Here is a 71,248-nt window from a genome sequence, read left to right as displayed (position 1 = left end):
GACCAGAGTGTGAGCCTGGTCGGCCGTCTTCTTCCGTTCGGCTTCCAACAAATTTTGGGTCTTTTTGAGCTCCTTTTGCAGCCCGACATATGATGGGCCTTGGGAAGGAGCGCCGCCCGAACTCCGTAACCTCTTTAGCTCCTCGTCCACCATCGCCAGACGATTGGAGACAGCAATCTCCTCCACCCATCTCTGCCAAAAGAAAGATTGTTAATAGTCGATCGGAAAGAATGCGTAAAGGACTTGAGAAAATAATCTTACCCCCGTGGTCTGCTGCATGTGGCTGTTGGCCAGATTGCTAAGGGGATCAGTGTGACGCGCGCCCTAGCGTCGGCCCACATCTCGGCTAGGGCCTCTTCATTGTCATCATGTGCTCGGGCGCGGTTGGCCGATCGGCCTCGAACATTAATTCCTCGGTAGGGAGATGGAAAGAAACCCGGATGGTACGGTGCCGACCGGGGGTCGTCTGGGCAGAAGCCGAGGAAGGATCGGAGGCCGACGCAGACATCTGGGATAAAATTGCTGAACAATGAACTCGGCGGGCAACGGGAGGAAGGACGCTGACCGGAACAGCCTCGAGGGGGTCCGCGGACGCGTCCAATTGTGACGGGGTCCGATCGGATGAGATGGCCTCCACCGCTGGGGCTTTGCCGCGGGAATCAATGGTGGTCCGCTCGGATGGCTGGACCGTGGACGTGGCTGATCGGAGGGGTGTCTCCATTCGGCGTCTCTTTTGCCTGAGCGGGCGCTCTTCCTCCTGAGCCGAGCCTTCCTCCCGGACGGAAGCCTCTCGACTAGCAGTTGCGCTAGCCGCCTGTTCCGGGAGAGAAGCCTGAGCGGCCGACTCCCCCGCGTTCATGTCGCTCTCCCCTTCATTAGAGTCGACCGGCTGAATGCCAAGCGTCTCCATCTCTTTGGCCGCCGCGGCCTCAAGCGCCGCCGCCTTCCTCTTCAAAATTCCAGCCATCACCGACTCCATGACGATGTCCGCTGCAAAGAAAAAAAAAGGAGAAAATCAGTTAGAAATCAAGACAAATGCACAAGCAAAATTCTTACCGAAGCCGCTCGGAAGGGGGGTCCTGATCGGGCTCAGGCCGAATATGTACATGACCCCTTCAGGCAGGAATTTGTTGATATCAAACTTCAGGCCGGCTAACATGTTGGCGGCATGCAGATAATCCGGTCGGGTCTTGAACCTTTTGAGCTCTGAGGAGATTGGCTATCCGACCTGCCACTGGGTTCGAAAGGGGGCCCGCTCGGGCATACGAAGGTAGAAGTAAAATTCTTTCTAATGCTTATTGGAAGAGGGCAGCTTATTGAAGAAAACTAATCCAGGCCGAGCCTGGAACATATAGGTGCCTAGCTCGGACTGTTTAGGGTAATAAAAAAAGTAGAAAACCTCCGGTCGGAGGGGGATATTGTGGATTTTAAACAGGACGACAACGCCGCATAAAAGGCCAAAAGTGTCGGGGACTAGGCTTCCGAGCGGAATGTCGAAAAAGTTGCAAACTTCTACGATGAACGAATGGATTGGAAAGCGCAGACCGGCGACGAACTGGTCACGGAAAACACAGAAAGCTCCGCGCGGCGGTTTGTGTGGCCGAGCGGAGGGGGAGGGTAATATAAGTTCAAAATCAGAAGGGATTTTGAAAGAGTCCATCAGAATATCGGCGTCGCGCCGATCAAAGCGTGACTCTATGGTGGTATACCATGGGGCGAGAGTTTGTTCTTGAGGTTGAGAAGAGCTAGCCATTGTCCGAACGGACGAAAGAACGAAAGGCAGAGGATAGAGGAAAGAAAATGGCAAACTAAACAGTGCCCCGAGGATCAAAACTCGGGAAAGAAACGCAAAGAAAACGCAAGAACCAAAGGTAGAACAGAATAAGAGCCTTACGGAGAAGGATGAGGATCGACGAGGAATGCGGAATCGCCGGAAAGAGAAGAAGCAGCAACGAGATCACCGTAGCAAGAGCGGCAAGGAAGCTTCTAGGCACGCGAGAGTAGAAATGCGGCGAAGGCGGAGAAAGCGAATGCTTTATAGGGTTGAGCCCGAGCGGCCTCCACCGTCGGATTCACGTCGCGAGAACCGGAGTACGCATCGCGCCGTCCATTTCAAGCTAAGTCGGTCCCATCGAAGGTAACACCGCCGCCGTACGCTGATGGCATCAGGGGTGCCACGTGGCATTCCATCACCGGAGAGCATTTAATAAGCGCCTTATCGAGGCACAGAGCGCGTGCTTGGCCTTAATGTCGAAGAGATCCGAGGAATGTTGCTGTTGACTGAACGCTGTGGCTACCGACGTGGGGGTCGAGCGGAAGATAGTTTCACGGAGATGCAGCTCGGTGCCACTAACAGTCCAGTCAGTCGGACTAGTCGCCTCCTTCGACTAGACTTGAAGGGGAGGCAAGTGATCCGGCAGTAAGGATGGGGGACCCCCTTTAAGGGAAGTCAACGCCACGTGGTAGTCAAAGGTCAAAAGGCCGACCGAAAAAGGGGAGGTTGACCGGCCGAACGGGGTATAAGCGGAAGCGAAGACAACCCGACGGGGAGTCGGGTCTCTGACGCTCATGGTGAACAGGATCGCCGAGCCGAGAGGGTAGCCCGCTCGGCCGAGGCATAATGCAGTAATGCTGTGAATAGTTTTATCTGAGCACACAACCTGGAATCTCCCGAGCGGATCAGTACCTTCGTCCGGTCGAACGTGATGGGACTGCCGAGCGACCGTATGCTCGGCGTGAGAACAGAAGAGACAAAAGGACAAGGGAAGCATCAGGAAACATCTTCTGACAACAGACATATCCAACGACCAAGTCATACGCTGAACCTTACGACTGAAGGTTCTGCCGTCCCATCAGAGAGGTGCTCGGACTGTAGCAGTATGGTGTCAGGCAAGCTCCTCTGACAAGCTCATACTGAGGTATGGTTAGAGGACACGTATTCGCATCGGTATGTGTGCATGAGCCTCTTCACAGCTCTATATAAGGGTCCTCACACTTCGCCGGAGGTACGCAATCACGCATTCTCCCATATTTGAGGCCACTTCATAGTTTCCTCTTGCCTGACTTGAGCGTCGGAGGGTCGTCGCCGGGAACCCCTTCCCGGCCTGACTTCCTTGCAGGTTCGCCGGAGATCCCTACGACCGGCCGGAGATCCACGTCATCAGTTCGGAGAGCGCCACGTGCCCAGCGTCCGTTGATTCAGCGTTCGGACAGGATCAATGAATAAAATGAAAATGATAGCATTTCTAATCCTCACAAGGTAATTTGAAGTGGCTCTCTTCCTAATCTCAAATCTTGCCAAGGTGGAGATCACTCAAGCTCTCATAGCAAAAACACTACCATAAGCTTGCTTTTCATCTCATTTTTACCTCCATCGCAGATATTAAGATGCACAATAATAAAGTTTACGGTCATTAGGAAGAAAAGCAAATTATGATGTAAATGAAAGAGATAATTCTGATAAACTAAGGAAGAAAACAAGTTTCAACTTGAGGTGGAAGACATGGCACTAGAATGCTATGTGATGTTCAATTTCGGCCAAGCATGAAATTCTGCATTTCTTCTTTCCATTGCTTCTTGTTATTGATTTTGTTTTGCAAGCACTCCAATCTGCACTCTTCCTTTTACTCCCCTTCATTTACAGCGCAATTTGTATAGCTTCATATTTTTCCTTCATATCCTCAACTTACAGAATCTGAAATTCTTTGACTTGGTTTATCTCATGCTCTGAACTACATCCATTCCTCATTAACACATTGAAATTCTGATAACTTATGGCTTGGCACAGTGGTAACATGAATCTGATAACTTTTAGTTTGCTGATTTTTATTCAACAACTTCCATCCTAATTTGCCTAGCTGATAAGCCTTGGAAGTTAGCTCATTTGATAATGAATCAAGATGACTTAAACTCCCCTCATTTCAGATTTGAATAACCAAAAGTTTGGCATAAATCATCACATTACCTATGACACAAAACTTTTCTGCATTTAAATCAGAATTCAGTTTCTTTTTCAGATGTTCACTTCTTTTCTCTAAGCATTCTCTTCTGCATTTGACAGGTAGTAAAGCTTACTTTCTTTCCCTGCAATAGCACAAAAATTTCAGCTTGGATTTTACTTTTTCTCACTGCAATAACAGTCCAAAATTTAAGCTGCAATTTTGGTTCAGTTTCCATCTTTGTTTCCTGGTTTGATATCTAATTTCTTGTCTAAAAATCTTGTAACTCTGGAGAAAGAAGACAACCATTTATCAATACTAAATTAGCAGCTGGATTCCAGATTTTTCTATGATCCAGTAGTCCTTGAACTCCATTCTGCACAGCCACTACTGATTTCAGTTTGTCTTCAATGTTGAACTTTGTATCAACCTAACATGTTTAGCCACAAGAAATTTTCAATACTCCTTCATATTGTCTCTACAGACCCTTTACAATGCATATCCGAAGACCTTCCATTTTCCAGCAGCCCTGGCTCATCACAATTCTCATCCCAAATTGGCACAAAATTGCCATTTTTTTTTCTCTCTGCAAATCTGCACTTCTGAATATCTACACTACACTCATTCTTGTCATTTCAGCCAGCTTTCCCTTTTGTTCTCATTTTGTTCCATTCAGATCTGTAGTTGTTTTCCTTGAATTAAGTATCACTTCTCAACTCAATTAACCATCACTGTCTTGTTTTATTTCTTCTTATACAACCAAATTCATCCTTCACTGCTGTAACTGTCATTGCTCTTTAATATGTGCAGTGTCAAAATGAATCTTGTTAGAAGCTATTGACGCCAACATTCCATTTGTTACTTCGTGTTACAACACTTCATCTGAGCTTCTCTTTTCCTCGATATCATTCTTGAAATCTTGATACTCCATTCATTCCAAACTACACAGCTTTCCAATTCTTTTCAGAACAGCTTAATTCTGTCATATCTTTCAGGGTTTTGAATTTCAGATTGGTTACTTGTTATAACATATGTTATTACTACTTCTCAGTTGTTTCAAGCTTCAACAATTTATTCCCATAGAACTTACAATCATTTAAGTCAAAAGATAGATTGATTCCCATCTTGTTTCAGCTTTAGTACATCAATAAAAATAACTTGCTACAACTTCACAATTTCAGCAACTTGATACTTTCACAATCCTGTCCAGCAAGTTTGTAGAGTATGGAAAGAAAATAAACAACAATTGCTATAGGAAATACAAGAATTCCAATTCATTCCAAGGGTTTCAAGGCTGATAATGAAAGAATTTCACAACTTGATACAAATGTAAACTGGGTTCTGTTTCTTGCATTTCCCTCACTGCTCAAGGTACCAATTCCTGCCCTTTTCTTCAACTTTTCCCAGTAAATGATACTTTTCTTCAAGTGCTCCATTGATGAAATGTTAACCACCAATTGAATCCCAATTATAATTCATTGTGGTCAGATTTCAACATCTACAAATGAACTGAATTCTGTTGTCCAGATTAAGTTTTTAGATTTTTTTTTCTTGCAAATGCCATGACAGGTACATACCATTTGTTTCCAGTCTCTTCTTGAATTCCAATTAAACTTCCTTCACTTCGAATATTGCACTCTGATTTTGAATTTAAGCTCTGCACTTGAATTTCTGCAGATTTCCACAGCTATTGAATTTCTACAGATTTCCAATATTACAAAACTGATACAAAATTTTAGCTCTGCACTTGAATTTCTGCAAATTTCCACAGCTATTCCTTCTCACAATCAAATTGGAACAAACACACAGCAAACTTAATCCACTGATCTTCCTTCATTTCTACAGCATTCAATTTCAAAAGAACTCCATTTCAAAACTAAACACCTCCCCCACACTTACTCTTTTGTCCGTCCCGGCCAAAATGAAAATCAGCACATATCATCCAAGATACCCACATCCAAAGAAATAAGACATGAGAAAAGATCAAAGATATGATGGTACATGACAAGAAAAATAGCAAAAAAAATAGGTGAGGGAAATATGATAATAGAGTAAATATCATTAATGTGACCTAATTCTGAATAGTAGGACAAAATAGATTTAAAGCAAGTTCTAGAGTGAAATAAGCTACGAGTGTATCACTCAAATAGGCTCAAACCTCACTAGGTAAAAACAAGTCATCATATCATTTCATCAATCAAGAATCCATCACTAGTATCAATCACATGCAATCCCAGAGTTCAATCATGCCATAAAGTCTTTAAACTTGATAATCAAATTTAACATTCCTTTTCAAATCCTTAAAAATGATACAAAGAAATGTCAAAAGAAGGAAGTACCACTTATTCCTAAAATAAAGACTATCAAACTCAAAGAAATGATAACTATCATGAACATAAAATCTAAAGTCCAAAACTATAACATGCAAGAATAAAAACTACTTAAGAGACTCAAAATTTATTAAAGCAAGAAAATTCCAAATGAAACCGAAACTTTACCTAAACAAATAAGAAAACTACTAACACCTAAAATTTATTCATTTACAAAGAAACAAAAGATAAAGTGAAACTCCCCTTTAGCTCGGGTAGATAGCATCAATATGGTCCATTTCCTCCACCACCAAGCCCTTAACTCCATCATGAAACTTTTTAAGCCTTTGTCCATTAACTTAAAAAACCCGACCAGTAGACATATCCTGGATCTCAACCACTCCATAAAAGAAAATATTAGTAACACAATACAATCCTTCCCATCTAGATCTCAACTTACCTTTAATCAATTTGAGACGAGATCGATATAGAAGTACTTTGCCACCAATTTGGAAGTCTTTCACCTCAATTTGTTTGTCATGAAATCTCTTGGTCTTTTCTTTATAAATTCGTGAATTTTCAAAGGCTTCCAATATGATTTCTTTAAGTTCTTGAAGTTGCAATTTTCTTTCTTCTCCAACCGTGTCACTATCAAGATTGCATGCTTTAACCACCCAATACGCCCTATGCTCAATCTCCACGGGTAAATGACAAGTTTTTCCATACACCATCCTGTATGGAGACATTCCTATAGGGGTCTTGAAAGCAGTCCTATAAGCTCATAGTGCATCTTCAAGTCTTTTGCTCCAATCCTTTCTATCTGGTCTCACAGTCTTTTCAAGAATTGATTTCACCTCCCTGTTAGACACTTCTGCTTGCTCATTCGTTTGAGGGTGATATGATGTAGAAACTTTGTGTGTAACCCCGTACTTATGTATCAAAGCCTTCATGTGTCTGTTACAAAAATGAGACCCTTAATCACTTATGATCGCCCTGGGTACTCCAAACCTGCAAAATATGTGAGACCTGACAAAGCTAACAACAATAAAAGAGTCATCAGTCATAGTGGGAATGGCCTCCACCCATTTGAAAACATAATCAACTTCCAATAAAATGTATACAAATCCGAAAGAGACAAGAAATGGACCCATAAAGTCAATACCCCAAACATCAAAAATCTCACGAAATAATATGAATTGTTGAGGCATTTCATTTCTAAGTCCTATGTTCCCAGTTCGTTGACACTTATCACATGATCGATAAAAAGCATAAGCATCATGAAAAAGGGTAGGTCAATACAAACCACATTCTGATACTTTCCTAGCAGTTCTTTGTGGTCCAAAATGTCCTCCACACTCAAAAGAATGGCAAAAAGCAAGTACAGACTAAAACTCAGAGTCAGGTATGCATCTCCTAATGATCTGATCACTACAAAACTTTCACAAATAAGGATCATCCCAAACAAAGAATTTTGAATCACTTTTTAATTTATCTTTTTGAGCTTTTGAACTAATTAAGGATATGTATGAGGATGTAACGACCAGAGTAAAGACTTCAGGCGGAGTAACTGAAGCATTTCCAATAAAGATAGGGTTACATCAAGGATCAGCCCTAAGTCCCTATCTTTTTACACTAATTATGGACGAACTCACTGCGCACATTCAAGACACAGTACCGTGGTGCATGTTGTTTGCAGATAATATTATTTTGGTAGATGAGACACGTGAAGGAGTAAATGCTAAGCTTGAATCTTGGAGGGAAACACTAGAAGGGAAAGGTTTTAAGCTTAGTAGATTAAAGACAGAATATATGGAATTTAAGTTTAGCAATATTAGAAGTAATGAAACAATTGTTAAGATAGGAGAGGACGAGTTGCCCGGAATTGAGAGATTTAAATATTTAGGATCATTTTTAAAAAATGATGGAGGGATTGAGAGAGATGTCTTACATAGAATACAAGCAGGATGGGTGAAATGGAGGGGAGCGTCGGGTGTTTTATGTGACCGTAAAATACCTCTTAAACTTAAAGGTAAGTTCTATAAAACCGCAGTTAGACCTGCTATGTTATATGGAGCTGAATGTTGGGCTATGACTCGAGTACATGAGCATAAGATGAGAGTTGCAGAGATGAGGATGTTAAGGTGGATGTGTGAACATACGAAGATAGACAAAATAAGGAATGAAAGCATTAGAGAGAAAGTCGGAGTTGCATCTATTGAGGACAAACTCCGAGAGACACGTTTAAGATGGTATGGACATGTACTTAGACGACCAATAAATGCTCCAGTTAGGTGATGTGAAACCATGATAAACATGCATATCAAACGAGGAAGAAGACAACCAAAAAATACTTGGTTAGCAACAATAAAACAAGATAAAATTTATTTAAATATGGATGATAATATAATAGGAGATAGGGCTCAATGGCGTAAAAGGATTCATACAGTAGACCCCACCTAGTGGGAAAAGGTTTGGTTGTTGTTGTTTTTGTTGTTGTTGAGCTTTTGAAAATTGTTTGGGATAAACATGTGCAACTAAGAAATTCACTAGATCCGCATACCATTGAGACTCACCTAGCAACTGTAGAAGCTGCTCATCCTTGAAATCATCATCAATAGCTGAATGGTCCAAGTCTCCTTCAATCCTGCTCAAGTGATCTGCAACCAAGTTCTCATTCCCACTCCTATCATGTATCTACGTCGAATTCTTGAAGCAGAAGCATCCATCTGATTAATCTAGGCTTTGCATCAGGCTTCTTGAGTAGATACTTCAAAGCTGCATGATCAGAAAAAACAATCACATGAGAACAAAGAAGATATGATCTAAATTTATCTAAAGCAAAAACAATAGAAAGAAGCTCTTTTTCTGTTGTTGTGTAGTTCGCTTGAGCTGAGTCTAAAGTCTTTGATGCGTAGCAAATAACATGTGGTGCTCCATCCACTCTCTGTGCAAGTACAACTCTCATTGCATAATCTGAAGCGTCGCACATCAACTCAAAAGATAAGGACCAATCTGGGGGTCTGATAATAGGTGCTGAAGTAAGAGTCTCCTTCAATCTGTCGAACGCCTCTATACACCTCTGATCGAAATCAAACATAACATCCTTCTGAAGTAGCTGAGACAATGGCAGAGCAATCTTACTGAAGTCCCTAATAAATCTCCTGTAGAATCCTGCATGACCAAGAAAAGCTCGAACCTCCTGCACGCATACGGGGTAAGATAAAGAAGATATAGCGCTAACTTTAGCAGGATCTACTTCAATGCCTTTCCTAGAGACTATATGACATAAAATAATGTCATGCTCTACCATAAAGTGACACTTTTTAAAATTTAAAACTAAATCTGTGTCTATACATCTACTCAAAACTCGAGACAAATTTTCCAAACATGCATCAAAAGAAGAGCCATAAATAGAAAAATTATCCATGAATACTTCTATGCAATGCTCTAATAAATCATCAAAAATACTCACCATGCATCGCTGAAAAGTACCTGGAGTGTTGCACAGTCCAAATGACATCCTACAATATGTGAATGTACCAAAAGGACAAGTGAAGGTAGTCTTCTCCTGGTCCTCTGGGTCGATGCAAATATGAAAATAACCAGTGTACCCATCAAGAAAATAATAATGTGATTTACCTGTCAGCCTCTCCAACATCTGATCAATAAAAGGAAGTGGATAATGATCCTTTCGGCTTGCTTGGTTCAGCTTCCTGTAGTCCACACATACTCTCCAAGAATTCTTTATTCTCGTAGGCACCAGTTCGTTCTCTTCATTAGCTACCACTGTCACCCCTGACTTCTTCGAAACCACATGAATGGGACTTACCCATTTACTGTCAAAAATCGGATAAATAATGTCAGCCTGTAAGAGTCTAGTCACCTCATTCTTTACCACATCCAAAATCAAAGGGTTCAGTCGTCTCTATGGCTGTTTCACTGAGCTCACATCCTCCTCTAAGTGAATCCTATGCATACAAATGGAATGACTGATACCAAGAATGTCTGCCAGAGTCCATCTAATGGCCTTTCTATGTTGTCTCAGAATCTCTAACAATCTTTCCTCCTGATCTAGTTCCAAATTCTGAGCTATGACGACAGGTAGCTGCTTATTCTCTCCCAAATACACATATTTCAAATGTTGAGACAATGACTTCAATTCCTCCTGTGTCTGGTCAATAGTAGGTGATCCTGGGGGTAGTGCTGCCAAGCAATCACCTACACATATCTCTTCCTCTCTGAGCGATCCTAGGGGTAATGCTTCTCCTAAGCAATCCCCTACGCATTCTCTTGAGTTAGCATCTTCCTCCACATCTAAGATATCCTCCAACAAAGAAACAAATTCATTCTCTTGACCAAAATCAGAAACCTCTAAGTCTGAATCAACATCTGACAAGAACTCCATGCCATCCAACTCCTCTGAGATATCCACGCTAAGTATAGAATGATCCTCTTTAGAATGCTTCATAGCCTCAAAAATGCTAAATCTAACCACTGTGTCTCCTATCTCCATAGAAAGAGTTCCTGCATGCATATCAATCTTCGTTCTAGCAGTCTTCAAGAATGGGCGTCCAAGAATAAGCGGAACCCAGTTCGCAAGCAGATCACCCTCCATATCTAAGATGTAAAAATCTGCAGGAAAAATCAACTCCCTCACTTTTACCAATACATCTTCTATCACTCCAGCTGGGTGTGCTTGACTTCGGTTAGCTAATTGAATTACTACACCTGTAGGCTGCAAATGTCCAATTCTTAATGATTGAAAAACTGATTTCGACATCACATTTATTGAAGCTCCAAGATCTAACATCGTATCCTCAAAAATACAATTGCCTATAACACAAGGCACGATGAAAACTCCTGGATCTTCACACTTCTGAGGAACTGGCTGAAGTAACGCTGAAACATTTTTTTCCCATACTTATCAATTCATTCCCCTTCAATTTCTTTTTGTGCACACAAAGATCCTTGAGAAATTTGGCATATTTAGGAATTTGCTTAATCATGGTAAGCAAAGGCACATTCACTTCAACCTTGCTGAATAATTTCACCAATTCTTGATATTCCCTAGCCTTTTCTTCCTCCATTTCTTTTCTTGGTTATACACTTCTTTGAGGGAAAGGTAACGGAATGGAAGGCTCAACTCCTTGCTGGTTTAGAGTTCTGTCCAGATTCTGTGCTGAATTTGGAGCTGAATTTGAAGCTGTTGTTGGAGTAAATTTCAAGCCGAAATCTGCTCCATCTAATTAATCAGATTCTGAAGTTGCAGGTTGATTGAAATGTTGCTGATCAGCTCCAATAATACCATTCTGTGGTGGATCTATTGGCTCTGAACTTGCTGGAAAATTCTAGAAATTCTGTGAACTCAAAGCTGCAAATGGTCTGGAAATATTCTGTTGTGCTCCTGCTGGACAATTCTGACCTGGGTTTGGAATTTTTTTACCACTTCGCAAAGATAATGCACTTACATTTCCTTTAGGATTTGGAGTCGGTTGTGAAGGCAATTGTCCAGATTCTTGATTTTGCATCTGATTAATGTTACTAGCCAGTTGCCTAATCTGCCTTTCAATGTTTTACAGTGTTGTATCAGTCCTCTGCTAATGTTGCTGCTATTGCATCATCTTCTGTTGCTGTTGAAGCACTTGCTGCATCAAATCCTCAATTTTTGAGCTGCTAAAGTTTTGCTAAGGTTGCATTGATCTTGGGCTTGTAGAAGAAGGCAGTGTAAGCTGAAATTGATGCTGATTTGCATTACTTGGCTGCTGGAAATTCTAAACAGGTTGTTGTACATGCTGGAAATGTGTTTGTTGATTCTGTGAGTTTTGAAATTGTGGAAGACTTGCAACATTTGAATGCTGGAAATTCTGGAATGGTTGAAATTGCTGATTTTGGTTGAAGTTTTGCTGAGATTGTGACTACTGATATTATGGCTGATGAATCTGCCCTTGTGGTTGTTGCTGATAAAATGTATTCCCATACCTCAAATTAGGGCGATCCCTCCATCTCGGATTATATGTTGAAGAGTTGGGATAATATTTGTGTTGCTGAAATTAAGGTCTTGAAATGACTGCAACGGATTCATCTTGATGTAGATTAGGACAATGATCCGAAGAGTGATCTTGGCTTAAACAAATTCCACACAACTTCATCATTGGTAAGGGAAAATTTGAAACATGACATGATTTTTGCAACGCCATTTGCTTCACTAGAGAGGTAAATTCTTGCAAATTGTTTCTAATTTCTTGTTGCTCAGTCGAAACTAAATGAGTTTCATTAACCACTCTAGTACCAAGAGCTCTATTCCCAAATTGCTGTGAATTTTTCGCCATATTTGAAATTAGCTCTCTTGCTTGATTTGGAGTCTTATTCACCAAGGCTCCTATAGCTGCTGCATCTATCATGCTCCTATCCATGGGAAGTAGACCTTCATAAAAATACTGAACAAGAAGCTGATCACTAATTTGATGTTGTGGACAACTCGAACACAGCTTCTTGAATCTCTCCCAATAATCATAAAGAGTCTCTCCCACTACTTGTTGAATACCACAAATGCTCTTCCTGATAGTTGCAGTCCTAGAAGCTGGGAAAAATTTCTCCAAAAAGGCTCTCTTCATATCAATCCAACTTGTAATGTATCCAGCTGGAAGGCAATATAACCAGTCCTTAGTTGCTCCCGTCAAAGAGAATGGAAAAGCCCTCAACCTAATGTCTTCTTCTGAAATCCCTTGTGACTTCATGGTTGAACAAACCACATGGAATTCATATAGATGGCGGTTGGGATCCTCTCCTGATAACCCTTGAAATTTGGGAAGCAGATGAATAAGTCCTGATCTGAGTTCAAAATCTCCTGCCAAATCTGGATAAGTGATGCATGAGTACTTATAAGTCACATCTGGTGCTGCAAGCTCTTTCATAGTTCAATCCCCTTCTGTTATCTGATTATCCATCTCTGAAATTCTACTCTCATAAGTTGTTGTTGACCTAGCTTGTCTCCTTAAAGCCCAAAAGGTTCTCTCAATCTCCGGGTCAAGTTCAAGCAATGTTGCAAAGGAAGACCTAGTCATGCAAGCCAATAAACAATCAAAATTCAGTAGATATTCAATAAAATCAGAAAAATCAGCAAACTAAAGCTGATAAAATTATTCACAATCCAAAACAAACAAACAATTCTAGCAAAGTTTAGTTTTCCCCGGCAACGATGCCAAAATTTGGTACCTATCAAAATTGATGTCACAAATAAACTCCCAAATTAATATTAAGATCGAAAACCCACAACTACACAAAGAATTGTTCTAGTATAAGGCCCGAGTCGAATTTTTCAAGGATCATGCTAGAACGTGTTTGTTTCGGATTTGGAACACTCTTTTTGGCTTTTCTAGATATGAAATGGGGTTTGATTTTAAAATAAAATCTTCAACTAAAAATCAAATTGCAAACATTATAAGCAAGAGACACATCACCTTAAACCACCATTGCAAAGAACAGAACCAAATCAAATTATGATTATTAAACCTTTCAAACTCTAAATTAAACTCAAGTAATCAGAACACTAATCTTACGCTAACAAAAATTTATATTAAACTAAATCTACTTGACCAACTATTCTTTGCAGAAAATCTAACCACAAAAATTTACCTCACGAATTGTAGAATAGCAACCTTACAAAAACTCAATACAACTACTCACTAGTTACACTACCAATTAATTAATCTATTAGACTAACTAAATTATCAGCTAAAAGATCAATGACACAAAATTCGCAACAGAATTGCTGAGCACACAAAGCAGGAAACAGAACATAAGGTAACAGAACTAAAAGAACAGATTCGTGCAGAAATTTAAACTACAACCAAATCTAAGCCAGGAACTAATAAATTCATAAACAAATATGCAAAAACAAGAAGATCTAAGCTAAGAAACAAACTACAGGTAAAGCTTAACATCCCTACACCCAAATCTCGGACCAAACTTGTCTTCTCCTTGTCGTCACACAAGGATCTGCAGAGAACACTCCAACAGAAGTCGATCTGGTGTCCTCAAGCTTCAAGATGACTCAGATTTCCTTGAATTAGCTCACAAAATTCAGTAAGGTCAGTTTCTGAAATGGCTCTCTGCTGCACGCTGTTGCGTTTTCTGAAGCTGGAGTCGCGAGCTGGACGAAGGGAGCAAGGAATGTTGAAGTGTTGTCGGAAAAGGGTTCAGAATCACTGGAGGACTACCACCGATAATCCCGTGAAGAAATGGAGACTCAGACCAGAAGAACGTCGCTGGTCTGAGCTAAAAATCGCAACTCGCAGCTACAGTGCTCCGCCCGCAAAATGCTTCGCTGATGAAGTATGATGGATGGAATCTGGTCGCCGGATGCTGAGGAACTCCACACCGATGAGGACAAGCTAGCCCGACAATCTGGAAGAAGGGAGGACCCGCGACCGCGCCGTCAAGAGAAACGGCACGATGAACAGTAGCGTGAGCTCACTGTTCACCGTGCCAAATTTCCCTTTTATACCTAGGGTTTTGGCTGATTAAACCCTAAGTTCGTGTCAAGCTCATGTGTGATCTAGCTTGGGTTTAGGCTCAATGAAATCAATTGGAATCCAGGTTTAATTAAGCCCCAAATGTGGTATAGCACTAGTTCATTAGTTAAATGGGCCAATCTTCCACTTGTATCATGAGTCCATTTGTACCCTACAAGACCACATTCACATAATGAGAAATAAATCATGCATTAGAAGGAAAAACATTACAAGGCCCATAAAAATCCTTGTTTGAAGATTATGACTAAAATTGACAATTAAAATGTGCAAATGTATAGGGAACACCACAAATTAATTCAAAAGTAATGTATCAATTCATAACTTATCAGCTATAACAGTGGAGACTAACAAATTAAAATAAAACGAATTACTATTGGGAATGGAGAGAGGTGATAAGCTCTCACAGTAGCTGTGAGATTGAAGACGCCGGTGAAACTTTCCTGGCAGGAGGCGTGATGTCTGATGGACGACAGACGATGGAGACGGCGAGAGCGAGAGAGAGAGAGAGAAAGAGCGACGAGGGATATTTTAATTTGAGAATTTTTTCACGCAAAAGTATTTTAAAAAAGGTGAAAGGAGAGAGAGAATAAATGACATATATTTTTTTTAGCGAAATCGAACTAGCAACGCCACGTATGTGCGTCGCTCACGGTCGCGCATAAAGCGTCGTTCAGCGCATATATATATATATATATATATAATTTTGATGAAGTGAAAAAAAAATATTTTTACTTCATCACATTAAAATTATGTCGAAGTCAAAGATAACATTTACTTTACCACAGTTTAATAATTGTGAAGTCGTTTCTTATCAATTACTTCAGTATAATACAAAATAATGAAGTATTACCAATCAATTACTTTGTCAATAAATACAAACTATAAAGTAACATAATACCAAATACTTCGATAAATAAAAATTATAATGAAATTATAGAATATATTTACATTGACAATTAATATAAATCGTGAAGTTATATATCATCTATTACTTCAGCACGTTATACAATCAATGAAATAAAAGATGTCTTTTTACTTCAGCAATCAATTTTAATTGTAAAGTTATATATCATTGATTACTTCGACACTTTACAAAACAAACGAAGTAAAAGATATTTTTTTTACTTATATCAATCCAACTTTGAACCAGTTTTACCTCCTTAGACCGGTCAAAGATTTCATTTTTTTCTAAATACAACTTCAATGATAGGATGAAGTAAAATAGTACCTATTACTTCACGTGCATCTATATTAGTAATTATCTATCTACGACTTTGATGAATATACGAAGTAAATTAAGAAAATTCTACCAGTGAACTCTCCTCTGCTGCTCTGCTCGCCTATTCTTTAAATTCGACAGAATGCTTCGAATGCTTCGGAGGGGGTGATGGAGGTCAAAAATCATGGCAGTTGCTTCAGAGGAGAGACACATATGAAAAAGAGGACCTTCAACAAGTTCTTTTACTGAGGTGTAGACCTTGATTAGCTCCTTGATATAGGCCTTGATGAACTCATCAAGCTCTTCGGCGCTCGCGCTCGAAGAAGGTTCTAGAGAGAACTTTTCAGAGATGAAGGGTTGCAGAAAAAGTTCTCCACACGATCAGTTTTGTGTGCTCCGAAGAAATCCAGAATTCCAGTGATTCGAGTGTGAGATCTGTAGAACTCAAAGAAGTCAATCGAAGAGGTGCGAACAGTGCTACGTGGAGTAGTAACGCGAGGAGCGCAGACAACGACGGGGGAACCCTCGTCACCAAGAGGAAGATCAACTCCGATGAAGAGAACCAAGAGCAGTGATGGCAGATGAGTAGCTATTAGGGGTGATCATGGATCGGGTTGGTTCGGTTATTGGGGTAAAAAACTATCCAACCCTACTAGATCAAATAATACAAAATCAGGACCTACATCCGGCCCTATATCCGGCGATTCTTATGTTTCAGATATCCGACGGGTTGTTAGTTATTTGGATATCTGACCCTATATCCGATGAAATATAAAATATAAATATAAATATAACAAAAAAAAATAAATTTTTTAAAAATGATAAAGACATCACTCATTACACGTTATAGCAGCTAATCGGAAATAACTATTACAACGTGTAGCAGCTTATCGGCAGTAGTTACTATAACGTGTAACAGCTTATCAACATTAGTTGCTACGAGTAGAGGTGATCGGATCGGGTTGGTTCGGTTATTAGGATAAAAAATTATCCGGCCCTACTAGATCAGATAATGTAATATTAGGACCCTACATCCGGTCCTATATTTGGCGAATTATTTTTTTCGGTTCAGTTTGGATTGGTATAAATGGATTGGTCGATTTGACGGATTAACTGCTCACTTCTAGTAGCTATTCAGGTTGGATTTGGAGGATGTAATTAGATTATCGAGAGGAACTTTCCTTTGCTCGGAGGACCTTGACATATTACTCGGAGGACCTTAGCATCAGTTGTTTGAAAGAAACCTTTCCGCTATTCAAAAACACATTTATATTTAATTCGGAAAGAATCCGGTTATCATCATTCTTCATTTATGTGGTTTGTGTGTTGCTGTTTATAAATAATATAATGAGCATCTTCATGCTTTCTCTGATGAGTTAATCATTGCTCATGGTCAATGCAATATTTTAAATTTGAATGAGCATGCTTTGAATGAGGCGACCTCAAATTTTTATATGTAAAAATGAATTCTTTTATCAATCTACTGTTTTTTTAATGTGATTTGTTTTGTTTTTATCCAATATTTTTCATTAGAATTTCTTTTAACTGGAACAAAATGAAATAAATGAGCGAAAGACTAACATTCTTAGTGATTTCAAAAGAATAAAGAATATCATTATTCAACTACAATAAAAAAAACAAAATTATAACTTTCAGTAAGACATTAATGTATTCTAAGACTTTAAAAATCAGTGTTAAAGTGAAGTCACACAATGGATGAAAAAAATAATGAAAACCTACCTCAAAGATAGTATCATACGGGGCACGACTCTATGGGGTTAGTCAAAATTCATTTTTTTTAATGCATCAATATAATTATGTATTTTGTGGTCATCAAGTATTATACGGGTATAATCTTTATCAAGGCATGAACCGTAAGGCACAATGACAAATATGATGACGTCGGAATGAAGGGTTGGGTACTGAATTAATGAGTATTTGAGATGTTTACGCTGTATCTATTGAATAAAGAGCATTTGAAAAAGATATGAATTTAAATTTGAGAAGGTTTCGAATTTAATATACAGTATTTATATAATTTTTAAATTATTTTTTAATTGTGATAAAAGATGATAATTTTTAGGATGTCTATTCATTAAGATTATCCACGAAACATCTATTTGATTTAGATAATTAATAATTTTCAAGTAATATTTTATGTTCTACACATAACTCTAATATGATTAATTCGATCCTACTCGAGTCTCACTCAAAAATTATCATGTGTGCATTTTCGAGTGGGCTGATGGCGTTAGAAAAAAAATGATAATCTCAGTTAGTTTCATTGAACAGGGTAAATCGGGAAGCGTGCGCGGTAATCAACCCAGACGCCCAGCATCCTTTGATTGCGCTCCCCATTTAGAGGAAAATTCCTGTAAATATGCCGTATCTGGAGATCGAACCCGGCCGATGGCGTTAGAGCATATGCAATAAGGTGTTAAATGGACATTATAATGTCCATTTAACATCCTCTCTCTATTGTGAGTGGACATTATAATGCCCACTCACAAGACAAGAGAGAGGAGAGAGTTCAAAGCTTTGAACACCTTTGAACATCCTCTCTCTTAATTTTTTTTAATAATTTTTTTTTCTTTTTAAAATTATAAATTTTTTAATATTATTTAAAAAACTAATAAAATGGATGAATAAATGTATGGTGGAATACATAAATAATGAATATTAATATTAAAAGAGATATGAGTGAAAGAGATATGTTGTTATAATGAATATGTGATAGTGAATTCTTTTTTTTTAATGAGATAATGGATATTATAACAAAATGCTCTTATATGTACACATGACAATCCCTAATGGGCTTACGGTACGATCCATTCGGGCAGGATCAAATTAACCGTTCAAATACGACGTCCAATTGAGACGCCGGTCCGTCGGTCGGTGGGTTCGCCTTAAAAAAAACAAAAAAGGAAAAAAGAAAACTTTTACACGCGATATATAAACAAATGACCGCCCTCACTCTTCTCTCCTCTTCTGTTTCTTAGCCTCTGCCCCATTTCTCTCAACTTTTTCGTGCTGTGGGTGGTGGGGCTTCGATTGCGGCTCTCCGTGGCGGAATCGGCACTGGAATCTTGGGTGAAAAAGGAATTGGGAGGCCATCGGATCGACCATGGAATCCGATGCGTGGAGCCGATTCTCCGCAGCCGCGTCGAAGCGCCAACAGGCCGCGCTGCAGTCGCGTTACGTCGACGCATCTCGAGATCCCAATCTTCGCAGCTGGAGAGGTACGGTGGTTCCTGGATTTGTGAGCGTCGTTCTGTTGCTCAAAGTCTCTCCTGATCGGATTTTCTGTCTGTAGATCTGTTTCTCGGGTACGAGGAGTTTGATGGCGTTGAGGATGATCTCCGCGCGGAGTTCCCCTGCCCTTTCTGCTCCGACGATTTTGATATCGTCGGCCTCTGCTGTCACATCGATGACAAGCATCCCACGGAGGCTAAAGATGTGGTACTTTCCCCCCTTTACTATTCCAGGAAGAAGAACGGGCGTGTTGAGACCTTGGTTTTATGATTTTTTTTTTCCGTCATTATTTTTGGTTCAAATGCTATTTTGGTAGGAAAAGTTCGGTGGCATTATTTGCAGGCTTCCTTCTCTTCCTTTTGGTGTTTTTACTAGATTAGTTGCTTTTAGGTTGTAAACTATTATGATTGTTATGTTGAGTTAGTAAATTTGATAGATGATTACTTTGTATTTTTGATGGGAAAGTTCCTGGTGTGGTATTGCTTGATTCTACTACCATCGGCCACAGGCATCATACAACAGGAACAGGCTTCGCTTTCTGATTTTCATATCGTTTAGATGGCCAGTTTATTTATTTTATACTGGCTGTATATTGCCTATTCTATGATCATTTCTATGCAGTTGTCCGCATCATGATGGCGTGATATGATTCTAGTTGCTCCTTGCAAGACTAGATGTAGTAGGACATCTTCTTCCTCATTATTGTCTTAGGTTGCTTTTGTTTATCCGGTGAAATATAAAATGTGACTTCTTTGTGGTATCCAAACTTAGTATTCAGAGATGTCTATTTGCTTGTTTCTTCCAGTGCCGTAAATATAATTTCAATGCTTTTCAGTACTTTTTCTGTACTCCATTATGCCGTCTTGCTTGAGTTGTCCTGAAATATCAAAACTTTAACCGTCACCACCAATTGCAGATCCTTGAGATTATTTCTGTGTTCCTTTTATTGTTCATAAAGAGCCTACTTCAGTGCTCACCTATCAAATTATGCTATTCACTTGTTGTTTTTGGTGTCTTTTTGTATATCTGAATGTTTTATATGACTTTCTTGTAGATCCTTGTAACAATTCAGAGCATCTGCTGACGTTTCATTTGGTGTTATTTTATTTACATTGCCTCCATAAGAAATGTAATTGCTTCGGATGCACTGTAAATGATCTCATTAAAATCCAAGCTTGTTGTGATTAGGACCTTAATACTCACCTATCAAACCTATAATACTGTCTGACTTTTTCCCCAAAATATTGAGCGGTGTGCTATATGGATTCTATCCTTCTATTAAATTATATGCAAGGGAATATCATTATTAAGATTAAATCAATTGAATTATTTTTGCATTACATAAGTTTTTTTCTGGTTCCCTTCACCTCTCATATCTTCCACTGCAATCAATTCAACTATTTTTTAAATCTACCGGTCATCTTCGAATATGTCCATATCTTTCAACTTTTTTCCTCTCATTTTGTTAATCCAATCTATTCTGTTACACTAAATTGCTCTTGGATGTTAATATATTTTTTTTTCATTTTCTTGTTTATAGTGAAGTCATTCATCCACCTTAGCATGAACAGCTTTTCTATATATTATTATTTGTTGTTTCCTAATTGTCCCAACTTCTTATTGGGTCACTTTGGAGCTAGGGGTGGGGGGTTGAATAGCTCGTCTTGCTCCCTCGCTTTGTAGACGTTGTTGCAGCGAATAAACTCGATGCAAATCTCCCTAATGCTAACACAAGGTTCTACTTGGCATCCACCTCAAAATGTGGTGATAAGCCAAGGATCCGACCCTCTTTCACACATCCACTATCAAAACACTCATTCTCGGAAACACTCCGGAGGTGAAGAAACCTCGTACAAGTTCTCAATGCAACAAGAAGAAAACGAGAAGCTAAACAAATGCAATTTTACAAGATTTACAACAATGAAACCCTAGCTTGATCTCATCTTGTTTGGAAACGTCTCTTGATGCTTGGAAATGCAACAACACTTTTATCCAAGAACCGGTGATGAGAATAGGGGAGGAAGATGTGAGAATCGTTGCTCCTTTGAAGTCGTCAAAGCGCTTTTACATGCATCCTGCACCAACAGTCATATCTCAATCGATTGGGGAAGCTGAATCTATTGACCAATCAATTCAGAGCGCTTCTGTGTTCTCGCGAGAAGCCTCGTAATCGATTGCCTCAATTGATTCCCTCTTCTTGCGACAAAACACTGCTTAATCGATTGACCCAATCAATTAGCATGGCCGGAATCGATTGCTCAATAGATTCCGGTACCTTATGTTCTCGCGAACAACCTGCCCTAATTGATTGGATTAATCGATTAGGCTTGGCCCAATCGATTGACCAATCAATTCGGGCCCCTTTCTGTGTTCTCGCGACAATATTTTAATCGATTACACAATCGATTAGCTTAGGGCCAATCGATTGCCTTAATCGATTGCCCAACCTTAATTTGCTTCATCCAAGTTTAGGGTTTCCTTGCCTAACATCCGGTCAACTATAACCTGTTAGGACTTGTCCACCAAGTGTTCGGTCAATCCTTTGATCCGCTTGGACTTTTCTCCTTGTGCCAAGTGTCTAGTCAATCCTTTGACCCACCTGGACTTCCCAATCACCAGATGTCTGATCAACTATTGACCCATTTGGACTTCCCTTCTCGTGTCAAGTGTCCGGTTAGCCTTGACCCACTTGGATTTTCTATCTCGTGCCAAGTGTCTGATCTTCTATGACTCACTTGGACTTCCACTCACCATATGTCCGGTCAATCTTGACCCACTTAGATTTCAATTGCTTGGCTTCACTCAGTAGGACTTCCTCATTGCCTAGCTTCACTCACTAGGACTTTCTCATTGCCTGACTTCACTCATCAGGACTTTCCAATCTGTCTAGTTTCACTCACCAGGACTTTCCAATCTGTCTAGCTTCACTCACCAAGACTTTCTCACTGCCTAGCTTCACTCACTAGGGTTTTTCACCTGCTTCACTCACCAGGATTTTTCGACTGCTTGATCTACCTGGCTTCACTCTCTCATTGCCTAGCTTTACTCACTAGGGTTTTTCATCACCTAGCTTCACTCACTAGGATTTTCCAATTTGCCTGGTTTCATTAACTAGGATTTTCCACACCAAGTGTCCGGTCAACACTGACCCACCTGGATTTTCTTCTTCAACTAACCTTCTCGTTAGACTTGCCCTTGCCTAAGCTCAAGTTAGGACTTTCCAGTTAAGTATTCGGTCAACGCTGACCTACTTGACTCTCCTACATATCAAACTGGTCAACTCTTGATCAGAAGGGAATTGCACCAACAATCTCCCCAAACGGACAATTGCACTAGCAATCTCCTAAACACATCATCAAATATTGACCTATTCGACTCCTTCTCATATTGTCAAACATCGAAACTCAAGCTCAGCCAATTCGAGCTTAGTCAACTTGGTCAATATTGACCTAGGGAAATTGCACCAACACTTCTCTGATCCATAAATTATGGATCAGTGTATAATTGTTAATTGCTCTTTAATTGTTGTTAGGTTTATTGTGGAACTTTGGCGCATTTGAGAAGATCTGATAACAATCCATTAACTGATCCTCTATCACAAGCATTGTAATCACAGTAGATGCTACCAATGATGACATTTTTCTATTCTAATGGAAGTGTTCACCAAAAGTAGTCAAAAACAAAATTGGGTGCTGTTCTGGGCTCCGTTAGACATTGGAATTCTCTTGTGTTTTTCAGATTGATGTTTTGAATGACATCAACTGGCATTTGGTAGCTAGATCTGTTTTGATAAGTACATCAGTAGCTAAATCTTGACTAGATAATGTGGACTGTCTGCTTAATGCCCATCAGACTGCCCTACATTTCCTGTATATATGGTTTGAACCAAGATCTTACCTATGTTCATCGATTAATTTTCAATTGTTTTAGCATAAAAATAAAATGCATATTTATGATTTATTGTATGTAATCACCATCAAACCAGCCCTGTAAAGTACCAACCATTTATTGCACGAGCATCATTTATTGTAGTTACATTTTTTATATAATTCAGAAACACAACAAGAAGAGATGGAAGATCCTATGATCAAATCAAATCTGATCAGATTTTCATTGTCATCTCCTTCCTTTGGCTGCCAACTATCCAAACTTTGTCTGAACAAATCCAATCAAGCTATAATGCCAATGAGCGTATTTTTCTTAATCCCTTAGTTTACTTTAGTGTAATTAACAAGAAATACATGTAACTGAACAATCCCCTTGTATCTTGTATGGTTATGCTATTATTCTCTGATCAGTCTTGTTTGGATAATGATGTCAACTTTTTGCCCTCCTGCAGATCAAATTATGTTGGTTATAGGTATCTTATTAACAGAATGGATACAATGAGGATGTACATATGGAAGAGACTATTATTTTTTATATCTGAATTCCCACAACAAAAAAGGAGATTAGTAGATGTAAATTGGCTTCAATGTGCTTCATATAGAATGTACTTGTTGAAAATTGAAAATGCATTAATAAGGAGACTCAGTTAAGAGAACAAGAAGGTGGCTGGAAAAAGTTTTGACGACTATGGGAATATTTTTTTTAGGGGCAAATATGGCTAAGAGAAACAATCAGAGATCATTTTCTTCTTTTTGTTTCCTTTTTTCTTTATTTTAGTGGTTGTAGGGTTGCGAACATGCTGTGGAACATTTGTATAACTCTCTTTCAAGCTGACAATTTTGTTAGGTTTTATTTCTTTTTCTGTGTATGATGATTATTGGCACATCACAGCTGAACCAACCTCCTCTTCTTTTATTGGAGCTTTTCTTGGGTAAACTTCCAGTGAAGTCTTGTTATGCTGATAGCTGAGTTGTATTTCCTTTTGCAGGTATGTCCTATTTGTGCGGCTAGTGTAGGAATTGACCTGATTGGACACTTGACAACACAACATGGAAGTTTCTTCAAGATATCCTTTTTGTTCTCCTCTGATTATTTTTCTAGAAAGATGAGCTAATAAATTATATATGAATTGTGGAATTGTTGAAAGGCCCAGTTATAATTTGAAATTATGATACGTGCATATACAAGGCATACAGTTCTACTTACTGATTTGCCAGTATATGGGGTTAGTTTTTTTCCTCCATTTAATCTTTGCAATGAAAAAAAAGGCATTATAGAAGGATCTATTAACTTTAACATTATGCACTGTGGATTTCTTTATTCTACTTTTCATAAACGCTTCTTGATGTTTTTTCGAATTAGTTTTGGTTACAGACAAAAATTTTGAATGTTTTGGGTTTCTTTTTTGCTTTTTATGAATTCCTTAATTTGCTAGTACATGCAGCGTAGGAGAAGATACCGTAGAGGATCATCAGCTTCTCATACCATGCTTTCCCTATTACGAAAGGATTTGAGAGAAGGCAATTTACAAGATCTTCTAGGTGGATCCTCCTATATGGCTCCTCCAGCAGCAACACCTGATCCATTTATATCATCCCTCATGTACACCTTGCCTTTGGGTGAATCGTCGTTGCCGTTGAATGAATCACCAAAAGATGCACATGCAGACTCCTTTAATGAAGGGAGCCTTACTGGCAATAATTCAGATGAAAAATTGGTTGAGAGGTATTTGTGTTTCTATTATTAAATTTCTGTTTCATGATATAGATGCGTGTGCAATTCGTGGAAAGCTATCAGTTATTTTTTGGCAGTTCATGCTTGTATTGTCATCATTTTTTTTTCCTTTTAGCCAGACCCTTTAAGATGGGAGACCGTCTGAAGTAAGATACTTTGGTTATAAGTACATTCAAATTATGCCTAGTGTGAGGAATATTTTAACTTTGTAAGTTAACAATACATACATACAATGGGAATAATGGTGCCAAATTGTTCTTTCTTATTAATATTCGGAAGATATGATATAAACTCTAACAATTGTATTGGTACAATAAAGTTGTTAACATGGAGAAGTTGTTTCAAATACTATATGATCGGGAAGTTATCATTTCTTATGTACTATAGTCAGTGAGGCCATCTATAGCTAAAACTTCGGGGGCTGATATTAATGAGTCAGCCATGTATAGTGAAATGCTGCCAATGAAATTAGGACACGGAATTAAGTTATGTTCTCTAAATGCTTTTATGTTTCTATTTTCTAAATGTTTTTTTTTCTCTTGTTTGATGTGCTTCAAACCTCAGGGTTGAACCATCCCTAACCGACAAGGATCAAAAAGAGAGAGCTCGAAGGAGCAAATTTGTACAAGAGCTTGTTCTGTCTACCATATTCGACGACACATTGTGAGGCATAAATTTCATGGGTGACAGTATTCAGAATGCTTGATGAAAACAGATAAGCATGTTAGGAGACAGAAAATTCTTGCTATTCATGAGCATCATTCTATTCAAGTACTTTAAAATAAAATCTATATATTTAAGCAGTCCTTCTGGGGAGGGAGGAGAGAACAATGTGTAATGTGTGGTTTTACTTAGTTCTTGATATCTTTAAGAGACAGTATGGTAAGATTGAACATGAACAGCCACACAATAGGGGCTTATTTATAATGAAAGATGCTTTGAGCATTTATTTTGTTTAAGGGCACATTTTATTGCAGCAATGGTAATGATTTCTTTATCTGCAAAAAAGAATGTATGAATGTCTATTTTCTATTGAATACTTTCATAGACATAGATATAATTTGCTAATTCAATAGTTATAGAATTCAATGAAAGGAATGAGATTTATATAGTCGATGACAAAGTTTAGAACAATTTCTTGATAATGTTTAGCGATGAGCTATAGTTTGCTATGAATTTAAACAAATTGGACCTGGATCATTATTTTTGTTTTCATCAAATTCCTATTGGATGTAAGAAATTACTGCCTGTTTAAGTTTCATTGTTTAAACTTTTTAACTTTTAAGTTTTCACATCGTTGAACAAGACCTTGCCGGTATTGATTATCGTGGCCTTGAGTGAGTTATTTTAGCAGGTCTGAATATGATTCATTGATAAGGTTTTAATTGTAGGCCAACTTCTTGCTCATAAACAGCCTCCATTGACGTTTGGTACAAAGTTATTTCATTGAGTAAGGATCGATTTTCTTGGAATTTATTCCTTTAAAAATGTTAGGAGACTGACATAATAAAAGACATTCGGATGAGCGAAATGTTCATTCTTGCTCATAAATAAATTTTAAAAAGCATTAAATACGAGGTATCAACATTCAACAATAATGGTAATCATGATGTGATTGAATGAAGAAATCGACAAGCCGGATATGACGAAGACCCAACCAGGTTCGTACTATTTGCATCGGATTCTCTTATTTTTGGTAATTCGGAAATAATTAATGAGTTGGACACGTGGAGAAGTATGATTGGCGAAGGAAGAAAGCTCGCTGGTTGCACGAAATCCAGAAGCAAACAGGCCTGAGGAAAAGTCATGGTGGGTCGCTATAAATTGGCTGAAATAGAAATGTCATGGTACGCGAACATGGCAGGCTGGCTGGTGGACGAGTACGTTGATCATCTAATGGCAGCCCCACCCACAGTCTCTCCATGTCGATGACTAGTCCGTGTAAATTTCATCATAAAGGTCACTTACTTTTAATAGAAGATTAGAAAAAAAAACGGAAAATGAGTTATAATCTTGGATTTGGACGTGTACTTTGAAAGGAGGAACATGACCAAAGGTTTAAATCTTATAATCATATAAGAACATAAATGAACAGGACTAATACAACGAATGCGTTCGACTTCAACACATGGATTAGCACGACGATCAATCTTAGCATACACAAAACACAGTCAACTAAGGAAATTTCTCTAGTTTCGACTACTCTTACATGTCACATCATATATGCGTTCAAGAATACCATTTTGGTTTTGTTAGAAATAGAAGCAACTAAAATGATTAGAGGAACAAGTAACATCGTTAATGTTATACTGAAAGAAAAAAAAATTAATGAATCAAATGGCCGTCTCAATCTGACAATCTTTATATTTATGTATAAAAATGAGTCAAATCACCATCTCATTCTAGTATTAATGACTTGTTTAGAGAATTGAAAACGATTAATTAAAGGGAGGATAAAAATTTTACATTCCTTCGCTATCGGGAAAAAAAAATATTTAAAAGTAATATACCAAAGAACCCACTTGAAATTACAGAATTCTCAAAAGACTTATTTAACTTTCATATTTATCAAATGACGCACTTGTTTTCTATTTTATATTTGTCGTTAATCATTATAGTTATATATTCAAAGAAAAACATCACTGTGGTATGATTGACTTTCAAAAAACAACACATTTCAAAAATCAACATAATCATAATGTTGATTTTCAAAATACAACACCACTGTTGATTTTTAAAATATAATACATTACAATAATATTAATTTTAGGCTCATGTATTTTTTGAAAATCAACATTATAGTAGTGTTGTTCTTTGAAATTCAGTACCATAATATTGTTATTCTTTGCACCACAAAACTATATTGGTTGACAGACAGGGATGGAGCCTGTGTAGCCTAGTGTGGGGAGCTGGGCCCAAATACAATTTTTCATTAATATAGTTTTTAAGCTCAAATGAAAAAAAAACACGATAGAGTTAAAAAGAAAAAAAAAATGCATCCTTCGTGTCCCACTCTCAATCAAGGTCTCTCCGCACTCGTCGACACTTCACAAGACTCTCCGCACAACACTTCCTAGGACCACAACAAGAGCAAGCAAGCCCTCCGTTGACCGCTCCACACCTCGTAGCAAGCTAAAAACTTAAAGTCAAAGGTAATCCTAATCCCTAAGTCCATAAACAGAATATCCTCACTCATTCGTCTTTCTTGCTCCATTCCCAAGCTGGTTTCAAGTCCAGATCTTCGGCGACAACATGGCTGACTCCTCATCATTGATCCCTGCCAACGTCCTCCTCGACCTTAGAGACAAGATCTACGAGAAGCAAAAGAATGTTGCTTGTGAGATAAACCTATCCCAATCCATTTCCCCACTTAGCCGAGAAAAGGAATTTTAATTGATTGTGAATAATGAAGTGGTTTAGTTATATTGGAATGATTTGAGACTGCAGATCGTAGGTATCATCAAGCATCTTGCATTTTCTGGCGAGCACGATAAGATATCGACTGTGATCAACCTACTAACGTTGGAATTTGCTCTCTCACTGCAAGCGGACCTTAGAAAGGTCAGCTCAAGGCAATTATAGCATTTATTACAATTGTAAATACTAGAGACGACAATCTATTATTACCATCAACCATAAGAAGCACACCTGGTACTTACTGCTTACGTGTGTTGCATCTATGTCAAACATTTTTTGTAAATATCTTCTGAGTACTCTTGCACAGTACCAAAAGTCCAATAAAACCTTTCAAAATTGAAAGAGAAAAGATAGGTTAAATATTCATGACCAGCATGATAGTGAACATCATAAAGTTTGAATGAATTGTGAAGCTTTGATGAATCAAGATGAGCACATTCAATCAATTTTGCACAAACACTCAATGCAAATGCGGAAAAATTATTGTATACTTCAATTGATTGTATCAGAGTTTTATTGCGATAAGCGAATTTATTTCGGAGTCATGACGAAATTGAAAGTTCTCTTAATCTAGGAAACTTTCTTATTCAACTAGAGTTTTTAGGTGTTCATAATAAAGAGATTAATGGTGTGATATTGAAAAATACTCTTAAAATTATAAGTTAACATCACCTGATATTCAGAAGGATATAACAAGTGATTGTGCAACTGAAATAATTAATATTATTATTAGTGATATTAGTGATTCATTGTTCTTTATTTTAATTGATGAATCTCGTGATGTATTAGCAAAGGACCAAATGTCAGTTGTTTTGTATTATGTGAATAGTAGTGAATATGTACATGAGTGTTTTTTTTTGGAATTGAGCATGCTACTAGTACTACAACACTCTCACTTAAAATTGGCATTGATAAGATATTCTCTAAATATAATTTGAATATGTCTAAGTTGAGAAGACAAGGTTTTGATGGAGCAAGTAATATGCAAGCTAAATTTAATGGTCTAAAAGCACCTATTTTCAAAGAGAACTTGATGTGGTGGCAATTCCGCATGTGCACGAAGTGTCATCAAGTAATAATAAGATCGAATCCACAATAACTTGGGATCGAGTACTAGTTTACCAATTAAACTTAATAGTCTAGACCACATCAAAAGTGTTGATTGTCATGATTGTAAATCAGAATCTAAATGTGAAAGAGAAGAGAGAGAGAGAGAGGGAGTCTAGAGAGATCACAAAAGTAAGCCAGAATGTGATCAAAGCAAGTAGACATAGAAAAACAGTCAGAGAGAATGATCCTAGAATTTCGGTTTCACTTCCATGCTAACCAACACTTGATACATGTCTTAATTCTTTTCCTCAATTTTGACTTATGTAGGTAGACAATCTTAAGGTATTTGATATGAATTTTTACTTCTACATCGGTGTACCAACCCTAATCGTCAAACGCATTAGGGATGACCCATTAAGTTATATGATTGCCTAGAGTTTCTCGCAGCAAGTCAGGTTGCATTTTCATATCTAACTCTCCGCATCTCAGTTGTTTATGGGTCGAAGGGTCGGGTTCTCCTTTCGGTTCATCCCCAAATCCTCGTGGGATACAAATCTTGTGCTTTTAGCATCGAGATCATGTTAAACAGTAGATCTAAGTCATAATCCAACATATCATAGAAACAAGATAGAAAATGTGCATAGATCAAAGCAAAGTGTTAACTGTTGGAGCAATCTTGCCTCAAGATGGTCCGGGGTGGCCATGAGTTTTGATGGTTTGGGTAAAGGGTTAAGTTAGCTTTACCTTTGTATTTGATATATGTATATGAGTGTGCAGATTTGCAGGATACACATATGACTCAGCTTGATGGCTTCGGGTCCGTTGAAGGATAGAGCATCTGAGGGACCGTTGATAAGGCAACAAGAACAAGAGCCGAGGGAAACTACTTCGAGGCATACGCGAATGATGGCATTGGGACAAGCCGCTGACTTGAATGCATCCGAGGGATAAGAGACAAAGGAAGTAAGCTTGAAGGCAAGAAGTCAAGGTTGCGGGGAAGAGTCAAGTGAGTCGTAAGGATGAGGGTTCGAATGTTGAGAGATTGTACTCGGGGTACCAGTCAACTAGTACTTTCATCAGTCGACTAGGAGAATGTTTCTATTCGCTCGGCTAATGTAGAGCAGTCGACTAGTATCGAGTTGTTGGGATGTAACGGTCGAAATTCCACAGAGAACAATCGACTGACACTTTCACCAGTCGACTGGTAGATAGAGTTTTCTAACTCGTGGCCTATATAGCCAAGACTTGGAAGCTTGGTTAAGGTCAACAAAATTAGTGGTGGTTAACCCTAATTAATAGTCACTAATGTTGATGCAATATCCCTAGGTCAGGTTGATCTGCTTGACTAAGCTTGAGTTGACTCAAGCTTGAGTCTTGGTGTCTGAGTTTCGATGTTTGGCAATACATAGAGATTGCAGATCCAATCGTCCGATTGGGGAGATTGTTGATACAATTCCCCTTTAGTCAAGAACTGACCAGTTTGATATGAAGAAGAGTCAAGTATATCAAAGTTGACCGGATACTTGACTGGGAAAGTCCTAACTGGATGTTAGGCAAGGAAAAATTCTGGTGAGTGAAACTAGATGAAAGACCTAGTGAGTGAAGCTATGTAGTTGAAAAATCCTCGTGACTGAAGTCAGGTGAAAGACCTAGTGACTGAAGCTAGACAGGTAAAAGTCCCGGTGAGTGAAGCCGAGCAGTGAAAAAATCCTGGTGAGTGAAGCCAGGTGAAAATCCTAGCGAGTGAAACTAGGTGAAAGTCCTGGTGAGTAAAGCAGGTAGATGGAAAGTCTTAGTGAGTGAAGCTAGGTAGAAGGAAAGTCCTAGTGAGTGAAGTTAGGCAGATGGAAAGATTTGGTGAGTGAAACCAGACACGTGGAAATTCAGGTGGGTCAAGGTTGACCAGACACTTGGTTTTGGGAAGCCCAAGTAGGTCAAAGGACTGATCGGATACTTGGTACGAGAAAATCCAAATAGGTCAAGGGTGACCGGACATCTGGTAGAAGTCCAATGGGTCATAGAGGACCAGACACTTAGCACGAGATGGTAAGTCCAAGTGGGTCAAGGTTGACCGGACACTTGGCACGAGGAGAAAAATCCAAGTGGGTCAAAGGATTAACCGGACACTTGGTGAAGAAGTCCTAGCAGGTCAAGGTTGACCGGATGCTAGGTACAAGAAGTTCCAGCAGGTCACGGTTGACCGGATGTTGGAATTGGGGACCCTAGACTTGAGTTAAGCAAGTCAAAGGAAAGTCAATCGATCAATCGATCGATTGAACTGTGGTTCAATCGATCAGTCGATTTGTTAAAGGTATGCTGCGAAGAAGATTGGCCCAATCGATCGATCGATTGCGAAGTGAAATCGGGAGCACAGAATGTGTAAGGGAATAGGTTGCTTAAACACACAAACGCGGAGCGGAAAAACCTATTTCCTCCAGAAGATCCATGCGAAGGGAAACATAATCTTATACTAAGTTAGATCTAAAGACATGATAGAGTTATACCTTTCAAGCATGCTCACGATCTCCCGACAGCTTGGATCACAGCACGATCAAGCGTTCGCGCCTCTACGGTATCCACACGAACAAGCCTTGCTTTCGTTTGTCTCACAAACTCAACAAGATGGAGAAGAACACACAAGGTTGTGCTAGCAACCTTCAAGGGTGTGTTCGGCCAAGCAAGGAAAGGAGGAAGAAGAAGAAGCAAAGAGACCTTTCACCTTCTCAAGTGATGAAAATCTTATGAAAAATATCATTCAAATGATATTTATAGTCATCTCATGGAATACCAAGAGTCTCCACCCTTTCATCTTCTAATCCAATGGCTCAAAATCAACCATTCAATTCAATGGTTGAATTTTGACCATTCAACTTCCTTGGTGAGCTCAAGTTCACCCAATGAGTCTAACCCATTGATTCCCATGCAATTTGACTCAATCCAACAATTGGATCTATTTGAGTCTAACTCAATGAGTCTAATTCGGATTACACTTAATCCAATGAGTGGGTTCACTCGAGTCTAACTCAATGATTAATCCAAAAAACCTAATCATCTCATGATTGACTTTTAGGGCTAATTACTAACAGAATGCTCCCCAATTGATTGTCAGATCGATTGGGCTCCCCAATCGATTGGTCAATCGATTGGGGCAAGTGTTCTCGTGCAGACGCGAGACATAGAAGAAGGCTTAATCAATCAGTCGATCGATTCAGCCTCCTCAATCGATTAGCCAATCGATTGGGAGACTACCGTTGCGTAGAATAAAGCCATTGGTGAGCATCTTCCTCCGCACCTTTACCTCTCCACTTCTTGCGCTATTCTCACAGGTTCACGCCAGTTCTTGAAGCTTCTTGGAGTAAGGTGTTGTTGTACTTCCAATGTCAAGAAGTGTTCCACACAAGAAGAAGAAGAAGAATCTAGGGTTTCAGGTTCATGCTGTAAATCTTGTAAGATTTTACTTGTATTTGCTTCCCTCTTCTTTCTTCTTGTATTGAGAGTTGTATAAGGCGTCTCCGCCTTCGGTAGTTACCGTAAAGGAGTATTTTCATAGTGGATGAGTGAGTGAGGGTCGGATCCTTCGACTAATCACCTCTTCTTGAAGTGGATACCAAGTAAATCCTAGCGTTAGTGTTACTTGAGTGTTTTCCGCTGCATGTCATCATCACGAAGCAAGACAATGAAGCACAACGAGCTATTCACCCCCGTCTAGCACCAACCAACCCTAACAACCAAGTGTTCATGATTTTCTTGAGTCCAAGAGGTCTTGGTTGGAGTTGTGGTGAGATTTCTCCACCCACAAGGAGACTTGAGATAGCCAGATTTTGCTGAGGGCTAATCCACCGAAGAATTGAGGGATCGCCCATCTTACGGATAACTGTGGCGTAAGAGCCCTAATCTTTGAACCATGTTAAAGGAAACGTGTTAGTGGTTTGCATTTCTTTTCTTGTCTTTATCTTTCGTATTTGTATTTGTATTGTTTGTATTCTGCTATAATAACAAATATGTAGGAAAGCAAATTGAGGGCAACATCTATTTAACCCCCTTTTAGCCGACCATCCAATCTCCAACATTAACATCACATACAAATTACTCCATAACCCTAGAATCCAGCAAATTACCCCATAACCAAGGGGTTACAATCCGTAAACATGATTAACAATAGCAATCAAATAGTTTTGAAATTAGAGAAAGTAAAGAAGAGGAAGCAAATGCTCAGATTGCTTGAAGAATCCTCCTCTTAGATGCTCCCGATGGCTCCTTGGAACTTGGATGGCTTCGGAACTGTTTCAAAGACTCCTTCTCTGCCACCTTGGGGTCCTTGTTCGACCCCAAATCAAGATCCCTAGCTTTGATGAATGAATCACCTTTTATAGTCATTGGGGTTGGATGCTCACCACAGGCCGTGTTGTTGGGCATGACTGCCCATGGCGAGGAGTGTGCGCTCAGATCCCGCTGCCATGGGTCGTGGTGCTACCCGCGGGCACCCATGGCGCAATGTCGAGCCTACCACGGACCACGATGTTGCACATGGGCACACGTGTCTCAATAGCCGAGCCTGCCACGACCGCTTGTGGCAGGATGGCAGAGCCTGCCATGAGCCGTGGAGCTGGCCACGACCGCTCGTGGCAGGATGGCAAAGCTTGCCACCGGTTATGGCACTAGCCACGGCCGCCCATGGCAAAACAAGGCACCTTGCCTTGGTCATTTTGCTCTCCATATCGCTCAAATCTTCTCTCCTATCATTTACAATAGACGAGAGCAGTATCTAGGAACAATAAAACATGAAAATGAAACATAAAATCAAGTTACCTCGAATTATGTATTCAAAAGTGGGTCGAATGTAGTGTGCAAACATGATGAAAACCTTCTATACTTCACACTTATCAGAACTCATGTACATTTTACATATATTATTTTGACCATTAACTTAATTAACTATCTCTTATAGTCGTGTCCAAGAAAAATCTTCCTATTTATAATTTCTTTTATATTGTTGGTGATGTGGTAAATGTTGTTGGATCATCCTATAAACAGCATGATCTTCTTAAGGAGAAACATTCAGATTTTATTATTGAGGTATTGGAGAGATGAAATTTCAAGTGGTTGGGGACTTGATAAGAAACTTCCCTTCAACGTGCTAGGGATACACATTGGGGGGTATATTATAATTATTTGATCAACTTGATTTCTATATTCTCTACTATCAATGATGTGCTCAAAATAATTTCAGAAGACAATTCCAATTCTCCTGATCAAAAAATTGAGACATTTAATTTATTGGAGCCAATATTTTTATTTGATTTTGCGTTCAATCTACACTTGATGAAATATATCTTTAAGATTTCGAGTGAATTGTCGATGGCACTACAAAAAAAAGATCAAGATATTGTGAATGCAATGGATTTGGTATAAGTATGCAAACACCGACTCCAAATAATGAAAGATGATGGTGGAGATCCATTTTTAAAAAAAGTTCATTATTTTTGTCAACACCATTATATTAATATTCTTGAAATGGATGATATGTTCATACATTGAGCACTACATGATCGTCCCTATCGTAATCCACCAAAAATAACAAATTTACATCACTATTTGGTATTATTGATATGCAACTTCAAGAGTTAAATGATCGTTTGTCAGAGGCAAGTGAGGAGTTACTTCTTTGTGTAGTTTGTTTGTGTCCACAAAATTTATTTTCAGCTTTTGATAAGAAAAAATTGATATAGCTAGTTGAGTTTTATCTACAAGATTTGGTCGATCTCCTCATACTTGATGATCAACTTGAAATTTATATATATATATATATATATATATATATATATATATATATATATATATATATATGATATGTGTTCTAACAAAACATTTTAATGATTGAAATGCCTTAACGATCTTTCAAAGAAATTAGTTATGTCATTGAAAAGTTTGGTACACCCATTGATTTATAAGCTTTTAACATTGACATTAATTCTGTTGGTTGCAAATGCAAGGTTGAGAGAGTGTTTTCTATCATGAGAATTGTAAAAGACATCTTGCGCAATTGAATGAATGATTGGATGAATGATAGTCTTATTATCTATGTAGAGAAATATATATTCTTAACAATTGATAATGAATCTATTGCACAAAATTTTCAAAATATGAAGACTAAAAAAAATAATTGTAAGGTAATTATTTTGTTGTGCTTTATGATTATAAAATTATATATATATATATATATATTCTAGCTCTATCCTGGTTGATCAAAGAGATAAAATGGAAAACAAGTGCATCGATAAATGTGAAAATTAAATGCATCTTTTGAAAGTTTCATAACTCTAAGCTTACATTTAGTGAGAGATAATTAACTTTGTAATATAATCAAGATTATATTAAAATATTGATTACTTTATTTGATACTATTTTAAAACTGTAATGTAATGTAATCTGGATTATAAAAAATAATAAAATTTTGTAATATAAATTGCAAGGTCAACAACCTATAATTCAATTACATTACAAGCTCAATGTTTAACTAGAATTTAAATATCAAATATACCCCTAGTCCATTTCCTGCACTAATCGGTCGTCGACGTCATTGTTGTCGTTGGCCGTCATCGGCCACCGTCGACCACCAGCTGCTACCAACCATCGTCGACCGCCTTCATTCGTCGCCAATCGTTGTCGATTGCCACCGATGCTGTCGACCATCATTGTGGTTGCCGATTGCCGTCGACCGCTAGTACCAGTAGAGATCGTAAAATATTTTTATATTTACTATAAAAAATAATGAACACTAAACAAAAACATGTAATCATCCGTATAATCAAAAATTACATGTATAATATATAACTCTTTCATCCAATATAATAATTAATTATATTACATTATAAATTTACAAGGTTAATTGCATTACTCCTAGTCATAGCCAGCCTAAGTGCATCATAAATTACTAAAAAATACTAGAGAAATTATATAAGATAATTATTTCATTTTAATTTATCCTTTTCGCCCTATCTAAATCAAGGAAGCCAAATCTTGCTTGGGGCAATTGAGTGAGGGGCAGTCTAGCTGAGCAAACCGGATGAATCGTACGATTTGATCGAGCCAAATAAGCTAAGTTGGCCGATCACACAACAAATTGATCGGATAATTCGAAACGGTCTGCCCCATCCGTCGACTGCTTGATCGCCACCATTATCAATTGCTTAATCGACGTTCGGTCTTAATCATAACTTAATCTCATTTAAGTTAATTTTTGGCACAAATGATTATTCGTGAAGTATCTTGGGCCGACACGGTTTTTATTATTTGCCTTGACAAAATTCGATCGGTGAATGGTTTTGAAGGTGGGCAGGTCTCTCCTTGAGAAATACTTTCCATAATATTTTAAATAGTTATTATATTTAAATAGTCATTGGAAAGCAGTTACCGGTTGCGAGTCGACGACGTGGTTGCTATTTATAACAACCCGCGGCTCTTCTTTGGCCACCCTCTTCTCCACACTCTCTCCCTTGATCGCCATCTCTCTCTGTCTCTTTCTTTCTCTCTCTTTCTATTTATTTCAATTGCCCTCATCTTCTCCTGCTCGAAGAGGAACTGAGATGGAGCTCGGTAGCTTTGACAATGGCGAAACCCTCGATTGCGCTGCCTTCTCCCCTGCGCACCACCTAATTGGCGACGCGGTAGGCAGCCCAGGTCCTGATGCGCCTGGTGGCTACTTCTTCAGCTGCCCCGCCAGCCCCGTCCACTACGTCCTCTCCTCCCCGCCCTATTCGTTCTCCTCAGACGCGGCCCCTGCCCGTGCCACGGTCGACGATGGCTGGTCCGCCGGGCCCTTCGAGTTCGACGGCACCATCGGAGGCGGGGCGATGACCTCCGCCGACGAGCTCTTCCTCGACGGCCAGATCCGCCCCTTGAGGCTCTCCTCCCACCTTCTGCGTCCGCAGCGCCTCGCGCCTCTGCTGGATGGCGACGAGGAGGAAGGCGAAATGACGGAGGAGGAGGAGGAGGAGGATGGAAGGGGGCGAGGGATGAGGATGCGGAGCAGATCCCTACATCGGAGGACTAGATCCATGTCTCCCCTTCGAAGCCCTCGCTTCCAGTGGCAAGAAGAAGAAAAGATGGAGAAGCGAGAAGAGGCGAAGAGGCTAGAAATTATCGACAAAGATTCGAATAAACCGGCGGCGGCGACGACGCCGGAGTCGGCGTCGTCGTCCCGTTCCTCCTCCACCTCTTCCACCTCCTCCGGAGGAAGGAGCTCCAAGAGATGGATCTTTCTCAAAGACTTCCTGCTCCACCGGAGCAAAAGCGAAGGGAGCGAGCGGGACAGCGGCGGCGAGAAGGATAGGTTCTGGCGCTCGATCTCCTTCTCCCCGTCCGCTAAATCGAAGCCCTCGTTGCCGAGCTCGGCCTCCTCACCGCAGGCATCAGCAACTTCGTCTCCAGCGGCGGAGCAAACCAAGACACGGACCTCGAAGAGGCTGACAAACGGGGTGGCAACGCGGCGGAGACCGACGAGGGCCGCGGCAGCCGCTTCCGCGCACGAGAGGCATTACACGGCCAGCCGTGCGCAGGCGGAGGAGATGAGGCGGCGGACGTTCCTGCCGTACCGCCAAGGCCTGCTTAGCTGCTTGGGCTTCACCTCGCGAGGTTACACCGCCTTCAACATCCTCACCAAGGCCCTCAATCCCGTCGCCTCCAAGTAAACAAAAATCAACCACCCACTTCGCTTCGCATCGCATCAAGAGAGGTAGTAGATCCATCCATTTCTGTACAAATTTGATTACCATTTATCTTCCTTTTTGGTAGAGGATCAAAAGCCATACCATTTTAATTTCTACTCTATGAAATCGAACAAAGTCGTCAGGCTTAATTATTTTGGTCCGATACCCATCAATCAATGTACTGTGTTAGCTTATGGGCTATATTACAGGTATGCCATTGAGATCCATTTAGTGTGTAGCATTTTAATAAAGTTAAAAGAGACTGAGATAGGTATCGTAGCATTTAGGATAAGGAAGCCTCATCTCATCCCATTCCCATATTGTCTTTTTGTCTTCAAGTAATATATCATACGAGGGCATCAAGGCACTTCATTCCCAACTGCCGTTAACTGTTGGCATTAAACGTACGCTAGCTTCAAATGCTCCCATGCATGCTTCTCTGTCTGTTTTCTTGTTTAAAAAAAAAAAGAGTTTAATTAGCTGGTTAAACTGAAAATTGTATATGCTAGTTAAGTCTTAACTAAATTGATATGTCCGTCCTGCTTGAAAATATTTAGACAAATCATATGATCAGAACATGATAAATGTACCATAACATGATGACGGTGACACTCGAACAAAGATGATGGGGGCATTCGACTAGGAAGTTTTGGATTCTCCTCCTCATTCTAATCCATCTACACCTGTCGTTTTCACTCTTATCAAGTAGAAAAGGACTCTGGAACCTCTTGAGTTCATGTGGAATTAAGTTGCTCAGATATCACACACTACTTAATTATTAGGATGTGTAGTAGATCAATTACAATATTACAAGAAGCTTTAATCTCGAAATTTAATCCATACTAATGCATTGTAATTCTGAAGACAATGAAGAACATATATCAATGAGCCATCTGCGTGCATGCGTCTAGCTCCAGAGAAGTAGAACTAAGCCGAGCATCAAGTAGTAAACTACTGGAACCGATAGCTTGTTGCCATGATCGAAATAGTCATCGTAGTCCAGATGTGCACCGGGATGAGCCTTGGGCACCACTTTTGAATCCTCGCTATCATTCTTCACCGTGAAGTCACCTGCGTAAATAAAAAGCTAGATGTTGGTCTTTGTTCTGTTTCACTGAGCGAGCTGCAGCCTGCGGTACCTCGCTTGCTGGTGTGGCCACAGCCAGTGTGGAGACTGTACTTGATGTCAAGGACGGTCGCCCCGTTGTAGAACTGGAAGTCTTGAAGCTTCTTCTCGACGCAGGCGAGCACAAGCTTCGTCTCCACGAGGCACGGGCCGTGGCAGAACTCATCAGTGGCCTGAGGCGGCACGTCGATCTCCCCTTGCTCCTTCAGTCTGTACGAGTCTTGGCATCTCACATAGATCTTCAATTTTTGTTATATTTATATATATATATATATATAAAACATGTAATTAGTATATGCAGATATTTCATATTTAATTAATTATACTCACATTATGATCGAGGAAGCATGACATCGCCTTCTCGGCAACGTCGCTTGGATTTTCATCTGCATCTTTATGAAATAATAAAAATAAAATTAGGGTTTGAAACAGGATATATATACATATATATACAAATTAATTTATGCAAAAATAGTGATTTACTTCCATCTATCGGCGTGCTACGACAAGTAGACAAACAGAGTGAAAGGGTGAGGAGACATGGCACTGCCCCGAGGAGAAAAGCACTGGAAGCCATTAATTGAGAGGAATTCTAATATCTATGATCGATGAGGATTCAAGACGATTTATACAAATTTGGTGGTTTATTTTGGGCATATAAAAATATATATAGTTGGTTCGATTGATTAATTATTGACAATTTCCCATCCTTTTTTTTAGCTTGTTCTTGGGTTAATGGATGAATCAATTCTCCACGAAATTGTTTCCACAGCTGCCAATATTTTATTTATTTAGTTTCTACATGATGGAATTATATTTAACTTAACTCGTAATTAAACGTCTCGTGATTAATATTATAAGAGTAGGTCTGATGGCTTTGGTGGGAAAGTCGTGGATATATAATTATACCTTGCACCTTACCATGAACAGTGCTTGCCCGTTTTCTTTTCCTTTCGACTTAAAAAAAACTTCTGGTGAAATAAAAAACTGAACACTGATTTGTAATTGGTTGATACGAATTGTGTATTTATTCAATGAAAAAAAATCTAAAATTTCTAGCACGTCCGTAGTGGCATTGGAGTCGAAGTCGATCTATGGCGATCAACGCACATGTTAACAAGAATTTAGAGTTAATATCTAGAGTGAATTAAAATCTATTCTCTGTTATATTTAAATAATAGACTTTTCTGGTTTACCAAATGAAAGAAGCTCCTTGGCATATGGGCTAAGGAATGGGCCGAGGAAAAGGGCTACAGTCCATCGTATAGCCGCTGTCTCATTGCAGTTCTGGAGGAGCAATGATTCATGGTTCGCGATGGGTTTAGCCCAATATGGCCCATGCACGATTAGTAGCCTTGATCCTAGTTCATAAGAAAGTGATTATTAACGAATACTAAACTAAATTTTCATTGAGTTTTATAAACTAAGCAATGAAGATTTCATTATTTGGTAATCCTGGTATTTAGGTTTCATGATAATACTTAGTTTTTACCATCCCATTAATTTTAGAGGTAATCTATTCGATTCTATAAAAATTTTCTATCAATCATCAAGATAAATATCGAAGCACAAGTGACAATTCATACAATGAGCCATCAATCCAAGTGATTCAAATACGCGATGCAAATTTTTTGCACTCCCTGTGTTTTAAACCTAGGTGTATGAGAAATTCTAATGGGTACTTAACACTACACCATAGCAGGTAATAAGGCTTCAGTCATTTTTTTTAGCCAACATTCAGTATTCAGTCCTTCACACTGACTAATCTTAGAAAATCAGTGGATCACATGAAAATTTCTCATCCGTCAATAGGGTAAATCCAAAAATACTTATAGTTGGTGGCCCAACACTCTGGTTTATCATCCTGTTGGAGGAAAATATCTTACGGTACGCCACAGTTGGGAGTTAAATTGTGAATATTTGAGAGATTACATAGACGTCATGCCGATGCACCATGGCCCAGGTAGCAAGGCTTCAACCATATGACAAAAAAAGGACTCACTCATCCCAATTATTTTTCACATCGGCTCCACAACAAAATGAAGGTCACGGTGATCAAATGGTCTCTTTAGATAGGAAAACTTTTATACCTCATCACTACTTTCATATAACAATATATTATTAAAGTACTAATCCTATGTAAAAAAATAAAAATAATCTCAGTTAGCCTCATTGACTATCTTTGAGGTGACCCATTCGGTCCCACGAAAGTTTCTCACCGGTCACTGGGATAAATCAGGAAATACACGCGGCGGCCAGCCCAGAAGCCTAGCATCATTTGGTTATGCCCTCTATTTGGAGAAAAAATTCTTACAAATACGTCGTAGCTAAGGTTCAAACCATAGGTGTCTGGATGACAATCTGAATATACTACCACGTCACACTAAATCTATGCAAGGCCGCTCCTTGCATGAGGCTGCAGAGTCAATGGACTCGGGCCTCATATTTTTTAGGGCTCATTTTTTAGAGTTTGTATTAATGAGAATTAATAGCTTAATAGGCTCATATTCTACAATCCACTTAACTTATTTACTTACATGTTTTATTTTTAAAAAATCGTGACTTCTCCTCTACCGAAACCCTTTAGTTCTGCAAAAAAGCTCGTAAATTCTCTCTTTGCTATTTATACTTCCAATTTTGAGAATTTTCAACTGCTACACAACAGTGAGTGTTCCTCCATCTCTCCATGTTAATTAATGTGCAAAAAATTATTTTGATGATTTATTTATTAGGTTGTCAAGTGTACAAAGTTTTTGCTTCGTGTGCCTAGCATACTGCATACCAAAGATCTATATGGTTGAAATTTCAACAAGATTGGTTTTTAGAACGATGCAAATATATATATGCTAGCTGCCTAGCTTTAAGTGATGATGATTTTCATGTTGGATTAGGTTATTAGGTATTTAGATTGCCAAGTTGGTTTTTTTTTAATTTAGTTTAATTTTTCTTTTAATTTGAAGGATTGATTATTGGTCTTTGAAGTAAAATAGTAAATATTTATCTATTTCTTATTGATTTTTCATTAATTTGATGGTTGGTTTGTATGAATCCTTCTTCTGTGTTCGGTTTTCCATGAATTGCTTTTTATTTAATTTGCTACTTTGGAGTGTTTGAGCTTTTCATCATAAATTCAGAATTAGTGTAGAGAACTCCATCAAAATTGTAAAACCTACTGTCTACACTCTATAGGTTAGTATATATAATATATGAAATCTTTCTTTGTACCTCTTGCTTAAATTATGATGCTGAAATTAATTTCTAGGTTTTAGAATTGAGAATTTTTGTAGTGAATTAATATTCTGAAATTAATTTTTAGATTTTGGAATTGGATGACCACCAACTTAGTATTGTGTAGAATATGTGAATTTTAATTTGTTGTGTTATAGGAAATTTGTGTATTTATATCAATATGAATATATATGTCTTAACTTAACTAAACTTGAGCATTTATCTGTAACTTGAAATTATATTTTCTTTGTTTGTTAAGCAAATTCATATACCATGTCTCCCAAGTACATGTCTGGATATCAAAAGAAGAAAAGAAAGCTGAGAATAGAATCATTAATTTAAAGTCAAGCTGGAGATATGAATAAGTACTTTACTCCCAATCTTGTAGAGAGTAAAAATGTGGCTGAAAATTTGCTGAATAACAAAGAGGATATGGGATTAAATGATGATGATAAAGTTCTTGAACCTGTCAATATGGATGAAATGGTTAACAATAATAATGAAGAGATTCTTGAACCTCTCATTGTAGATGAATCTAATTTTTTTGAGAAAGATGATGAGCAAGTTCAACATGAAACTTTAAGTCAAGAGACTTGTTCTGATTATTAGAGTGTATACTAAAAGCCTAGCTTTCGGTATGAACATTTATCTAGAAATAAGAATCACATTGGTCAAATGTCTACATTTATGATAAATGTAGTTGCTCAATTAATTTATATTGTAGATAACATGGTGTGTGGTGTCACACACAGAAGATCATGTTATCGGTTCCTTATAAATTATAAACAGTGGCTCACGACCATGATGGAAAGGAACAAACCATTGGAAGATCGTAGTGTAATTAGGTGTTAGTTTATCTTAACTATATAATTACACTAGTACACTTAGAGTGTATTGAGTAGGACCATTTGAGGTCGTTTCTTTTATACTGACTTTATAAAGAAACAAAGACCTCGGTTATTATGGAAGTGTGTGCTCTTAATCCTAATATAATAACAAGCACATATATTTGATATTTATTTCTTTAATTTATCAATGGGTGAGATTTAGTTCGATGAATCAATAAGCTCGATAAGTTGGGAAATGATATCACTTATAGTGTGTGTTGTTGATTATAGAAGGAAACTGTGTCCTAGTAATCTAAGTTGAGAATATCCCCAAGAGGAGCTCATAAGGATTGTCATGTTAAACCCTGCAGGTGGACTTAGTCCGACATGACGATGAAGTTGAGTGGTACTACTCTTGGAGCTAGATATTAATTAAATGAGTTGTCAGTAACTTACTTAATTAGTGAACATTTGTTATCTTAAATACAGGGAGACTAACACACTCATAATAAGAAGGAGTCCAAAACGTAATTTGGGATTGGTGCGGTAGTTCAATAATAGTTCTCTAGTGGAATGAATTATTATTGATAATGGTAGCTGTTGCAGTGGGAGATGTTTATCTTTTGATAAGAACAAAACATGGATTTTTGAGTAATTGTCTTTACGCACCAAGTTTAGAAAGAACTAGTTTTCAGTTTCTAAACTATTCAAAGAACTTGATATTCTGCCTCTTTTAATAACAAAGTTGTTATTAAGAAAATGAGGGAAGTTATCTGTTCTGGTACGTTGGTTGGCAATTTATAAATCCAATAACTCTCACTATGCAACAAATGAAAATTAGTAACACATCTTCTAACTTTAAGAGAAAGTAACCTTCGAAAATGAACCAATTATATCTTTAGCTTCTAAGGCTAGGTTATATTAACTTGAGTAGGATTCATTGGTAGCTGATGAACTTTTGGGTTCATTAGTAGTGGAAATCTTTCCAACCTACGAGTCTTACTTGGAAGGAAAAATAACCAAGAAGCTTTTAAGTCTAAGGGGTATGGAGTCAAAGATATATTGGAATTGGTTCATTCTGATTTGTGTGATCCTATGAGCATCCAGGCAAGAGGTTGTTTCAAATATTTCATCTATTTTATAGACAACTATTTGAGATACGGATATATTTACTTGATGTGCCGCAAGTCTAAGTGCTTTGATTAGTTCAAAGAGTACGAGGCTGATGTGGAGAAACGACAAAGTAAAAGTCACTATGGTAAGAACATAGTGGCAAGTACCTCTTGGGAGAATTTAGGAGTCACTTATCAGAAGTAGGGATTCAATCCCAACTAACTGCACCTGGTACACCCCAACAGAATGGTGAAGAAAAAGGAAGGTATAAGACTCTTATGGAAATAAGTAGATTGATGAGTTATTTAGAATATTACCAAAATCATTTTTAGGATATACTCTGGAAACGGAAGTGAATATAGTACCTTCCAAAGTCAGAACTCTCTACTCATATAGAATTGCTGAATAGGCGTAAGCCTATTTCGAAGCATATTCGGATTCGGGTAATCCAGCACATATGCAGAAGAGAGACAATGATAAGTTGGACAGGAATTCACTTGTTTGTGGGTTATCCTAGTGAAATGAAAGTAGGTTTATAGTCTTAAAAATCAGAAGGTCATTGTTAGCATCAATGACCGATTTTTAGAAAAGGACTATGTAATAAACCATGTGCCCATAAGAAAAATTGTTCTTAAGGAAATATCAAAAGGCATGTCTAATCTAGTACCAACTGTACAAGATGAGATATCACAAGGAAACTGCAACACGTATCACAAATGATACACAATTGCAGAAAGTGCCTTGTCGTAGTGGGAGGGTTGTTTAGCAACCTAAAAAGATTCATGTTTTGGGAGAGTTTTTGGACTCGATCCCTGGAGGACATGAACCTGATCTCCGGACATATGACGAAACACTCCAAGATAAAGATGCAATATCTTGGCAAAGAGTAATGAATAACAGAATTAGAATATATGTATTCTAATAAAATCTGGAAGCTTGTAGAACCACCAAATGGTGTAAAAGCCTTTGGGTATAAAAAGGTCTATAATAGGAAAAGAGGGATAGACAGGAAGGTAGAAACTTTCAAAGTAAGGCTAGATGAAAAAGGAAACTTTTTCACTGGTAGTCATGCTTAAGTCTATCCGGATTCTTTTATATATTTGGTAAGTGGATGTCAAGACAGCATTCCTTAATGGAAGTTTTGAAGAAAGCATCCATATAAAGCAACCAGAAGGGTTCATTGCAAAGGGCTAAGAGCATCTTGTGTGCAAGTTCAATCAGTCTATGGACTGATACAAAGCTTCAAGGTCTTGGAACATCCAGTTTATCAAAGTAATCCAGACCTTTGGATTCATTTAGTAACTGGATAAGTCTTGTGTATACAAAAGGTGTGATGGAAGCGTGGTGGTATTTCTTGTACTATACGTAGATAACATTTTTGGTAGTTGGAAACAATATCAAAATGTTGTCAGAAGTAAGGGTATGGTTGTCCAAACAATTCGATATAAAGGACTTGGAAGAATGTATATATTCTTGAGATCAAAGTAATAAGGGATCGCAAGAAAAGAATATTTTACTTATTCCAAGCTTCATACATCGGAAAAATCCTTGCTCGTTTTAAGCATGCAAAACTCCAAGAAAGGTTTCTTACTTTTTAGGATGGAGTAACTTTATCTAAATATATGTCTCTGTAGACATCAAAGGAGATAAAGGAAATAAAGGTAGTTCTTTATGCTTCGGCTATCGGAAGCCTAATGTATGCTATGCACGAGATCAGAAATATGTTTTACCAAGGGCATAGTTAGCAAATATCAAAGTAACCCTAGACAAGGACATTGGACTGCAGTAAAGCATATATTAAAGTACCTTAGAAGCGCTAGAGATTATATGCTAGCTTACAAGGCAGTTAATTTGGTCCCTGTGGGTTACACGGATTTTGACTTCCAATCGGATAGGGACAATAATAAGTCGACCTCGGGGTTTTGTGTTTACTTTAGGAGGAAAAGTCATAACTATGGAAGAGTGATAAGCATAGGTGTTTTTTCTGGACTCCACCATAGAAGCTGAGTATATGGCAAGCCTCTGAGGTAGTCATAAAAGCTGAATGACTTAATTACCTCAAGATATACTTAGATATGATTTCTAGTTTGTCCAAAGATTATTACAATTTATTGTAATAATAATGGTGCAGTAACAAACTCGAAGAAACCATGAGTCTATAAGGCAAGAAAACACAATAGAGCGCAAGTACTACCCAATACAAGAAATTATATAACGAGGAGAAGTTGTTGCCGCCTAGATTGCATCAGATGATAACCTAAGGTCCTTAAGGCAAGAGCTTTTTGAAAGGCCTGGTGTATGGCAGCATATATGACAGCTTAGTCTTTTAGTATAAGTGGGAGATTGTTAGAGTGTATACTAAAAGCCTAGCTTTTGGTATGAACATTTATCTAGAAATAAGAATCACATTGGTCAAATGTCTACATTTATGATAAATGTAGTTGCTCAATTAATTTATATTGTAGATAACATGGTGTGTGGTGTCACACACAGAAGATCATGTTATCGGTTCCTTATAAATTATAAACAGTGGCTCACGACCATGATGGAAAGGAACAAACCATTGGAAGGTCGTAGGGAAATTAGGTGTTAGTTTATCTTAACTATATAATTACACTAGTACACTTAGAGTGTATTGAGTAGGACCATTTGAGGTCGTTTCTTTTATACTGACTTTATAAAGAAACAAAGACTTCGGTTATTATGGAAGTGTGTGCTCTTAATCCTAATATAATAACAAGCACATATATTTGATATTTATTTCTTTAATTTATCAATGGGTGAGATTTAGTTCGATGAATCAATAAGCTCGATAAGTTGGGAAATGATATCACTTATAGTGTGTGTTGTTGATTATAGAAGGAAACTGTGTCCTAGTAATCTAGGTTGAGAATGTCCCCAAGAGGAGCTCATAAGGATTGTCATGTTAAACCCTGCAGGTGGACTTAGTCCGACATGACGATGAAGTTGAGTGGTACTACTCTTGGAGCTAGATATTAATTAAATGAGTTGTCAGTAACTTACTTAATTAGTGAACATTTGTTATCTTAAATACAGGGAGACTAACACACTCATAATAAGAAGGAGTCCAAAACGTAATTTGGGATTGGTGCGGTAGTTCAATAATAGTTCTCTAGTGGAATGAATTATTATTGATAAAATTAAGTTGTGTGTTCGGGGCGAGCACGGGATGCTTAATTTTATCGGGAGATCAAAACTAATTCCTCCTCTCGGTCCCTATCGTAGCCTCTTAATTATAAAGTACTATACCCACCTATACCCACCTTCTTACCCATCCTATAAGGGCCGGCCAAGCTAGCTTGGAGACCAAGCTAGGGCCGGCCATAGGTATGTTCATGGGTGAATTCATGTGGCCGTCCCTATTAAAATAAAAAGGAATTTTAATTTTAAAATTTTTCTTATGTGGATAATATAATTTAAAAGAGAGTTTAAAAATTTAAATCTTTCCTTTTATAAGATTCTACAAAAGATTAAGAGAAGAGTTAAAATCTCTTTCCTTATTTGTAGATTAAAAGGTTGATTTTAATTTTGGTAAAAACTTTCCTTTTAATTATATTCATGATTTAAAAGAAAGTTTAAAAATTAAAAATTCTCTTTTATTAGTTTCTACAAAAGATTAAGAAAAGATTTAATATCTTTCCTTATTTGTAGATTGAAAGGAGATTTTAATTTTTAGAGATAACTTTCCTTTTTGGAAATTATCCACATGTTTAAAAGAAATATTTTAATTTATAAAATTTCTTTTTATTAACCAATCATGAAGGGATTAAAATTATTAGAGAAATTTTTATAAATTTCTAGAAACAAATTAGGAAGTTTTAATTTTTGTTTTAATTAAAACTCTCATTGTTTTGGGGAGAAGAGTGGCCGGCCATTATAATTTGAAAAGAGAAAATTATTTTAATTAAATAAATTTTCCTTTTCAATGGCAAAAGAATTAAGGAAGTTTTTATTAAATTTTCCTTATTTGCCAAGACCAAGGATTATAAAAGAGGGGGTAGAGGAGGCTTCAAGGAGAAGAACTCTATTCTATTTTTCCTCTCTTTTCTCCTTGGGTGTGGCCGGCCCTTTCTTTCCTCTCCTCTCCTTTGTTTGGCCGAAACCTTCTCATGGTGGAGATAGCTTTGGTGGCCGGATCTAAGAAGGAGAAGAAGGAGAGAAAAGAAGCCTCTTTTCTAGCATCCCTTGGAGCATGATGGTGGTGGCCGAACCTCTTCATCCTAGGAGAAGTTTTGATGGCCGAAACTTGTAAGGAAGAAGAAGGTGCTTGGTGGTTCTCATCTCGGAAGATCGTTGCTCACACAACGTCCGAGGTTAGAAGAGGAATACGGTAGAAGATCAAGAGGTTTTCTAAAAGGTATAACTAGTAATTTTTCTTTCCGCATCATACTAGTTATTTTTGGAAATAATACTAAATACAAGAGGCATACGATTCTAGTGTTTCGAATTTGTTTTCGATATAGTGTTCTTTTCTTTTTCTTTTCCTTGTGATTTGATTGTTCTTTTCGGTTGACCTAAAGTTATTTTAGGAAATTAAATATTAGCTTTCCTTAAAAGGTTTTGTCTAGTCGGTGGTGGTTGCTCCTATATCCAAGAAGGCCATGTGCCTCGCCACGTCAGTACTGGGAACCAATTTTGGAAATTAATATTTAATGGAATTAATAACTTAAGGTGACTTGGGTCGAACGTGTTAAGTTCCGCAGGAGATCCAAGTCAAAACCTAAAAGAACAAATAGATTAAGTTTTGGATCAAACGTGTTAAGTTCCGCAGGCGATCCAAAATTTAATTTAAAAGAACACATGGTAGCTAGGAAAAGGTTCATACCTTTGTACAAAATTTTTGTACAGTGGAACCTCTAGGTTTTTCGAGTAGCAACCAACAATGATGATCCAGGAAAGTGGCATAATATTGATAAAAAAATTAGAGACTTTTTGGTGGAGAGAGGTCCAAAGAGAGATGCTTGCAAGTTGTTTCCAAAAGATAGTACGAACAGACATTTTAATGTATTGCATTATAAAAGAATTTTGTCAAATAGGGAGGAAAATGATAGAAGATGGCTATTATATTCAATTTCTTTGGACAAAATTTTTTGCTTTTGTTGTAAACTGTTCAAAAAGCAAAAGCACAAGATTGGTACTCAGTTAGCTAATGAAGGATACAATGACTTGCATAATTTGAGTCGTTGTCTTACAGCCCATGAAGCGATTAAGGAGCATATGGAGTGCATGACTGATTGGCTTGAATTAGAAAGAAGGTTGCAAAAGAATCAGACAATTGATGCAAGAGCACAGGTACAATTGAACAATGAAAAAGAACACTGGAAACATGTGTTACATAGGATAATTGCTATTGTGCAATGACTAGCAAAAAATAACTTGGCCTTTAGAGGAAGTTGTGAGAAACTTTATGTTGAAAACAATGGTCTCTTTCTGCAAATGGTTGAAATGATTGCTGAGTTTGATCTAATAATGAATGAGCACTTTCAGCGTATTAAAGACCATGAAACTTATACTACATATCTCGGTAGCAAAATTCAAAATGAATTGATAGAAATGTTGGCAGGTGAGGTAAGAAAGAAATTACTTGCAAAAGTCAAAAAGGCAAAATACTTTTCAGTCATCTTAGATTGTACTCTAGATATTAGTCATAAGGAGCAAATGTCTCTTGTCATATGGTGTTTGGATGAGTCAGAAAATTCAACAAAAGTGAAAGAATACTGGATAGAATTTTTAGAGGTGGATGACACTTATGGGCTTGGACTTTTTATGCATCTTAAGAATGCTTTAATCCATCTTGAGCTTGATATTGATGATATACGAGGTCAAGGATATGACAACGGATCTAACATGAAAGGGAAACACAAGGTGTGCAAAGAAGGTTGCTTGAAATAAATCCCAGAGCCTTTTATACTCCTTGTGGTTGTCATAGCCTTAATTTAACATTATGTGATATGGTGAACTGTTGTCCTCAAGCTATGTCATTTTTTGGAGTAATACAACGTATTTATACATTATTCTCCTCTTCTACGAAGAGATGGAGAATTTTTAAAAATCATGTAAAGGGTTTGACAGTTAAGCCATTGTCACAAACACGCTGGGAAAGTCATGTTGAGAGCGTGAAACCTATAAAAGAACAAACTGCACAAATTAGAGATGCTTTACTTGACTTAACAAATAATACTGAAGATCCCAAAACAAGAAGTGAAGCAGAGTCCTTGGCATTATATGAACTTGAGAAGTTTGAATTCTTACTTGGTGTGGTAATTTGGTATAAGTTGTTATTTACAATTAACACTGTGAGTAAATTTCTTCAGTCCGAAAATATGGATATTGATGCTGCTATCAAACTCTTACAAGGAATTATTATATTTCTTGAAGAGTATAGAGACTCTGGTTTTGATAAGGCAATGGTTGAAGCTAAAGAAATGGCAAGTGAAATGGGCATTGAAGCAGTATTTCGAGAAAAGCGAGTTATTCGTAGAAAAAAACAATTTGATGAAAGTAGTAGTACAGAAATAACATTGTCAGCAGAGGAGTCCCTTAGAGTTAACTACTTTCTCTTTATAGTTGATCAAGCTCATTCATCTATCAAGTCTCGATTTGCACAATTTAAAAAATATCAGGAAATATTTGGTTTTCTATTCAATGTGGAGAGATTACAACGTTCTGATGATGAAAGTTTGTTAAGGTCTTGCAAGAATTTTGAAAGTTCTCTTGCACATAATGGTTGTTCTGACGTTAATGGAGATGATTTGTTTTCAGAGTTAACATTTTTAAAGTGCTATTTACCAGAGGAATCAAAATCAGCTATTGATGTACTAGATTATTTGAAAAAGATAGATGGTTGTTTTCCAAATGATCATGTGCTTACAAAATCCTGCTGACAATACCAGTTACAGAAGCAAGTGCAGAAAGAAGTTTCTCAAAGTTGAAGCTTATCAAAAATTTTCTTCGATCGACCATGTCACAAGAAAGATTGAATGGGCTAACTATGTTATCAATTGAAAAAAAAATTATTGAACAACTTGATTATACAGACTTGATTAATATTTTTGCCGCCAAAACTGTAAGACGAGTTGTTTTTAACTGACCATTTTCAATATGTTTGTCATTACTATTTAATCATAATTGAAATATTTAGACTATTATACATGATATTGTATTGTATTATATATTATCTTTAAATTTGTTGATTTAATTCAAAAAAAAATCACTATAAGTAGCATGATTAATATAGGGGTCATGTTTTCTAAGTTAGATTCAGACACAAAAATTAGTAGGATCGGCTCTAATTCTATGTAGATGGAGGCTAATATTGTTATAGTAATAAATAATTATATTTATCTCATATGTCTCCTATAATCCGTTTTAGATTATATGAAATCAAATAAATTATAAGATGAATCTATAATCCATCGTCAAATAACTAAGACAAAAAATATATATTTTTTTCTAACACCATATGTCAGCTGAAAATTGATTCGAGCACCGATGCAGGCTAGCATGACGTCAGCTATGCTCTTCCACATGCATGCATCATCCCACAATATCTCCCAATTTGAAATACGGCGGCCAAGCCTCGCACGTGAGATGTACTCCTCCTCCATGGCCAAAGCAAGCTAACATAGCATGTGCACTCTGACCTCTCACGTGCCATCCAACCCACAATCGCTCATCATCGCCCTTTACTATAACTAAAACTATATCTTTATCCATAACGCCCCTCCACATGCACTGCACGCCTCCACCACGTGACGAGACGTCTCTCCCTCTCGCTGTTCGTGTCTCCTCTTGCTGCAACACCAAATGAGCGTTTAATCCATAATTTAAGCGAACCCTAATCGTGAAGCATTGCATCTGCCTTAATCCCTCTCAATCACTTCGATTGATATTCTCTCGACACCTTACCTCTGTAGCTGTCATTCCCTTCATAATTGATTTCTATTATCGACATTAATTCAACAGTTTCAAACTGCAGAAATCGTCTCTTTTCTTCGCTTCAAAGTTAAACCGATCGATCTTAATTTGAAACCAAACGAAAACAGTTTCTCTTTTATTTTTCCACTTGTCAGTTCAAAATAAAATACAAGGGAGAGGTTGGAATCAGTGGCGAGTACGTTTCTCTGTGTATGCGTCTGCATTCTGATGCATGAAGTTTATAAAAACAAGAATGTTATGGTGTTAAATAATTGGCGTTGTTCCGATCGAGATGCATGAATTATTGATAGAAAACTTCATGCTCTGCAGGCACCAAACCGCACAAACTTTACCTGTAAACCAATAGTCTGATGCTCTGCTGGTGCATGTTCAATTAACTGACGGCAATTATTTGAATATTAAGTTGAAGCCGATAAGAATTGCCTAATCCTGATGTGTCTCTTGCCCTTTTTTATGTTGCAAAACTGCTCGAGATTTATCGAAGTTCATCTTATCCTTTCAAAAACTGTATCAATTAGACACCAGTAAAATCCCATTCGAGTGGAGAAATATTAAATCGACGAGTGACTTTGGATTCCATGGCGGCAATAAAAAGGGAGGCACACGGGTTTATGAGACGATGCGATTAAATGACGTACGAACATGAATTTGATGCACGCAGATGAGAAAAGAGTGGTGGTGGTGGTGACTTGAAAGCAACAGATGACGTGCTTTTGCATCTACTTCCTCTTCTCTCATTTAAAGCCTACGCCTACCTTTGTTTTGAATGCCATGCCATTGCATGCCATACACTTCACACTCACGGGTAAAGTCATCACTGAACCTTGCAGTAATCTGTACGGCATTCCTGCATCCATTGCTTGCCATCAAATACTCCAGATAGACCTACTTAGATTTTCTATATAAAAGACAAAGAAGACATGAATAAAAGTATGGCTAGTATAAGTTAATAGTGTGCATGTATTTTCTACTGTTGACCCCTTTTTTTTTAGCTTAAGCTTCGAGGTTTGAAACTTATCGCCATGTTTTTTTCCTCGCACTCGAAGATGATGATGTAGAATAATACAAACTGCCATGCCTCTCCTCGAACTGCTTGTAATTGGGGGACGCGATTGTTTAAGGCCTGGAGAAGAGTGAGTCAGGGATGGGCATGTGGCCCTCACGTCGCCGGCATGGAGTTGTGTGTCAACAAACCACAGCTAGCTAGCGAGCTCAAATTGGTGATGCCTCCCATGTCATGGATCATGATGGCGGGGAACAGCTCTATCCAAAAAATTATGATCCAAGGTGGCGTCACACTGGATTTGGATGCATCCATGTGACATTATTAGTCATCCAGACCTAAGAAGATTCAAACTAGCGGAAAATATCGTATATTATTTTGCAGCAGCGAGGAGAGATGTGTTGTCGCATATGCGCAACTGACGCTTTGTGAGTGGATGCTCAAAAGCTCTGCTGGTGAAACAAAAACAGTTGGCGCAGGGAGCTGAGCATTGGTGCGGTGGCCGGAAGGATAAGATTGATACAACTGTGGCAATGGCAGTAGCAGCGGCAGCACAGGCGCAGATTTCTGGTCCTGGACGCTGAATAAAAGCTGGCTCTGAGGCAAAACGAGTCCCTGTGTGCGGGAGCAGAGCAGAGCAGAAAGCTTTGTTGTTAATATCCATGAATTATTCGTCTGTACTGGACAAAGTCCTCGGCTTAATTTATCTATCTTGTTTAATAACTGGAAGAAGGAAAGTGAAGCCATGGTGAAGTATCAATCCAGACATCGGAACAAGGATGTATTACTTGCAGTAGTCAAAGAGAGAGATAATATCGTACATGAGAAAGCTATTGATAAGATCGAAAGGAAAACCACGAGACTTGGATATCTAAGAACAGTGTAGTAATTAAGAACTGCATAGTGGAACAAAATTTCAAGTTCATGCCTCTCTCGACATCCTGATCCCCAACCCGAACTGTACAATCATAATATAGCAAGACAATTAACCAATTCCGATCGCCGGCCAATTCATCAGCAGCTCAACGCTTCGTACTTCACCGGAATCGCCCTGTGCGACAGCAAATTGCCTACCGCGGCCATGTCGCGGCAGAACACACCCTGGAACACGGAAGCCTTCTCTGCCATCGGCTTGTCTGCCGTCATCACCGTTGGCATTTGGATTGCGGCGGCAGAGGCTGCTGCCTCGGCCGCCTCCTTGGCCCTCTGCTTCTCAGCCGCCTCCTCCGCCGTCACTGCCACCATGAGGCTGGCGTGCCCCTTTTGTAACATTCGATAAAGAATCGAAGCGGTCATCCTCGCTTGGTCGCGGATTGAGTCCAAGTCCCTGTGGTCGTCCGCGAACTCTAGGCGGTCGACGAAAGCCACGGATTTCTCCGGTTTGTGCTTCAGCGTCAGAAGAAGGTGAGCACGCCCCAATTCTGTGCGCGCGCACCCGCGTCGAACGCCAAGCAGCGCGTAGTAATCCACATTATTGGCCTCCCCTGCGGCGATGCGCCCGCGGAGGTGCTGGATCCGCGCGGTGAGCGCGCGGAGGTTCGCGGGGATGTCACGGTAGCGGACGTCGTGGTGGGGCCTCCACCGTGGACCGGGAAGCTTGCGGTCGCGGAGGATGGCGTCGTGGAGGAGCTTTAAGTGCTCGAGGTCGTGGAGGCAGTCCGGGAGCGCGCGCACCGCCTCGAAGAGGTCGGCTCGGGCGCGGAGGGCAGGGATGGAGGAAGGATCGAGGGCAAGCGCGCGGTTGCAATCAGCGATGGCGTCCGCTAGGCGGCCGGTGGCTTTGTGAGCGGCGGCGCGGCCGATGAGGCATCCCGCCGCGAAGTTACCGGGTAGGCCTCGGCGGCTGTCCAGAACCTTGGTGAAGTGGCGGATGGCTTCAGCAGGGAGGCCGGCGTCGAGAGCGGCCAGCGCGGCGGCTCGGCGCCGGAGGATCAGCTTGATGTGAGAGAGGAGCTGGGAGACGGACTCCATCTCCGACGGCGGTGGAGCAGAAACCGCGACGCCACCGTCGCCGCCGAAGCTGTCGTCCGACAAGCAGACGGACTCCCGGCGGAAAGCGGCCGAAGCGAGACGGCGGCCACTTTGGAGGAGAATCATAGCGTCCTCCATCATCCCAAGGTGGCAACAAGCCTGACCGAGCACCAAATACCTGAGAAGAGAAGACAACAGGGCATAAGCGATATGACGATGAACTCATTGAGGCCGCCGATTCAGAGAAGGAAACCACGAAATCGAAAGCATAGACATCTTCCGACTCGAATGACCGAATTAACCCTCGCGTTTATGGGGCTGGCCAAGCCTGTCTCCGCTCACCAAGCCATGTTTCGCATGAATTAGAAGCTCATGTTGCGGCTGTTTTTGTTTCTATTCGAGGGTAAATTTGTCAAAGAGATTTAAGAATATGAGAAATCTAACGGCGCCACCAACTTGGAGGTTTGGTTGCCAATTTCTCTTCAACGATCGTATTGGTGGCTCCCTTCTAGATCAATAATGGTTGAATTATATGTAATAGAAATTAACAGTTCCGACTGATTTATCGTATCCATCGAGTTCAGTTTGTTCACTTTAATCAATGTGGGGAACTTTCAGATGGGATGGGAATGTACCTCCACTGGCCTTCCCCGTCGGAGCTTTTGGAAATACCGGCCAAGACCCGACGCTTGAGGTCGGCGACGGAGAAGCATCGGAAAGAGCGGTCGCCGTCGGACATCTCGCAGCCGGGGGAAAGAAGATTGGCGCGCTCCCGAGTGAGCGGCGCGGAGGAAGCTACTGAGGAGTGGTCGCCGGCGGAGCCTAGGGAGGAGGAGGACGACGAGTCGTCTTCTCCAGCGCCGCAGCCGACCTTGTAGCTCGGGATGTAGTCCTTGAGCATGTCGGCCACCTCGCGGAAGCGGCGGAGGAAGAGGAGAGACCGGGCCTTGAGCTCGAGCGCGGCCTCCATGCGCGGGTAGAGGGCGAGGGCCGCGTCGAGGAGGCCCACCGCGAAGGCCACATTGGACTGCTCTTGCGACGCGATGAGAGACCGGGCTTCCCGTAGGTACTTGTCCACCACCTGAGTCGACGCGCAGGAAGAAGACAAAAGATGAGATTTTGACACCAAGGGAAAGACCCCATCAAAAACCGATGAACTCGAAGAACACCGAGGGAGAACAGCAAAGCCCGCACCAATTTCTCCATGGATGGAACAGAACAGAGTAAGCTTGGGAAAGAAACAGAACAGAACGAAACCCACCTTCTTGTTACTCAGCCACCACGGCTTCTTCTCCGAGGCGAGAGAAGGTGAGCTGGCTGCCATTGCAGCATCACCTTCCACCTCTCCCTCCCACCTAAGTTCTCAGCTTTCGCTGGTCTGAGCCAGGAGTAGTTGAGGTGCTACGGTCGAGCTCAGAGGCAACAAATGCAGATTTAAACGCGAGGAAGAACGAGGCAATGAAGGGCGGGCGGAAAAAAATCGCAACTTTGACTGCTCCCCCTTTCCCTTTCAGAGAAAGCTTCGATCCTTCAACTTCCTCGCTGGCAAAGATGCTCTCCCTCTCCTCTACCCTACAGAAAGGAAATCCAATTTTAAAAAAATCGAAAAATGGAGGGGTAATTTAATTAATCTCTTACGGTAACCGCACCTCCTTCACGGGTTCGACTCCCGAAAAAAAGGGATGAAGCCTGAAGAAGGGCGAAAATCGGTGACCCGACCGCGTGGGACTAGTAACATTTGCCCGCCTTTTCTCGCCCAATTAATACCCGAAACTACCGCAGTAATTGCTAATCCTGGTCGTTGGTCCATCGGTAACTGACGGCGAAGAGATGGGAGTGGGAGCCATTCGCATGGGTCCTCTGGCTGCTGATGTGGGTCCCGATCAGGAGCCGGTCACGAGGCAGGTAACAGTGTTAACCGAGTAAGGGAAGGTTTAGCGTGGAAAATAAATGCCTTTGGAGGAGAGTATTTATGGAACATGGCTTAATCCACAAGATTCCTGCCACTTTTGTTTTCTGCATTTTTTTTCCTTTAGTATTTTTTGTAGCAACTTTGTATTCTGGCCCCTCGTATGCTTTTTATTTACATATTCATCGCAAGGGCAACCAGCCTATAAAACAGATTTTGAAGGATAAATCTAAAAAAACAAAGTAAAAGATTGCAAGTGAACAAAAAAAACAAAAGGCGAATCCATATAAGGAAATCTGGCTAAGATTTGGGGAGCTAATCCACCACTCAATTTAGTTTACTATAAGCAAAAATGCCCCTCTAAATGGTAAGAAAAAAACACCAATTTAATTATTGCCATTACCAAAAACAACCTCGGCTTCAATATTTTTGGCTCCTGCGTATTTGGATGGCAAAATGTGCGAATCTAGTAGAAGGTGGTATTACTTTGCCACGTGGATCTCAGTAGGTGGGCCCATTAACTTGGTTCCAACCAAATTTAAAGGCTGCATGTAAAGCTAGACATTCTAGTAGGGGCTTAGGTTCCTGTGTGTGTAGGCTAAGCCATGTGATGTGGCAATAAAAGCTGCTTCTCCAATTCATCGAACACTAAAATTTGTTGGCTAGTGCTTATAGGGATAACAATACATTTAATTTGTATATCATATCTTCCGTTCTGATCGTCATTTATTATATTCATTTTATTATCATCCTCATTTTATCAGATTTTTAATTTTTATCTACATTTTCATATATAAAATCATCCATATATTCATACCCATTAAAATATAAGATATCCGCTATATTAATTTTTTTTATTCCATTAACTATAATCATTTAAAAAACCTATATTAAAATTAACATTATATCAAAAATATATATTTAATTAAAAAATAATTTAAACATTTATAACATATTCATAATTTAATTATTTTCAATAAAAATAAATTAAACACCAATAAAACTAATGAGTGTATGTTGAATATATATATATATATATATAAATACCTAAATATTAATATTTAATTATCTGATTATTTAATTAAATTTTAAAAAAACTCTGTATATCCTTCGTCATTGGATTAATCTTTCATCGAGTTAAGGAAATTATCTATTTCTACTACATTATTTCAATTAACCACAAGCTTGAATTGTTGTTATTTCCTTCAAGAAGATTAATGCCATTAAAATTGCCTGTTCATATGTTTTTAATGTTAGTTTTACATTTAAGGAGTGTATGATTTTTTAAATGAAAAAATTGAATGATAGTAAAAGATGGTGTTTGAATTGTAAATTAGGAAATGATAAATTAAAAATAATTTTTACATTTATGTAATCAACCAAATTCATATAAGATAGATTTTATTTTTTATTTCTATTTTAATTCTACTTTACTATCAAATCAATATTCATATTCATTTTAATCATTTAACTAAACGTGGTCTTATTCTTATTCTTTTCTAGATAAAAATCAAAATAACACCCACCAATCTGTTAATAGGATACATTCGCCTTTGATAATAATCTTCTTCGTTATTATTATATTAAGTTTCACATATTAGATTCTGAATGGATCGATCCGTTATATGAATAGAATAGATATAGAATAGATATGCAATATACGTGTATAACAAGAGAGTTACTTTTTCCACCCCCACTGACACCCTCCCCTTCCCGGGCCTACCATAAAATACAATGATATTTACCCTTCTATCATTTTCCTTATTCCTCATTCATATTTTTTTTATTTTAATTTTTTAAGTTTTGTTTTTTTAACTAATTTTATTTTTTATCAGTTTTATTTTTTGAATAATTTTTTTATTATTTATTTTAATCTTTCTTTATTTTTTATCTTAGATTTTAAGAGTTATTATTTGTAAAAATTTAAATAGTATAAAAATATGGATGAAAATATAAATTATAAATTAGATTTTAAGAGTTATTATTTGTAAAAATTTAAATAGTATAAAAATATGGATGAAAATACAAATTATAAATTAATATATGTTGAGTGACAATGCTTTTCCCACCTCCACGTTTTATTTTGTTTTGTTTTGTTTTATTGATTTTTGTTTTTTTTAATCAGTTTTTTTTATAATTTTAATTTTTTTAAAAAAAATTATTATATATATTATAATCTTTTATTTATTTTTTAATCGTAGATTTTCACATATACTCCCTTCTCAGCCCCATCATATTATTTATCTTTATATCATTTTTAAAGTATTTTCTCGACAAAAAAGTCATGCTTTTTTTTATATTCGTAATATGAGATTGGATCTTTTGTCCCCAACTTTCTATGTCCTCCTATCCTATTCGTCGCCTCAAGCCCACTACCGACGGGCTCTGGTCGTTACCCCGACCAAAACTATACCCTAGGGGAAGGTGAACCCGGGGGGCGCTATCAGGGCGATCGACGTCGAAATTCGGCCGAATTTAAGCAGGGACTCATATCGTCGACTGATCCCGTCCGGAAGCTGAGTCGGATGAAGGCGGGCCTTGTTGTGCGAAAAGTTGACGGAGAGTCGTCGAAGCGCTAGACGTGCTGGGTACCTCCCTATAAAGGTTCCCACGGGTGGTTGACGGAGAGGGGTGATTAGGACGGTGACGCTGTCGTTCTGCACACACTCAGACGAGTCCACCAGTCGTTAGAGCCCAAAACCCAGGGAAAAAGTCCCCGGGTTAGACCCTCCGACGCTCAAGTCAGGTACTTTTTTCCCAGAAAATGCAAAGAAAGGACGAAAAGTAAAGACTTAGTGAAAGATGACAAGTGAGCGTACCTGCATAAAGGACAAAGCATCCCTTTTTATACTACAGCGAAGATTCCTGGGTCTGACGAGTGTAAGGGAATATCGGCTGTTAGGCTTTGTCTGGCGGTGGTTGACACGTGGCTCTTCCTAATAGGCTGGCGGCAAAACCGAAGGGGTGCTGAGCCCCGACCGTTGGCATATTCCCTGACACTTTGATTATTCCCTTTGACAAGCGGTTACGATTCCTTGGTTGATTTGTCTGTAGCGCCCGACCAATTCGGGATCTGGACTTGCCCTGCTCTTATATACTGTTGCCCTCAACTTGTATGTCCGATCTGTGCTAAGCTCGTGTCCAGATCTGCCTGTCATTTGCTACCTCCGATCTGCATATCGCTATCTGCACTCCGGGTTTGTATCCAGACCGGTGATCCTTGACTCGGGTGTCCTGATCTGTACTCTAGGTTTGGTTCCTGATCCGCATCTGTCTGCTGTTATCCAAGGCATGTACGTCCCGACCTACACGCTAGGTCTGCAACCAGACCCGTGATCCTTGTCTTGAATGTATCGACCTGAGCGTTGGGTCGACTTCCCGACCCTCATTTGCTTACTGCTATCCAAGGCATGTTCGTCCTGACCTGCACTCTGGGTCAGCTTCCCGACCCTCATCTGCTTACTGCTATCCAAGGCATGTTCATCCCGACTTGCACGCTGGGTCAGCTTCCCGACCCTCATCTGCTTACTGCTATCCAAGACATGTTCGTCCCGACCTGCCCGTTGGGTCGGCTTCCTGACCCTCCTCTGCGTACTGCTATCCAAGGCATATTCGTCCCGACCTGCACATTGGGTCGGCTTCCAGCCCTGTGATCTGTGATCCTTGGCTTGAATGTCCTGACCTAAACGCCAGGTCTGTAACCAGACCCGTTTATTCGCAATCTCCATCCTTAGCTGTACCTGGCCCACAAGCTCATTTATTAATCACTATCAGGGCTGGTCTTATAATCCCCTCTGACCACCCTGTCTGCTGAGACTTTGACTTTAGCCATGTAACCTGGACTTTTGACCCCCTTGATCTCCACGTCGGATTGACTGTTGACCTGCCACGGGGGCTTGACTTTTGACTTTCCTGCCCGCCAGGTCAGCTTGACTTCTGACCGGCCACGGAGGCTTGACTTTTGACTTTCCTGTCCGCCAGGTCAGCTTGACTTCTGACCTTCTCGTGGCCTTGACTCATGACCGCATCATCCTACCGACCCCACAAAACATGCACCGTATCATCGACGAAAGAAAGTTTACTCAAATTCGACCGAATTTCGGGATTGATCGCGTCGATGGCGACCGCATTCACCTTCCCCATAGGATATAGTTTTAATCGGGACGGCGGCCAAAGGCCACCGGCGGTGCCGCCGATGATGGGCTGGGTAATGAGTGGAACACGGGGACAGATGATATTGAGATAGAGGATTCGATATCTTATAATCTTTGTTTTTTTTAATAATAGAATTTAGGAGTTATTATTTATAAAAAATTTGAAAGTAAATTAGGGATAAAAAATAAAAACAATTGATGAAAAAAATAATAAATAAAATTATTTTAAAAAATAAAACTAAGGAAGTAAATAAAATTGAAAAAAATAAAAGTAAAGAAAGTAAATCAAATTGGGAAAAAAAAATAAAATAACTTGTTATTTTAAAGGGAGGGATAAAAAGGTCATTTAACATGGAGAGAGAGGAGGGTCTGCTGTCAGAGGGTGGGAAAAACAATTTATAAAATTATAATTATTATACTATTATAATAGATTATCGTTTCAGTTATATGAATTGAAAAGAAACGTAGCATTACAATTACAAAATTATAATTGTTATACTATTATAATAGATTTCGTAGTTGCTACTGTTATTATAATTTTATAATTATTAGAGTGTGAATATTTTTAATTATATATATATATATATATATATATATATATATATATATACAACTTTAAGTTTGTATTTTAATAACTATAAATTTGTAATAATTACCGTTCAAACTTGTCCTATTCAATTTTTTTTTTGATAATTTAAATATTTAATTACTCGAATCAATTAATTTTAGAAATAAACGATTCAATTCTATAAAAAAAAAATTCATCAGAATTTATAATACAATACTAATGAAGGCACATTTATGAGACCAGTATTTTTAGATCCTAATTTTTTTTTACCAAAAGAAGAATATTTTACAGTTAATTCAAATATTAAATCCTTTAATTATTCTTTAAAAAACCTAACCATAGCATCTTTATTCCGGATAACTTATCATATTCATATAACTACGTGTTTTAGAAAATAACCATGTCTATATTTAAAGATAGCTAGGTATGGCATGGGACGTTTGTTTTTTTTTAAATAAAAAAAATAAAAGACAACGCCGTCTTGATTAAAAAAAGTGCTCTTTTCATTGTTGTCTTTCTTTTATTTTTTTTAAAAACATATGAAAACAAAAATAGAGTAAATGTTCGGGAACCTAACCAGATTATACAACTACTTTGATTAATAAAATCAATACGAAACTGCTACATATATCAACCGTCTTAGAATCGATTCAATAAATATAGAACAAAGTAAATATAAAAATTCAAATCAATAAGTATATGAACAGAGGTCCAGTAAAGATGATGAAAATCACCCCACTAAGATTTAATCTTTTGATTTTTAGGATGTACCAATCAGCTGAGCCAATCCTCTTTGTTTTTTTCTATTAATAAAATCAAATTTAATAAGAACCCTTTACCATGTATGCCCCCAACTAAGTTATTTTTAATGTGCTGATATAATTCAAGAATTATCTTATTTTTATAAATATTATTAGTAAAATGCGTGTAGTGATTCCTACTGTCTTATACAATTATTTTTATGGGGTTGAAAATTTAATATATTGTCGCCCGTTAATTATTTGGCCATAAATTATTATAAACGCTGTAATCAATGCTCTTAATCAAGCAAATAAATACTAAAATTAATTACTTATTATTTAGTTTATATATAGTGGTAGACATTGTTACGTCAATAGTTGCTGAGTTAAATAAATGTAGCAATTAATTATGCGAAAATGCAGTTGGAACTTCTCCATTGTTTAAATGGGAATGACGATTAAAATAATGCAATTCACTAAGAGCAAAAGATGCATGCACTAATTAATTTTATAATTTTTGGAGATTGATCAATTTTTCGAGTAATAATTATACATAAATTATACAATTTGTTGGTTTTGATATTTTCAATGGCATTAAATTTTCGAAACATTTAAATATTTGCTGCTCCGTCATGTCATGTTTTTATTTTCAACAATATCATTTATTCTAGTAGGATAATTCATTTAAAAGGTTATTATAATTACCTATAGATAGGGTTATAAATAAATCGAGTCGAGCCGACTTTTAGACTGTTCAAGTTTATTTGATAAGGTAACCAAGCGAGCTGAGCTGAGCTTAAAATGAACAAAACTTTTGAAATGAATGTTCAAATTTGACTTAGTATATTTTTTATGAGCTTGAACTTGTGTGAAACTTGATTTGATTTTGGTTTGTTTAAATGTTATCAAGCTTTCAATTCAAGCTTAGCTTGAGCAGGGCCGTCTCAAGATTCCTTGAGGCCCTAGGCCAAAAAATTAAAAAACAAAATTTTGTAATATATTTTTAATTTTCTTTAACATTTTTCATTTAGATTTGGGACCGAAAATAATAATTTTAAAAAAATATTTTTAAAATTAGTTATTAAAAATAATTAAATATTATTTTTTTAAAAAAATAATTTTTGATATAAAATTTAGTTTACGGGTATTTTGATAATAATTTTATTTTTTATTAATAAAATTATTAAATTATTTAATCTTTTTAGTTAAAATGTCAAATAGACTTTATTAATTTTAATTTTAAAAAAAATATTTTTGCTAATGCATTTTACTTTGTATTTTATGATAAAAAAATCTCTGATTCATATTATTATCGAGAAATAAAAAAAAAGAGCGAGAAAGAAATATTATCGGCAAAGGAAGAGAAGGACGTTTTCTCTGAGTATCATCGGTGAGGAAGGAGAAACATACAAAATCGTTGATGAAAAAAAGAAAATGGCACAATACACTGATGAGAGAACTATTATGATTTTTAAGAAATATTGAGGAGAAAAGAATTTGTTAGGTTTTATAAGAATAGTATTACTAATTGTAAAATAAAATGGGAATTGGAGTAATAATAAAAAAAGAAAGAAATATGTCAATTTAAAAATGAATTATTTTTAAGGAGAATAAAATCTCATATAAAATTATGGTAGGTAATTAATGAGGAAATAAAGATAACTACAAGGTATAAATAGGAAGTTGAATCTATAATGAATTAATTGACAAGGTATCATTAATGAATTAGCAATACATTTATAATTAATTAATATTAATGATGTTAATTTAATTTTTTTAATATCTTTAATTAATTAATCAATGGGCCCCAATAAAATTGGGGCCCTAGGCATAGGCTTTAATAGCCTATGCCTTGAGCCGGGCCTGAGCTTGAGCTTGGTTCATTTAGATGTTATCAAGCTCTCAATTCAAACTTGTTTGATTATTTGAGACTTTTGTTTGTTTTATTGGTTATTGAGCTTGATAATTTAAATTTATTTATTTATTTTATTTTATTGTTTATTTAGCATATCGAAAAGAGTTTTATTAATGAATATGGATCGTGAACATTGTTCATGAACGTTGTTCACGAACGTTAACGAGCTGAACACATATGTATTCAAGTTTGTTTGTTTAGCTTAACAAGTTGTTCAAGTTTGTTTGTTTAATTACTCTTATATATATTGAATGAACATAAACAAACTCTTATCAAGCCAAACATCAAATTTGTTTAAGAACGTTTGGTTCATTTATAACCCTACCTATAGAGATTAATTGTTTGCAATTGGGAGGATGCTCCTTCATCCTTTATTATGCTAAAATTCAAGTGTTTTTGTTTGGTAGTTTGGAGACAAAACATTGTTTAACAATATAAATAGTAAATCGAATCACTTAGCATGTTTTAGTTAGCTCATCTCATCTTATTAGCTCGATTTGATTGTTCATTTGTTGAATCTGTCATCTCTTAGCCTATTACTTTTTTACTTCGCTCATTAAATCATCGTACAATTATGATTACTATATATAATAATTGGCTATAATAATTCGTATTCATTAGAGAAAAGATGATAATAGTCAATAATAATTCATATTCATAATTATATGTATCGTCGGGTCTTGTGTGGTGGGGGCGTGGAGAATTCAAATTAAGTCGAATCTTTAGTTGGATTCGAACTGTCAAAACTGCAAGATAGTCCCCTGGCATTTCCCAATCTTACATGTGACCCTGATCTGTATTCTTTGACTTCCTATCGAGCCCAAATAATGCTAGAGGGAATGGATCTTAATTTCATAACATTCATTCACACGGATATTTATCGGTCTAGCTATCCACAAATCAATGCTTTCTCCGAGTATATATTGAACATCTGGTCTAAGCAAATGATCCAAGTGCGAGCCCCGCAAAGACCAATTTTGCGGCTCGAGCGAGCACATGGGCGTCGGACTTAAGGGTGTTTGACATGAGTGGTTAGGCGCGAGAGGGACGAAATTCACACCGCGCCGGCGAGATTCACATAAAAACACTATGTAGAACAAAAATGGCATGTGAGAAACTGAGAATTGTAGGCTTGCGCAGCTAGTAGAGACTAGAGTGGGGCTCTTGTGCTGCTTCAGGCTCCGACCACAGCATGCTACTATCAATATATATATGGTTCATATTATTAGCAACTACTTCCTTGTGTAGCCCCTAAATCTTCTAAGTGAACTTAAACCTCCGATGTTTCAATGGTGCCACACTCCTAATAGTTTTAAACTTGGTTGATTTCTAAGTTGTTACTTATGGGGAACACTAGTTTAGCATTAAACTTCTTAATTATAATTTACATAATCATAAAAGCTTTTTTAATGTGATTTTAAAGTTTACAAATCTTTGACAAATCTTGCATTGAAGATACTCTTAAATTGGATGAAGAACAGGTTAATTAAATGAGATTAGATGGGTCAAAAACATTTCCAAATGGGCTAACCAAAGGATTGAGGAGGTGGAGACTAGTGTGTAGTGTAACTAAATGTACTATGCTGTTGGAGTTGGATTACTCCAAAATTGAATTGTCCCAATTATTGCCAGTAGCGAATTATTGAATGGAAATTAATTAACCCAATTATTGCTTTTCCATATTAACGCACTAAGGGGGCCTCTTGTTCCTCTTTTTAAACACACAAGCCACATGACCGGAACCCCATCGAGGATCATGCAGTGCGATGAGAACTCGACACGCGCTCGGTTTAGGGGGCTGCCGAAGGCTCGCACAGCCAAAATCTAAATTAACTACTGATATGGAGGACTCATATGGCCTCCACTTGTCCCTCCCAAATTAAGATTGCTGTCTATGTGGATAGGAAGGTTAAAGATAGACCAACCCGATATATGGATGAGTAGGATGAGGAATACTTGGCCGATCAGGGCTTGATAAGTTAACCCAGTTGGACGAGGATGGTTTAGCCGACTAGGGTGAGAGCAACCTCTCCGCCCAAGATGAGAGCAACCTGGCCGACTGGGACGACGATAACTACTAAAGCTATCCCGATTTGAACCAACCGGAATGGGGGTTGTTTCGTCATCTGGTACAAAATAGTTTAGCCAATCGGGGCGAGAGCAACCTGGTCGACCGGGATGAAGATAGCTACTAAGGCTATCATGTTACGTTCCTGTCGAACAGTCTTATCTTTTATGTAGAGGGGCCCATCGAGTTAGGCATTAATGGTTAGTAGTCATTAATGATAATCGTCATTGTTAATGTACAAAACATTAAAATAGGAAAATAGGAAAAGACAGAAATAATTATAAAGGAGAATATTCCACTTGTATTTAATAGAGTCTCATTGAATGTAAAGAAATAAAAATAAAGATAGCTTCTGATTGCAGTCATTAAGTAAGAGAAGATGGAAGACCACTGAGAAAGGTATAAAAGTATATGTCAAAGTGTAAATAAGGTAAGTTTGGATAATATTTATAAATTCCCCTCTACTTTAATTCCTCTTCTTGCCAATGCTTTGACTTGAGCATTGGAGTGGGAACACGGGAGAATCCCTGGCACCCTTCTAACCCTCCGGAATTGTTTATGTTCATCTTCAGGATCTGAGGGTGTGATCATCCCACAATGCACTTAACACCTGTATACCTGTATTTAGCTTCCTCTATATCCGTGGGATTGATACTAGGGGGCCGTTAAAGTATTAGATCTACCTTTTTTTAAACTAACAAAAGATAATGACGTAAACAATCAAATACTGATTGTTCGTGATGAACTAAAAAAATACCTGATTAATATCACAAGTAAACATTAAAAAAAAATCATAACAGAGGGAAGATTTGGAAAAATGAAAGTACGAGAGAGAGTTTTTCCTCATACATTTATTCACAATTATAAAACTTGTGAATCAATATTGATCCTGCATGAGAAAGTCGACAAGAGAAGCACAGTGAATAGGTGTTGAAGCCACCTTAGTTGCCAAACACCTAGTGACAACAAGGATGAGTGAGGAGATCCGTTGGAGTTTAGATAGAAGAAGATGAAAGAAAAAAATGTTAGAATGACGACCAGAGGATTTCTGGCCCAACCATTTTGACACTTAAGTTAGTTGTTGGTGGAGGTGAAGGAATAAAAATGAAAAGAGGATGTTAAGGATTTTTTTTTTGGGTGTGTGTGTTCGCGTATCTCAGGTCCATAGGGATGGACTACCTTTTTTAGCGCAATAGTCAATTCCTACCTTCTCCACATGTTCCGAGATTCGTGTAATTTATTATCTCCTGAAATAGTCTGAAATCCTAAGATCTATGTGATCGTTATCTACTTACTGAAATAGTCCAAAATATTGAGATCCATGCATACATTATCTACTTTCTGAAATAAACGATGGCATTGTCTTCAGTTGAAAGCATCATGGAGTCGGGGAACCATTGTCGAGTCAAGGGGCGGCCTGAAGACGAACAACCCATAGTCAAGTGTAGGATCTAGTCACATGAGGGGAGAGAGTGAATCATGTGAATTTTGAAAAACTTTATCTTTACAAAACTTAAAAGAATGTGAGTGCACAACGGAAATAGAATACGTGAAAAACTAAAACACAATGGTTTACATGGTTTGGAGTCTTTGGCGACTCCTACTCCAAAACTCAAGTCCCTCGGATCTATTGATGGATAATCCACTAAATTCTCTACCAGTAAACTCCTACTAGAGTAATCGAGTACAATAAGAGAAATAGGAAAGTGTAACAACAATACACTTTCCTTAGCAAATAAAGTAATGATTTTTAAAGTAAATGTTACCTAACACATGAGGAAGAAGACATGGATTGAGTTCTGGTGTTAGAGATGGTTGAACTGTAGCAATCAGGTGTAGTAACATCACAACAGAGTGGTAGCACGAAGTTGGAGCAACTAGACGGTCGAGAATAAACATAGAGAAGTTGCATTTAGACTCCTAGTTGAAGGCTTTTTTATAGGCATCTCTAGATGCCTGGACCACCCACGAGCGTCTAGATCGAGGCCTATCTAATCCTGCTTCGTCGCTGAATTATCCATATCCGGGCACCTGGACCACTGACGTGTTTGTGCATAATCAAAGCTCTATTTATAAAAATGCATCCATCTCTGGGCACCCGGACCAGTCCAGGCGCCTGGACTCTAATGTGTGTCAGTTTATCAAAGTCTACCACCTCAGCTTAGTTAATCGCCTGTTCGACCCCTTTTCGGGCTCTTGGACCAAGTCTGAGCACTCGGACCTCTGAGCGCCTGGAATGTGTCCGAGCACCTGAAGACCTTTTCCCAGCCATTTGATTTCCTATATCACAAGATTAATACAACTAAGTATAACCTACAAAATAAAGTTATCATAATATTTAAATGACGTTATTAATTAGATATCATCTTACCAAGACCAGGATCTAGTATTTCAGCTTAGACTTCTAAAATAACTCTAAGCTGGATCAGTGCTTATAGTTCCACTTGAACTTGTACTCACTGGATCACTCTCCTCTAGCGACTTACCTTCACTTACCATTTACAGTCACTTGACTTTCCTCTAAACCCACCAGGTCTTCTTGTTAGTTGTCAAATCCATATATCAACTGGACTTCAACCAGTTGTTAGGTCTTGTAGATCTAGCTGGACTTCTTATCAGATATTAGATCACACCTTGACCTATCTGAATTTTGTGTAAGTTATCAAGTTCTCAGACCTAACTGGGCTTCTGCCTAGTGTTAGGTTCTCTAGATCCGTCAATTTCTGTACACTCGGTAATAGAATCAGTTCATATAGCATCTAACTTTAAACCATTTGTTGTCATTCATCAAAATCCGAGTTTAACCATTTGTGCTTAATTGCACCAACATCAGAAACGCTATGAAGTCGAGATGCCGCCAAGTATAGGGGAAGCTTGGGAACGAACAACTCGGGGTCGGAAGCGCCATGGAATCGAGAGCTACTAGTAGTCGAGGTCGTACGAACTCGAGGAATTGCTCATCTCTTACTTGACCTTGTCTTCCAACTCGGTAGGATTGTTGACTTCTTTATCCACCTGACGCTCTCTGATTATCTCTCAGATCACAAGTCTACCCTTTAAATCTAGTCAAAGGAAGTGGGAGTTCGATTGATTGGATTGTGATGTGACCAAATATGGCAACTCTAGCTGCCTGGACTATCCGAGCCACGTAGTAGATCCCTTGCGTATTTTTAAAGAGATTATGTATTAAATGTAAGCACGTCTTTGACATTACGCTTTAAATGATGTCACTCCTATTAAATGTTCCGCCTACACCATCTGCCTAAATCACTAAGCACAAAAATGCACCAGTTATCTCTGAGGTTGCATCACATAATGTGATGTGACCTATGACAAGGAATATTAAGCATCAGCTGGACTATAATGATTACTCGGATTCGATTTAATCCATGCGCTCGATCCAAGGGTCGAAATTTCATTCCACTCATGTGATAACAGATGATAGTCTCAATTGAACCCACTAAGATATATAAGGTTGCAGAGTGATGCCCTTACCCTTAATCATACAATCACTGTTTTTGAGTCTGTCATTCTTCATCTTCCTCATCTTCGAGCTTTCTACGCCTTCTCGATCAATAAGTCATTTGGTTCCTTCCTATAGTTCTTTGTTTTGATCAAGTGTTCTTTGGTTATAGCCTATGTAGTCGGATAGTGTTCATCCTAATAGCTGAGGAATCATCTGCTTGGGAATCATCTTCTATTCCCTATTATATGTCAGTTGAGTCTAATTTCACCAACGGTGCTTTAGATCGATTAAGGATTACATATGGAATCCCAGCTCGCCATCTGATAAACCTTGAAGATGGGCTAACAACCTATCGTATTGTCGTCCATCCGATTTTGTGACCTTCTTCAAGAGTCATATTTTGAGTGGGTTGCACTTAATAATTTCAGCATTCTTCACCGAAGAGTCAAAATATTTTCACATTACCTTTTCCCAATTAGGCCCAAACTCATTCTAGATTCTAACCGGAGTAGTCATCCTATTCTAATTATATCAAATTTTCCTTTCTTCCCATATTTTCCATTTTTTCTTCCACCCAAAGAAGATGGAAGACGGAATCTCCTTCTTTTCATCTAGAGTTGGGCTCAGGCTCAAAAAAGAGTCTCGCATCTTCATACAAGGGGTGGAAGCCCCCTAATTTTTCTATATAAAACCTCTCAAATCTTGTCTCTTGGCCAACTCGGTGGCAGATTGAATTACCCACACCTTCAATTTTGAAAAATTACTACTTGGACTGAAGTTATTTTAGTGCTTCCAAGAAGCTTCAAGACTTACAATTCGACATTAATCATATACCTAAGAAGGGGTTACTTCATAAATTTGGGTTGAGTCTCGTCTAGACTCCTCTATAAGATTCATTTGGTAAGACTTTTTATTTGCACTAGTTTTGAGTTCTAATTGAATGTGTTACCGATTTATGCAGCTGGCATCATGATGAGAGTGTCAATGAACAAAGTGGTGAAGATGACGGAGACCGAATTAGAGGCGCACGGTGTCGAGATCATTGAATTGACCATGGCGGCAAGGTTTGATGAGGGGATGCCACTTGCTCTGGCCCCGACTCCTACGGAGGTAGTGGCCCGGGTGGTTACTACAAGACCAACTCCACCTGAG

General features: G+C 38.4%; 7 protein-coding genes across 7 annotated transcripts; 3 read left to right on the top strand and 4 right to left on the bottom strand.

Annotated features, from left to right (window-relative positions):
* Positions 1 to 7,026: 7,026 nt before the first annotated feature.
* Positions 7,027 to 11,334, bottom strand: LOC122036377. Its single transcript, XM_042595670.1, has 8 exons — positions 11,122 to 11,334; positions 10,197 to 10,982; positions 9,887 to 10,112; positions 9,740 to 9,823; positions 9,093 to 9,523; positions 8,821 to 8,941; positions 7,274 to 7,349; positions 7,027 to 7,201 (listed from the first exon to the last, which is right to left on the bottom strand). Exons 1-8 carry the CDS (start codon positions 11,332 to 11,334, stop codon positions 7,027 to 7,029), a joined length of 2,112 nt encoding a protein of 703 aa, XP_042451604.1.
* A 963-nt stretch (positions 11,335 to 12,297) lies between these two features.
* LOC122036376 lies at positions 12,298 to 13,161 on the bottom strand. The gene has a single exon (XM_042595669.1). It carries the CDS (start codon positions 13,159 to 13,161, stop codon positions 12,298 to 12,300), a length of 864 nt encoding a protein of 287 aa, XP_042451603.1.
* A 5,812-nt stretch (positions 13,162 to 18,973) lies between these two features.
* On the top strand, positions 18,974 to 25,833 carry LOC122036372 (protein DEHYDRATION-INDUCED 19 homolog 2-like). The gene is made up of 5 exons (XM_042595665.1): positions 18,974 to 19,239; positions 19,314 to 19,459; positions 24,129 to 24,206; positions 24,579 to 24,865; positions 25,439 to 25,833. Exons 1-5 carry the CDS (start codon positions 19,125 to 19,127, stop codon positions 25,539 to 25,541), a joined length of 729 nt encoding a protein of 242 aa, XP_042451599.1. The 5' UTR covers positions 18,974 to 19,124; the 3' UTR covers positions 25,542 to 25,833.
* A 10,949-nt stretch (positions 25,834 to 36,782) lies between these two features.
* Positions 36,783 to 39,048, top strand: LOC122036383. The gene is made up of 2 exons (XM_042595676.1): positions 36,783 to 38,075; positions 38,914 to 39,048. The coding sequence occupies exon 1, from the start codon at positions 36,928 to 36,930 to the stop codon at positions 38,029 to 38,031; it is 1,104 nt and encodes a 367-aa protein (XP_042451610.1). The 5' UTR covers positions 36,783 to 36,927; the 3' UTR covers positions 38,032 to 38,075; positions 38,914 to 39,048.
* On the bottom strand, positions 38,789 to 39,801 carry LOC122036384. The gene is made up of 4 exons (XM_042595677.1): positions 39,659 to 39,801; positions 39,506 to 39,567; positions 39,189 to 39,414; positions 38,789 to 39,120 (listed from the first exon to the last, which is right to left on the bottom strand). Exons 1-4 carry the CDS (start codon positions 39,750 to 39,752, stop codon positions 38,957 to 38,959), a joined length of 546 nt encoding a protein of 181 aa, XP_042451611.1. The 5' UTR covers positions 39,753 to 39,801; the 3' UTR covers positions 38,789 to 38,956.
* A 2,959-nt stretch (positions 39,802 to 42,760) lies between these two features.
* Positions 42,761 to 51,248, top strand: LOC122036375. Its single transcript, XM_042595668.1, has 5 exons — positions 42,761 to 42,967; positions 49,483 to 49,656; positions 49,852 to 50,229; positions 50,427 to 50,624; positions 50,679 to 51,248. The coding sequence occupies exons 1-5, from the start codon at positions 42,761 to 42,763 to the stop codon at positions 51,246 to 51,248; spliced, it is 1,527 nt and encodes a 508-aa protein (XP_042451602.1).
* Positions 51,249 to 54,120: 2,872 nt separating this feature from the next.
* Positions 54,121 to 56,844, bottom strand: LOC122036381. Its single transcript, XM_042595675.1, has 3 exons — positions 56,538 to 56,844; positions 55,912 to 56,357; positions 54,121 to 55,454 (listed from the first exon to the last, which is right to left on the bottom strand). Exons 1-3 carry the CDS (start codon positions 56,598 to 56,600, stop codon positions 54,320 to 54,322), a joined length of 1,644 nt encoding a protein of 547 aa, XP_042451609.1. The 5' UTR covers positions 56,601 to 56,844; the 3' UTR covers positions 54,121 to 54,319.
* Between the last annotated feature and the right edge of the window lie 14,404 nt (positions 56,845 to 71,248).

The sequence above is a fragment of the Zingiber officinale genome, unplaced genomic scaffold, assembly GCF_018446385.1.
Source record: "Zingiber officinale cultivar Zhangliang unplaced genomic scaffold, Zo_v1.1 ctg149, whole genome shotgun sequence".
Lineage (NCBI taxonomy): Eukaryota > Viridiplantae > Streptophyta > Magnoliopsida > Zingiberales > Zingiberaceae > Zingiber > Zingiber officinale.
Note: the sequence above shows the minus strand (reverse complement) of the source record. Positions and strands in the feature narration are given on the sequence as shown.

Excerpts from the sequence above, each read along its gene's own strand:
- LOC122036377 (XM_042595670.1), bottom strand. The coding sequence starts at position 11,334 with ATGGAGGAAGAAAAGGCTAGGGAATATCAAGAATTGGTGAAATTATTC. Across the intron at positions 9,824-9,886 it reads GATGTTGGAGAGGCTGACAG|AGGACCAGGAGAAGACTACC; the intron begins GTAAATCACATT and ends GCATCGACCCAG. Across the intron at positions 9,524-9,739 it reads TGGACTGTGCAACACTCCAG|TCTCTAGGAAAGGCATTGAA; the intron begins GTACTTTTCAGC and ends TATGTCATATAG.
- LOC122036384 (XM_042595677.1), bottom strand. The coding sequence starts at position 39,752 with ATGGCTTCCAGTGCTTTTCTCCTCGGGGCAGTGCCATGTCTCCTCACC. Across the intron at positions 39,415-39,505 it reads CATGCTTCCTCGATCATAAT|ATCTATGTGAGATGCCAAGA; the intron begins GTGAGTATAATT and ends CAAAAATTGAAG. Across the intron at positions 39,121-39,188 it reads TGGCCACACCAGCAAGCGAG|GTGACTTCACGGTGAAGAAT; the intron begins GTACCGCAGGCT and ends TTATTTACGCAG.
- LOC122036376 (XM_042595669.1), bottom strand. The coding sequence starts at position 13,161 with ATGAAAGAGCTTGCAGCACCAGATGTGACTTATAAGTACTCATGCATC.
- LOC122036375 (XM_042595668.1), top strand. The coding sequence starts at position 42,761 with ATGAATAAGTACTTTACTCCCAATCTTGTAGAGAGTAAAAATGTGGCT. Across the intron at positions 50,230-50,426 it reads ACATGAAAGGGAAACACAAG|GGTTTGACAGTTAAGCCATT; the intron begins GTGTGCAAAGAA and ends AATCATGTAAAG. Across the intron at positions 50,625-50,678 it reads TTGAATTCTTACTTGGTGTG|TCCGAAAATATGGATATTGA; the intron begins GTAATTTGGTAT and ends AAATTTCTTCAG.
- LOC122036372 (XM_042595665.1), top strand. The coding sequence starts at position 19,125 with ATGGAATCCGATGCGTGGAGCCGATTCTCCGCAGCCGCGTCGAAGCGC. Across the intron at positions 19,460-24,128 it reads CCACGGAGGCTAAAGATGTG|GTATGTCCTATTTGTGCGGC; the intron begins GTACTTTCCCCC and ends TTCCTTTTGCAG. Across the intron at positions 24,207-24,578 it reads AACATGGAAGTTTCTTCAAG|ATGCAGCGTAGGAGAAGATA; the intron begins ATATCCTTTTTG and ends ATTTGCTAGTAC.
- LOC122036381 (XM_042595675.1), bottom strand. The coding sequence starts at position 56,600 with ATGGCAGCCAGCTCACCTTCTCTCGCCTCGGAGAAGAAGCCGTGGTGG. Across the intron at positions 56,358-56,537 it reads GGTGGCTGAGTAACAAGAAG|GTGGTGGACAAGTACCTACG; the intron begins GTGGGTTTCGTT and ends GCGTCGACTCAG. Across the intron at positions 55,455-55,911 it reads GACGGGGAAGGCCAGTGGAG|GTATTTGGTGCTCGGTCAGG; the intron begins GTACATTCCCAT and ends TTCTCTTCTCAG.
- LOC122036383 (XM_042595676.1), top strand. The coding sequence starts at position 36,928 with ATGGAGCTCGGTAGCTTTGACAATGGCGAAACCCTCGATTGCGCTGCC.